The following is a 60,948-nucleotide window of genomic DNA, read 5'->3' on the forward strand; positions in this document are numbered from 1 at the left end:
TATTATGGTTACAAGAAACATATTATGTTTGCAGCAAACATGTTAGTTTTGGGTCAAATATATTATGTTTGCTGCAACCATAATATGTTATGCAGCAAACATATTATGTTTGCAACAAACATGTTATTTTTAGTGCCAAACATGTTATGTTTGCTGTAACCATAACATGTTTGCTGCAAACATAATATGTTTTGCTGTAGCAAACATTCTATTTTTGGGTCAAAGATATTATGGTTGCAGCAATCATAATATGTTTGCGCAACCATTATATGTTATGCAGCAAACATATTATGTTTGCAACAAACATGTTATTTTTAGTGCCAAACATGTTATGTTTGCTGCAACCAAAACATCTTTGCAGCAACCATAACATGTTTGGCACAAAAATAACATTTTTGCTGCAAACATAATATGTTTGGTACAAAACATATTATGGTTACAGCAAACATGTTATGATTGTTGCAAACATATTATGATTGCTGCGAAAAATATTATGGTTGCAGCAAACATGTTATTTTTGTGCCAAACATACTATGTTTGCGGCAACCACAATATGTTTGCAGCAAATATGTTATGGTTGCAGCAAACATGATATTTTTGGGTCAAACATATTATGGTTGCAACAATCATAATATGTTTGCTGCAATCATAATATGTTTGCGGCAACCATAATATGTGTGCAACAAACATATTATGTTTGCAGCAAACATGTTATGGTTGCAGCAAACGTAACATGTTTGGCACCAAAAATAACATGTTTGCTGCAAACATAATATCTTTGCTGCAAACATAATATATTTGCTGCATAACATATTATGGTTGCAGCAAACATATTATAGTTGCAGAAAACATATTATGTTTGCTGCAAACATGCTATTTTTGTGCCAAACATACTATGTTTGCGGCAACCACAATATGTTTGCAGCAAACATGTTATGGTTGCAGCAAACATGCTATTTTTGGGTCAAACATATTATGGTTGCAACAATCATAATATGTTTGCTGCAACCATAATATGTTTGCGGCAACCATAATATGTGTGCAACAAACATATTATGTTTGCAGCAAACATGTTATGGTTGCAGCAAACGTAACATGTTTGGCACCAAAAATAACATGTTTGCTGCAAACATAATATCTTTGCTGCATAACATATTATGGTTGCAGCAAACATATAATAGTTGCAGAAAACATATTATGTTTGCTGCAAACATGCTATTTTTGGTGCAAAACATATTATGTTTGTAACAATCATAATATGTTTGCGGCAACGATAATATGTGTGCAGCAAACATATTATGGTTACAAGAAACATATTATGTTTGCAGCAAACATGTTATTTTTGGTGCCAAACATATTATGTTTGCAACAATCATAATATGTTTGCTGCATATCATATCATTCATCAATATTTGGATATGCGGAAGCTCTGTGCAAAATGGGTACCGCGCGAGCTCACATTTGACCAAAAACAACGTGTTGATGATTATGAGCGGTGTTTGCAGCTGTTAACCCTTAATACACCCGAGTTTTTCCGTCGATAAGTGACTATGGATGAAACATGGCCCCATCACTACACTCCTGAGTCCAATCGACAGTCGGCTGAGTGGACAGCGACCGGTGAACCGTCTCCGAAGCGTGGAAAGTCTCAGAAGTCCGCTGGCAAAGTAATGGCCTCTGTTTTTTGGGATGCGCATGGAATAATTTTTATCGATTATCTTGAGAAGGGAAAAACCTTCAACAGTGACTATTATATGGCGTTATTGGAGCGTTTGAAGGTCGAAATCGCGGCAAAACGGCCCCATATGGAGAAGAAAAAAGTGTTGTTCCACCAAGACAACGCACCGTGTCACAAGTCATTGAGAACGATGGCAAAAAATCATGAATTGGGCTTCGAATTGCTTCCCCACCCACCGTATTCTCCAGATCTGGCCCCCAGCGACTTTTTCTTGTTCTCAGGCCTCAAAAGGATGCTCGCAGGGAAAAAATTTGGCTGCAATGAAGAGGTGATCTCCGAAACTGAGGCCTATTTTGAGGTAAAACCGAAGGAGTACTACCAAAATGGTATCAAAAAATTGGAAGGTCGTTATAATCGTTGTATCGCTCTTGAAGGGAACTATGTTGAATAATAAAAACGAATTTTGACAAAAAATGTGTTTTTCTTTGTTAGACCGGCGACTTATCAGCCAACCAGTATAGCTATAGCTAGTGCTAGTGTTGCTATTGAGACGCTTTAGTCACCAAAAATCTTATTTCCAGCATTTTTTGCCTCTGAGCAATAAAATTAAAAAATATATTGTGTTACATATCAGCCACCCTGTAAAAAAAAATTTGCAAATCCATAATAATGACCTAAAAAGATCCGAAATTTGCTGTTCACCATAAAGTAAGTTTTTAATGAATGTCATACCATCTCCCTCCCCCCGTTCAGGGATAACAATCAAATTTTCACTTTTCTCTAAAAAGCCTCCCGGAAGCCACAGCAAAGTTTTTCAATTTTTCACAACTTTTACAATCTCATGGATTTCCCCTAAAAACCGTCTCTAAAAACCGCCAAAATTATTTGCCAAGTTTTTCGTCACAAGATGAGACATAAAAGAAGGTCTGCTGTGTAACATCAAAAAACCATAAGGAGGACAAACATCTGCCCATATCATTAGGCTGAAAAACATATTGAAGTTCTGTCTATTTTCAGTTTGGCTAAAAAAAATGCATATAAATCAGCATTGTACTCGTATTCGCCCCATCGAAAACTGCTCTTAGTTTTTTTCTGACGCTGGACATCTGTATGCCTGCTACTGGTTTCACTTGTCCATTGGGTGTAAAATGTGTGATTGACACCTTGTTTGCTAACGTCATGTCAGCCAGATGCAGATGATTTCAAATGATTATCTACCGATTTATCGACAAAAGAATGTATGGACATTTCATATGTCCACTTTGAATGGGTTACATATGGATGTCTAGGCAGGCGTCTTGGACATTGTTTGATGTCTCAATTTCTATGAAAATGAAAGGCTTATTAACATTAGATATTGCAATGGTATTAGATTTTTCATAACAAAAACTAGTTTTGAAAAAAATTCAAATGGGTTTTCATTATACTTCACTCGCAATAGGTACACGGTTGTCATTCGAGCTAAGAATTATCTGCCAAAATTTTCCAAAACAAAAAACACCAAATAAAAAACAAATTTGAAGGCAAATGTTTCTTCAAAAGAAATTTTTGTCACAACTTTAAAATTTGTCAAAATTTTAAATTTTGTCACAACTTTAAAATTTGTTAAAATTTTAAATTTTGTCAACATTTTAAATTTTGTAAAAATTTTAAATTTTGTCAAAATTTTAAATTTTGTCAAAATTTTAAAATTTATCAAAATTTTAAATTTTGTCAAAATTTTATTTCTATAGAAAATTGTGCAAAATATTATTATACCCTTCACCACTACTGTGGTACAGGGTATAATAAGTTTGTGCATTTGTATGTAACGCCAAGAAGGAAAAGTCTGAGACCCATCGTTTAGTATACCGATCGTCTTAGAATTGAATTCTGAGTCGATTTAGCGATGTCCGTCTGTCTGTCTGTCTGTCTGTCTGTCTGTCTGTCTGTCCGTCTGTCTGTCTGTCTGTTGATGTATTTTTGTGTGCAAAGTACAGCTCGCAGTTTTAGTCCGATTGTCCTAAAATTTGGTATAGGGTCCTGTTTCGGCTCAAAGACGATCCCTATTGATTTTGGAAAAAATCGGTTCAGATTTAGATATAGCTGCCATATATATTTTTCACCGATCTGGTCATAATTGGCGTGTATATCAACCGATCTTCCTCAAATTCCGTACATCCGAATATTTTATGAGTCTCGAAAAACTTGCAAAATATCAGCCAAATCGGTTCAGATTTAGATATAGATCCCATATATAGCTTTCGCCCGATTTACACTCATTTGCCCACAGAGGCCAAGTTTTTGCTCCGATTTAGTTGAAATTTTGCACAGGGAGTAGAATTAGCATTGTAGCTATGTGTGCCAAATTTGGTTGAAATCGGTTCAGATTTAGATATAGCTCCCATATATAGCTTTCGCCCGAGTTACACTCATATGACCGTAGAGGCCAATTTTTAACTCCGATTTAGTTGAAATTTTACACAGGGAGTAGAATTAGCATTGTAGCTATGCGTGCCAAATTTGGTTGAAATCGGTTCAGATTTAGATATAGCTCCCATATATATGTTTTTCTGATTTCGACAAAAATGGTCAAAATACCAACATTTTCCTTGTAAAATCACCACTGCTTAGTCGAAAAGTTGTAAAAATGACTCTAATTTTCCTAAACTTCTAATGCATATATATCGAGCGATAAATGATAAGTAAACTTTTGCGAAGTTTTCTTAAAATTGCTCCAGATTTAAATGTTTCCCATATTTATACCCTTCACCACTACTGTGGTACAGGGTATAATAAGTTTGTGCATTTGTATGTAACGCCAAGAAGGAGTAATCATAGACCAACCTTTTAGTATACGGATCGGCTTAGAATTAAATTCTGAGTCGATTTAGCGATGTCCGTCTGTCTGTTAAATTCCTTGTTAAATCGCCACTGCTTAGTCCAAAAGTTGTAAAAATGACTCTAATTTTCCTAAACTTCTAATACATATATATCGAGCGATAAATCATAAATAAACTTTTTCTAAGTTTCCTTAAAATTGCTTCAGATTTAAATGTTTCACATATTTTTTTACTAATATTGTGTTCCACCCTAGTGCATTAGCCGACTTAAATTTTGTGTCTATAGATTTTGTAGAAGTCTATCAAATTCTGTCCAGATCGAGTGATATTTAAATGTATGTATTTGGGACAAACCTTTATATATAGCCCCCAACACATTAGACGGATGTGATATGGTATCGAAAATTTTGATCTACAAAGTGGTGCAGGGTATAATATAGTCGGCCCCGCCCGACTTTAGACTTTCCTTACTTGTTTTTTTTTTTTAAATTTTGTCAAAATTTTATTTCTATAGAAAATTGTGAAAAATAATATTTTTTTTTAAATCTTGTCAACATTTTATTTCTATAAAAAATTTTGTTAAAATGTTAATACTTCAAGAAATTTTGTTAATATTTATTTTATTTTTATAGAAAATTTTGTCAAAATTTTACTTTTATAGAAAATTATGTTAAAATTTTATTACTAAAGAATTTTGTTAAAATTTTAGTTCTATAGACAATTTTGTCACAAATTTATTTCCATGGAAATTTTGTCAAAATTTTATTTCTCCTAAAAATTTTGCCTAAATACCATTTTTTATAAGAAATACAAAATTTGACAAAATTGTCTATAGAAATAAAATTTTGACAAAATTGTCTATAGAAATAAAATTTTGACAAAATTTTTCTATCGAAATAAAATTTTGACAAAATTTACTGTAGAAATTAAAGTTTGACAAAAAATTGTATAGAATAAGAAAAACGTTGACGTAGTTTTCGATATCATTTTTAATTTTTATTTCTATAGACATTTTTAGTTCTATAGACAATTTTATCAAAAATTTATTTCTTTGAAAATTTTGTCAAATTTTTAATTCTCCTAAAAATTTTGTCCAAATACAATTTTTTATAGGAAATTTTGTCAAATTTTTATTTCTATGGAAAATTTTGTCAAAATTTTATTTCTATAGAAAATTTTGTTAAGGTATTATTTCTGTAGAAAATTCCATCAAATTTTTTTCCGTTAGAATTTTTTGTCAAAATTTTATTTCAAGAGAAAACTTTGTCAATATTTTAACTCTTTAGGAAATTTTTAAAATTTTGTCACAAATTTATTTCTTTATAAAATTTTGTCAAAATTTTATTCCTATAGAAATTTTGACCAAATTTTATGTCTATAGCAAATTTTGTCACAATTTTTTTCTATAGAAGATTTTAACAAATTTTATTTTTATAGAAATTTTGGAAAATGTTATATCTATAGCAAATTCTGTCATATTTTTTTTTTTATAGAAAATTTTACCAAAATTTTATTTCTATAGAAAATTTTACCAAAATTTTATTTTTATAGAAAATATGTCAAAAGTATCTATAGAAAATTTTGCCAAAATGTTAATCGTGTAGAAAATTTTGTCAAAATATTACTCTTATAGAAAATGTGGCAAAATTTTATTTCAATGGAAAATTTTGTCAATTGTTTTTTCTATAGAAAATTTGTTAAAAATTTTATTTTCATAGAAAATTTTGTTAAAAATTTTATTTTCATAGAAAATTTTGTTAAAGTATTATTTCTGCAGAAAATTCTATCAAAATTTTATTCCGGTAGAAAATGTTGTCAAAATTTTATTACAAGAGAAAACGTTCTTAAAATGTTAATTCTTTAGAAAATTTTGTTAAAATTTTATTCCTATGGAAATTTTAGCCAAGTGTTATGTCTATAGCAAATTTTGTCACAAAAACTTGTCAAAATTTTATTTCTCTAGAACATTTTGGTCAAATGTTAATATCTATAGAAAATTTTGTAAAAGTTTTAATTGTGAAAATTTTTCTTCTACAGAAAATTTTCTCAAACTTTGATTTCTGTACAAATTTTTATTCAAAATTTTATTTCTATATGAAATTTTGTCAAAATTTTATTTCTATAGAGAAATTGATCAAAAATTTATTTTTATAGAAAATTTTTCAAAATTTTTAGTTTTTGTGAAAATTTTGTCGAAATTTTATTTCTATAGAAATTTTATCAAAATTTTATTTCCAAAGAAATTTTTTGTTAAAATTTAATTTATTTAAAAAATTGTTGTACAAGGTTATTTCTTTTGAAATATTTACCGTAATTTTATTTCTATAGAAAATTGTGTCAAAATTTTATTTCTATAGAAATTGTGTCAAAATTTTACTTTAATAGAAAATGATGTCAAAATTTTATATCGTTAAGATTGAGTTACATATCATGCGTTAATCCGTGCGTTGATGGAAGGGTTGATATTTTTCAGTTTGAGCCACTCTAACAATACTGTTACTTTCAAAAAGAGAAATTTCAACTCTTCAATCAACGGACGCATTAACGCATAGTATGTAACTCAACCTATAGAAAATGTTGTCAAAATTTTATTTCTATGGAAAATTTTGTCAAAATTTTATTTCTGTAGAATATTTTGTCAACATTTTATTTCTATAGAAAATATTGTCAAAATTTTATTACTATAGATAATTTGGTCAAAATTTTATTTCTATAGGAAATTTTGTCAAATTTTATTTCTAGAGAAGATTTTGTCAAAATTTTATTTCTATAGAAAATTTCGTCAAAATTTTATTTCTATAGAAAATTTTCTCAACATTTTATTTCTATAGAAAATTTTATCAAAATTTTTGTTCTATAGAAAATTTTATCAAAATTTTATTTCTATAGAAAATTTTCTCAACATTTTATTTTCATAGAACATTTTATCAAAATTTCTGTTCCATAGAAAATGTTGTAAAAATTTTATTTCTATAGAAAATTTTGTCAAAATTTTATTTCTGTAGAATATTTTGCCAAAATTTTATTTCTATAAAAAATGTTGTCAAAATTTATTACTATAGAAAATTTGGTCAAAATTTTATTGATATAGGAAATTTTGTCAAATTTTTTTTCTATAGAAAATTTTATCAAAATTTTATTTCAATAGAAGATTTTGTCAACATTTTATTTCTATAGAAGATTTTGTCAACATTTTATTTCTATAGAAAATTTTATCAAAATTTTCTTTCTATAGAAAATGTTGTCAAAATTTTATTTTTATAGAAAATTTTCTCAACATTTTATTTCTATAGAAAATTTTATCAAAATTTTAGTTCTATAGAAAATTTTATCAAAATTTAGTTCTATAGAGAATTTTGTCAAAATTTTATTTCTATAGAAAATTTTGTGAAAATTTTATTTCTGTAGAAAATTTTATCAAAATTTTATTACTATAGAAAATTTGGTCAAAATTTTATTTCTATAAGAAATTTTATCAACATTTTATTTCTATAGAAAAATTTGTCAACATTTTATTTCTATAGCAAATTTTATTTCTATAGAAAATTTTATCAAAATTTTATTTCTATAGAAAATTTTGTAAAAATTTTATTTCTATAGTAAATTCTGGAAAATTTAAAAAATTTTGTCGACTATAAAAATTTTTCAAAATGTTTTTTTTTATTAAAAATTCTGCTCGTGTTTGAAGGAAAGAGGAAATAATTTTTTCTGTGTACCTTTACAGTTTTAACCCCTTTTGCACCCTGTTTTCCCTTTTTGATTATCTTTACTTACTATTATTCAAATCCATTTGCATTTTCTTCATTAGCTCATTGGTATTCTTCAGATCTGCTGAGAAACGATCCACTTTATTTCTATAGAAAATTTTGTCAAAATTTTATTTCTGTAGAATATTTTGCCAACATTTTATTTCTATAAAAAATGTTGTCAAAATTTATTACTATAGAAAATTTGGTCAAAATTTTATTGATATAGGAAATTTTGTCAAATTTTTTTTCTATAGAAAATTTTATCAAAATTTTATTTCTATAGAAGATTTTGTCAACATTTTATTTCTATAGAAGATTTTGTCAACATTTTATTTCTATAGAAAATTTTATCAAAATTTTCTTTCTATAGAAAATGTTGTCAAAATTTTATTTCTATAGAAAATTTTTTCAAAATTTTATTTCTATAGAAAATTTTATCAAAAGTTTATTTATATCGAAAATGTTGTCAAAATTTTATTTTTATAGAAAATTTTTTCAACATTTTATTTCTATAGAAAATTTTATCAAAATTTTAGTTCTATAGAAAATTTGATCAAAATTTAGTTCTATAGAGAATTTTGTCAAAATTTTATTTCTATAGAAAATTTTGTGAAAATTTTATTTCTGTAGAAAATTTGGTCAAAATTTTATTTCTATAAGAAATTTTGTCAACATTTTATTTCTATAGCAAATTTTATTTCTATAGAAAATTTTATCAAAATTTTATTTCTATAGAAAATTTTGTAAAAATTTTATTTCTGTAGAAAATTTTGTCAAAATTTTATTTCTATAGAAAAATTTGTCAAAATTTTACAACTATAGAAAATTTGGTCAACATTTTATTTCTATAGGAAATTTTATCAAAATTTTATTTCTATAGAAATTTTTGTCAAAATTTTATTTCTATAGAAAATTTTGTCAAAATTTTATTTCTATAGAAAATTTTGTCAATATTTTATTTCTATAGAAAATCTATAGAAAATGTTGTCAAAATTTTATTTCTATAGACAATTTTGTCAACATTTTATTTCTATAGCAAATTTTATCAAAATTTTATTTCTATAGAAATTTTTGTCAAAATTTTATTTCTGTCAAATTTATGTCAAATTTTATTTCTGTAGAAAATTTTATCAAAATTGTATTTTTATAGCAAATTTTATCAAAATTTTATTTCTATAGAAAATTTCGTCAAAATATGTTTCTGACTTGTTATTGGAAATACTTTGAGGTCTCTCGAATCGATTTTTTCTTTATTTAAATAAACAGCAAAGTAACCAATCTATTTAAAACGGTTTTGACATATTCCAAATAATTGTAGGAAAAATAAACTCGCATAGGTGTCTACAATTTCTGTTATATTTTGCTATAGAAATTTTTTCAGAAAAAATACCAACAAAAAGAATTACCATTTGACCCTCCCTCAAGCATGGTTCGTCAAAGATCACGTAGAACTCTAGAAGAAGTTTATGGAAATAAAATTGAAACGGCTAAATTATTACCAGATGGAAATGGAAAAATCAAAGGTCTCCTCCAAACAAATATGCAAGATAATGGCTATATAATAACATCCAATAGGCCTTACCATACAATTCCTACAACATTGGCTCCACCAGCTTCGGTAACCAGTACAATGGGAGGTGTGAATAGTTCTCGTAGAAAAAGTGCTAGACCATATGGAAAATCAAATTCACAAAAATATCGCAGTGGTGAAGAAAAAGACGATTGCAGTAAAGATATGGAAAATGTGAAGGCTAAAACCTGTAGACTTAATAATGCGGGGACAAATGCTTCACCAATTAACTATGAAAATAAAACGCATAGACCACCGGGCAATGATACAAAAAATTATGAAGGTCTTCCAATAAATTCACAAAATCATCAACAACAATCGCATAACACTTATCGTAATCAGCAACATTCCCACCATCATCATCAGAATCAGCATCATCATCATCCAACTGAAGATGAGGATAAAGATGATGATACCGAAGAATTTTTCCAACTAATACGTCAAACTGTTGAAAAGGCTATAGGGGTACGATTTTGTGATGATTTCGAATTATTTTTGTTTTTTTTATTTAAAAAATTTCTTTTCTCCAGAAATCCATATCTGAACTCTTGAATCGTAATTTCCGGGATTTGAGTCAAAAAGTGGATCGTTTCTCAGCAGATCTGAAGAATACCAATGAGCTAATGAAGAAAATGCAAATGGATTTGAATAATAGTAAGTAAAGATAATCAAATAGGGAAAACAGGGTGCAAAAGGGGTTAAAACTGTAAAGGTACACAGAAAAAATTATTTCCTATTTCCTTCCAACACGAACAGAATTTTTAATTAAAAAAAAACCATTTTGAAAAATTTTTATAGTCGACAAAATTTTTTAAATTTTCCAGAATTTACTATAGAAATAAAATTTTGACACAATTTTATATAAAAATAAAATTTTGACAAAATTTTCTATAGAAATAAAATTTTGACAAAATTTTATATAGAAACAAAAGTTTCTATAGAAATAAAATGTTGACAAAATTTTCTATTCAAATAAAATTTTGACCAAATTTTCTATAGAAATAAAATTTTGACATAATTTTCAATAGAAATAAAATTTTGACAGATTTTTCTATAGAAATAAAATTTTGACAAAATTTCCTGAAGGAATAAAATTTTGAAAATTTTTCTATAGAAATAAAATGTTGACAACATTTTCTATAGAAGTAAAGGTTTTTTGTAGAAGTAAAATTACGACAATATTTTGTATAGAAATAAAATGTTGACAACAATTTCTATAGAAATAAAATTTTCTATAGGAGTAATGTTTTTTTTTTGTAGAAGTAAAATTATGAAAATAATTTCTATAGAAATAAAATTTTGACAAAATTTTTTATAGAACTAAAATTTTGATAAAAGTTGCTATAGAAATAAAATTTTGACAAAATTTTTTATTGAAATTAAATTTTGACAAAATTTTCTATAGAAATAAAATTTTGACATAATTTTCAATAGAAATAAAATTTTGACAGATTTTTCTATAGAAATAAAATTTTGCCAAAATTTCCTGAAGGAATAAAATTTTGAAATTTTTTTCTATAGAAATAAAATTTTGATAATATGACAATGGACTGAATAGTCCAAGTGAGCCTGAAACTTTATCGGGCTGCCACTTTAACCTAACCTAAAATTTTGACATTTTTTATAAAAATAAAATGTTGGAAAATTTCTTTTTTTTTTTCTTTCATTTCAGAAATTGTCCACTATGGAGAGGAAACTTCACGACATTTCCGTTATCTCTGCATGAAATCCGAATACGATAAAATGTTCTATCAACATCAGACCATGATGTCAACAGCATCGGTAGTACCCATAAACCATGATTTGGCAAAGCCAAATAATATTGCCAAAAGCTCTTGTGAATCTGATGCTAAAACAGAAGATGATCAGAAAACCTTAATACCATGTACATGTCGTAGTGTTAGTAACACCAAAACACCCATTCATCCTCAAACAACGATCTCACCAAAGGATCCTGGAAAATCCTCATCAGATGACCAAAGTATTGGTCACAAATCTTCAGATATAGGAATGCGTGAGATATTAGATCAGATTCAACGTTTCTGTGCTCAAATGCAGACTTCGAAGGATAAACATAAAGATGAGAAACCTTCAATATCGGGAGTGCAGAGACGGATGAAGACTTCTAATGGAGATATATTGGAAAGTTATCATCAAGCCAAGGCTATGCGTTTGAATGATCATTTCTTTCAAGATGACGATTTCATCATGAGTTCGGATAGTTCAACGCCACGCAGTGAAGACAATGAACCAATAGCTCCTCAAAATTATGGTAATATGACGGTGAGGACTTCGAATGCAATGCGAAATCATGAAATAGGAGCTGGAGGTGATGGTGGTGGTAGAATTGGTGGTGGTGATGGTGATCAGATGGGAATGATGTAGAGCTATTCTTGATTATGGAGAAGGACAACGAAATTAAATCAAAAAAATTCTTGTAGTTTTTTAATTTGGGATATCGAAAGGATTTGACCTTATTTGTGATATATTTTTGTGTTGTTTTGGCTTTGGTAAATAAATATCCTTTACATCCTTTTTTTTGAAATTCACAGATAACCTTGCAATGACCGAGATTTAGCTGTAGTAAAATCCATGTGAATTTGACTTGAAATAGATTTGAATCTGACTTAAATTTGGTTTGAATTTTCTGTGATATTTCGTATGACCGAGATTTAGATGGGGTAAAAACCATGTGAATTTGACTTGAAATAGATTTGAGTCTGACTTGAATTTCGTTTGAATTTTCTGTGATATTTCGTATTTTTTTTTTGACTTGGGATTTCAAAAGGATATGGCCTAATTTTTTATATATATTTGTGTGTTTTTGGCTTGGGTAAATAAATATGAGGTCCCTTAAATCTTAATTATCATTTTTGAAATTCATAGATAGCCTACCGCTGACAGAGATTCCATATAAATTTGACTTGCTAATTTTTTGAATATGACTTGAATTTGGTTTGAATTTTCTGTGAAAATTATGTGAGTCTTTGTAAATAAATATGAGGTCCTTTACACCCAAATTATTTTTGATTTTATTGAAATTCATAAAATAATTTAGAATCGATTCATTAACTTAAAATTCATTGATAGCCTTTCGCTGACAGAGATTTCATATAAATTTGACTTGAAAGTTTTTTGAAATCTGACTTTAATTTGGTTTGAATTTTCTGTGAAAATTATATGAGTTTTTGGAAATAAATACCACGACCTTAACATTCAAATTATTTTGTGTTAAATAAATATAGGGTCCTTTACACCCTAAATATTTTTCATTGAAATTCATAGATAACCTTGCACTAAATGAGATTTGAATTGAAGTAGATTTGAATCTGACTTGAATTTGGTTTGAATTTTCTGTGATATTTGGTATTTTTGATTTGGGTTTCCAAAGGATATGGCCTTATTATACCCTCCACCATAGGATGGGGGTATATTAACTTTGTCATTCCGTTTGTAACACATCGAAATATTGTTCTGAGACCCCATAAAGTATATATATTCTGGGTCGTGGTGAAATTCTGAGTCGATCTGAGCATGTCCGTCCGTCCGTCTGTTGAAATCACGCTAACTTCCGTACGAAACAAGCTATCGACTTGAAACTTGGCACAAGTAGTTGTTATTGATGTAGGTCGGATGGTATTGAAAATGGGCCATATCGGTCCACTTTTACGTATAGCCCCCATATAAACGGACCCCCAAATTTGGCTTGCGATTGCTCTAAGAGAAGCAAATTTCATCCCATCCGGCTGAAATTTGCTACATGGTGTTAATATATGGTCTCCAACAACCATGCAAAAATTGGTCCATATCGGTCCACTTTTACGTATAGCCCCCATATAAACGGATCCCCAAATTTGGCTTGCGATTGCTCTAAGAGAAGCAAATTTCGTCCGATCCGGCTGAAATTTGGTACATGGTGTTGGTATATGGTCTCTAACAACCATGCGCAAATTGGTCCACATCGGTCCATAATTATATATAGCCCCCATATAAACGGACCCCCAAATTTGGCTTGCGATTGCTCTAAGAGAAGCAAATTTCGTCCGATCCGGCTGAAATTTGGTACATGGTGTTGGTATATGGTCTCTAACAACCATGCAAAAATTGGTCCACATCGGTCCATAATTATATATAGCCCCCATATAAACCGATCCCCAGATTTGGCTTGCGGAGCCCCAAAGAGAAGCAAATTTCATCCGATACGGCTGAAATTTGGTACATGGTATTAATATAAGGTCTCTAACAACCATGCAAAAATTGGTACATATCGGTCCATAATTATATATAGCCCCTATATAAACCGATCCCCAGATTTGAACTCCGGAGCCTCTTAGAGGAGCAAAATTCATCCGATCCGGTTGAAATTTGGTACGTGGTATTAGTATATGGTCTCTAACAACCATGCAAAAATTGGTCCATATCGGTCCATAATTATATATAGCCCCCATATAAACCGATTCCCAGATTTGGTTTGCGGATCCTCTAAGAGAAGCAAATTTCATCCGATCCGCCTGAAATTTGGTACATGGTATTAGTATATAGTCTCTAAGAACCATTCAAAAATTGGTCCATATCAGTCCATAATTATATATAGCCCCTATATAAACCGATCCCCAGATTTTGTCAAAATTTTATTTCTATAGAAAATTTTGTCGAGATTTTATTCCTATAGAAAATTTTGTCAAATTTTATTTCTATAGAAAATTTTATTTCTGTAGAAAATGTTGTCAAAATTTTAATTCTATAGAGAATGTTGTCAAAATTTTAAATCTCTTGAAAATTTTGTAAAAATTTTATTTCTAAAAAATATTTTGTCAAAATGTTATTTCTATAGAAAATGTTGTTAAAATCGTATTTCTATAGAAAATTTTGTCCAAATTTTACTTCTATAGAAAATGTTGTCAAAATTTTATTTTGTCAAAATTTTATTTCTATAGAAAATTTTGTCAAACTTAATTATATACGTATTTAATCGGCCATTTTAAGTTCAATATATACCACGTATGGACTACGTGGTATACATTACGGTATTAGGAAGTTTTAATATACCTTGTCATCGGCAAAAGTTACCGCAACCCAAGTAATTCGATTGTGGATGACAGTCTTAAGTAGAAGTTTCTACGCAATCCATGGTGGAGGGTACATAAGCTTCGGCCTGGCCGAACTTACGGCCGTATATACTTGTTTTTCATATATTTTTGTGTGTTTTTGGTAAATAAATATGAGGTACTTATATGATAAGAACCATATAAATTTGACTAGAAATAGATTTGAATCACACTTGAATTTGATTTGAATTTTCTGGGAAATTTATATGAATCTTTGGTAAATAAATATGAGGTCCTTTACACTCAAATTTTTATTATTATTTTTATTTTTGAAATTCATAAAATAATTTAGAATCGATTCATTGACTCCACTCCTCCTACTTCCAAGGAAATTTTAAAAATTTCATCTCGTTTATGATTTTAAGTTACTACCATAACTGATTTGAATTTAGATTTCAGTATCAGTGTCAACAAACCAAAATGAAAAATTACTTGAAAAGCACTATCCAGATTCCTTAACTTCCAAAGTAGTTTGGTATACGCCCATAAAAACAATCCATTTATCATCTATGTCGACCAACATGTCATACTTCAACTTCAAGGGATACATTAACGCAAAATATCATGAGAGTATTCAATCGTATTAGAGCAAGGCGAGATGGGGGGCGGAATAAGGAGAGCAATGAAAGTTCAAGAAAAATGCTTGCGACAAATGTTGCAACAAATTTCAACTCAAGCGTAACAAGATGAAGTGGTACAAAATACGAGTATTAAGAAACTATTGAGGTTTCAATTTTTCTAAGTTTTCCCCACTACTGATGAAAAATCATTTAAAATCAATGAAGTGAAAATATCTTGCAGACATAAATACACAGTGGGGAAGGAGGATGAATTTTTAGTCATCATGATGATTGTACAGGGGATAAAAATCACTGCCAACAGACCTCGAGGAAATGTGGATTTCATATGATTTAATAAAACGAAAGGAACTCAAAAGATTCAAGTCAAATCCAAATCTAAACACTTTCAAGTCAAATTCATATCTAAAACCAAAAATTCTCTTTACGTATATGAACTCAAACAACTATCAAGTCAAATTGAAAAGAGTTCACATTTATTGCAAAGTAAAATCTTACAAATTTCATAGCAAATTTTCACTAACTCATGTACACCATTTGAAAAATATTAGAATTTGATTTGAAAATTGTTTGAATTCCGCTTGAATTAGACTAAATATTTATTTTTTTTTAATTACGATTAATATAGTGTAAATTTGCAAAATCAAGTTCAGATTAAATTTAGGTTTATCTAAATTTGAAAAATCAAAATGATTCTCACACCAAATATGCCCTTTAAATATTTGACTTCAAACAAATTTCAAGTCAAAATCAATATGATATGAAAACAGTTTACATTTAATGCAAACTGAAAATTTTCCTAGCAAATTTTACTAATTCTGTTGAACAATTCTTATCATAATTTGAACAATGTTTGAATTTGGCTTGAAATTGGTTTGAATTCCACTTGAATGTATACTTGAAGTAGACAAAATATTTTAATACATTAAAATAAAATTAAAAAAGTATAAATTTCTAAAATGATCAGGATCGTAGCAAATTCTAATTCTAGTACAACATTTGAAAAATGTCCATCCCCCCTTAATAATGTTTGATGTATTAAAAGTTTAAAATTCGACTAAGAAAAGGGTCTCCCTTGTCAATAATCTAAAAATGGAATCGGGCACTCAGTGATATGAGAAAAGTTCACACTATCGTCTCAATTGACTGAATAGTCTGAAAAAACGGGCTGTCACTATATCTAACTAAACCTATGTACATTTTCCAATATTGTTTATGAATCAAAATCCATGATGGAAAGCTACTAAGCTCGGTTGTCACAATTGGTAGAATTCTACCACAAATTGTAGATTTTTTACTATTTGGTAGATTGGTAGAATCTTGATGTTTTGGTAGATTTTGGCAAATATTCCTCTCCAACCGAGAGGTACTACAAATATTTTCTATAGAAATAAAATTTTGACAAAATTTTCTACATAAATAAAATGTTGACAACACTTTCTATAGAAATAAAATTTTGACAAACTTTTATAGAGAAATAAATATTTTGACAAAATTTTCTATAGAAATAAAATTTTGACCAATTTCTCTATAGAAATAAAATTTTGACAAAATTTTCTACACGAACAAAAATTTGACACACTTTTCTATAGAATAAAAATTTTGACAAAATTTTCCATATAGACAATATAGAAATAAAATTTTGACAAAATAGAAATAAACTTTTCTTTAGAAATAAAATTCTAAAAAATGTTCTATGGAAATGAAAGTTTTTATAAAATTTTCTATACAAATAAAAATTTTTACAAAACTTTCTATAGAAATAAAGTTTTGACAAAATAGAAATCAAATTTTCTTTAGAAATAAAATTTTGAAAAATAGAAACAAAATTTTCTACGGAAATAAAATTTTAACAAAATCTTTTATAGAAATAAAATGTTGACAAAATTTTCTCTAGAATAAAAATTTTTACAAAATGTTCTATAGAGATAAAATTTTGCCAAAATTTTCCATAGAATTAAAATTTTGACAAAATTTCCTAGAGAAATAAAATTTTGACAAAATAGAAATAAAATTTTCTTTAGAGACAAAATTTTGACAAAATTTTCTATTGCAATAAAATTTTTACAAAATTTTCTATAGAAATAAAATTTTGACAAAATTTTCTATAGAAATAAAATTTTGACAAAATTTTCTATTGAAATAAATTTTTTACAAAATTTTCTATAGAAATAAAAATTTGACAAAATTTTCCATAGAAATAAAATTTTGACAAAATTTTCTATAGAAATAAAAATTTTACAAAATTGTCCATTGAAATAAAATTTTGACAAAATTTTCTACGAAATAAAACTTTTACAAAATTTTCTATAGTATTGAAATTTTGACAAAATTTTCTACAGAAAAAAAATTTTCTACTGAAATAAAATTTTAACAAAATTTTTTATAGAAATAATAAAATTTTGATAAAATTTTCTATAGTAATGAAATTGTGACAACATTTTCTACAAAATTTTAACAAAATTCTTTATAGAAACAAAATGTTGACAAAATTTTCTATAGACATAAAATTTTGACAAAATTTTCTTTAAAAATAAAATTTTTCTATATAAAATTTTACAAAATTTTCCATTGAAATAAAATTTTGACAAAATTTTCTACAAAATAAAATTTTGACAAAATTTTCTACAAAATAAAATTTTGACAAAATTTTCTACAAAATAAAATTTTGACAAAATTTTCTATAGTATTGAAATTTTGACAAAATTTTCTATAGAAACAAAATTTTCTACAGAAATAAAATTTTAACAAAATTTTTTATAGAAATATTAAAATTTTGATAAAATTTTCTATAGTAATGAAAGTGTGACAACATTTTCTACAAAATTTTAACAAAATTCTTTATAGAAATAAAATGTTGACAAAATTTTCTATAGAAATAAAATTTTGACAAAATTTTCTTTAGAAATAAAAATTTTCTATAGAAATAAAATGTTGACAAATTCTTTGTACTCGTATAAATAAAATGTTGACAAAATTTTCTATAGAAATAAAATTTTGACAAAATTTTCTTTAGAAATAAAATTTTGACAAATTCTTTACAGAAATAAAATTTTGCAAAGTTTTCGATAGAAATAAAATTTTGACAAAATTTTCTATAGAAATAAAATTTTGAAAAAATAAGATTTATTGTTTGGTAGTTTTTTGGTACAATTTTTCCGAATTATATATGGCAACCGTGCTACCAAGATAGTTTAAAAGTTCGTTAAGTCAACTTACACCGACGATTCATGAAATGATGATAAATACCATGTAAATTTGACTGAAAATAGATTTGAACCCGACTTGAAGCTTGTTTGAATTTCCTATGAAATTTATGTGAATTTTCTTTGATTTCAATTTGAATTCAAATATTGCTTACAAATTGCCCTTATCACAGATTTGATGTAGCCAATTGTTAATTTTAAAGTGTCGCATTCATTTTGTCACAACCTAAGGGGGGAAATATAAATGTGACCAAATGTCGCAGTACTGCAGTCTTCACATGCCTGCCCATTAGATTAGTAACGATTAATAACTCATAAAAAAAGTGTTACTAACGAAGGAAATTCCACATCTATGCAACCAAATGGTGCAATAAATTATAAAGCAATTAGAAATGAAACACTGGCCATTGGAGTAACATTTCCTTTATAGCACAAATTGGGTCACAATGCATGTCAGAACATTAAAATGGAGTTTATTGAAGTTATAATGGGATATCAAATGATATTATTGATATAACATAGGACCAAAATCGATTAGAAACAATATTATTGGTATGAAATATGTGTTGCAAAATATCAAAAATATAAGAGAACGTAGGGTTTAAATGGTCCCATTATATTCTTATTTCTATGGCAATAATTCCCCTCACAACTCATAATTCTTAAATTTTATTACCATCCAATGATACCCCATAAATATTTTTTTTCGCAACATTTCTACACCCTTACGGTGAGCAACAAAGCAACAAGAATTCAATGAATTGAAATTCAATACCTCATTCATTCATTTTTTTGATGAAAACTCATTCAGGCGTGAAACGTTTATAGTCATTTACCAAAGCAAAGTCCATGCGTATATATTATCTGCGAAAGGGTCATATAAGACAAATGTTACTTGAAAATAAGGCTAAATGAGACAAATATGAAACATAATATTCTGGCTTAAATACTTCAGGTCTTCTGAGCCAATAAAGGTCAAAAGTAAGTGTAAATAAGAGTTAATGTGACAAAGTATTTTAGTCTGACGTGGATTATATACCATCAACCCTTAAAATATTAACGATAATTTGAATGATATTGGAATACTTTTTAACGAAAATTGTTAAATTCATATATATGGGAAATATATTTATTTCTATAGAAAATTTTGTCAAAAAGTTATTACAATAGAAAATTTTGTCAAAATTTATTTCTATAGAAAATTTTGTCCAAATTTTATTTCTACAGAAAATTTTGTGAACATTTTATTTCTCTAGAAAATTTTGTCAAAATTTTATTTCTATAGAAAATTTTGTCAAAATTTTATTTCTATAGAAAACACTGACAAACTTTTATTTCTATAGAAACTTTTGTCCAAATTTTATTTCTATAGGAAATTTTGTCAAAAATTTAATTCACTAGGAAATTTTGTGAAAATTTCATTTGTATAGATTTTTTTTCAAAAATTTATTTTTGTCGAAAATTTTGTCAAATTTTCATTTGAAGAATTTTGTTAAATTTTTATTTCTATAGAAAATTTTGTTAAATTTTTATTTCTATAGAAAATTTTGTCAACATTTTATTTCTATAGAAACCTTTGTCAAAATTTATTTCTATAGAAAATTTTGTCGAAACTTTATTTCTTTAGAAAATGTTGTCCAAATTTTATTACTATAGAAAACAATGACAAAATTTTATTTCTATAGAAAATTTTATCAAAATTTTATTTCTATAGAAAACATTGACAAAATTTTATTTTTATAGAAAATTTTGTATAAATTGTATTTCTATAGAAAATTTTGTCAAAATTTTAATTCAACAGAAATTTTAGTCAAAATTTTATTTCTATCGCAAATTTTGTCAAAATTTTATTTCTATAGAAAATTTTGTCAAAATTTTATTTCTATAGAAAATTTTGTCAAAATTTTAATTCAATAGAATATTTTGTAAAAATTTTTTTTCTATAGAAAATTTTGTCAAAATTTTATTTTTATATGGAAAATTTTGTCAAAATTTCATTTCAATAGAAAATGTTGTTAAATTTTTAATTCAATAGAAAATTTTGTCAAAATTTTATTTCTATAGCAAATTTTGTCAAAATTTTATTTCTATAGAAAATTTTGCCAAAATTTTATTTCTATAGAAAATGTTGTTAAATTTTTAATTCAATAGAAAATTTTGTCAAAAATTTATTTCTATAGAAAATTTTGTCAAAATTTTATTTCTACAGAAAATTTTGTCAAAATTTTAATTCAATAGAATATTTTGTAAAAATTTTTTTTCTATAGAAAATTTTGTCAAAATTTTATTTTTATATGGAAAATTTTGTCAATATTTCATTTCAATAGAAAATGTTGTTAAATTTTTAATTCAATAGAAAATTTTGTCAAAATTTTATTTCTATAGCAAATTTTGTCAAAATTTTATTTCTATAGAAAATTTTGCCAAAATTTTATTTCTATAGAAAATGTTGTTAAATTTTTAATTCAATAGAAAATTTTGTCAAAAATTTATTTCTAAAGAAAATTTTGTCAAAAATTTATTTCTATAGAAAATTTTCTCAAAATTTTATTTCTATAGAAAATTTTCTCAAAATTTTAGTTCTATAGAAAATTTTCTCAACATTTTATTTATATAGAAAATTTTGTTAAATGTTTATTTCTATAGAAAATTATGTGAACATTTTATTTCTATAGACAATTTTGTTAAATTTTTATTTCTATAGAAAATTATGTCAACATTCTATTCCTGTAAAAAATTTTATTTCTTTAGAAAATTTTCTCAAAATTTTATTTCTATAGAAAATTTTCTCAAAATTTTATTTCTCTAGAAAATTTTGTCCAAATTTTATTTCTATAGAAAATTTTGTCAAAATTTAATTTCAATAGAAAATGTTGTCAAAATTTTATTTCTATAGAAAATTTTTGTCAAAATTTTATTTCTATAGCAAATTTTATCAAAATTTTATTTCTATAGAAAATGTTGTCAAAAATTTAATTCAATAGAAAATTTTGTCAAAATTTTATTTCTATAGGAAATTTTGTCAAAATTTTATTTCTATAGAAAATTTTGCTAACATTTTATTTCTATAGAAAATTTTGTCAAAATTTTATTTTTACAGAAAATTTTGTCAACATTTTATTTCTCTACGAAATTTTTGTCAAAATTTTATTTCTATTGAAAATTTTGTTAAATTTTTATTTCTATAGAAAATTATGTCAACATTCTATTTCTATAAAAAATTTTATTTCTTTAGAAAATTTTGTCAAAATGTTCTTTCTATAGGAAATTTTCTCAAAATTTCATTTCTGTTGCAAATTTTGTCAAAATTTTATTTCTCTAGAAAATTTTATGAAAATTTTATTTCTATAGATAATTTTGTCAAAATGTTATTTCCGTAGAAAATTTGCTCCAAATTTTATTTCTATAAAAAGTTTTGTCAAAATTTTATTTCTATAGAAAATATTGTCAAAATTTTAGTTCTTTAGAAAATTTTATCAAAATGTTATTTCTATAGGAAATTTTCTCAAAATTTCATTTCTATATAAAATTTTGTCACAATTTTATTTCTATAGAAAATTTTGTAAAAATTTTATTTCTATAGAAAATTTTGTCAAAATTTTATTTCTACAGAAAATTTTGTCCAATTTCTATTTCTATAGAAAATTTTGTCAAAAATTTTATTTCTATAGAAAATTTTGTGAAAATGTTATTTCAATATAAAATTTTATTTCTATAGAAAATTTTGTCAAAATTTTATTTCTATAGAAAATTTTGTTAAATTTTTATTTCTATAGAAAATTTTGTCAAGATTTTATTTCTATAGAAACTGTTATTTCTTTAGAAAATCTTGTCGAAAATTTGTTTCTATAGAAAATTTTCTCAAAATTTTATTTCTTTAGAAAATTATCTCAAAATGTTATTACTATAGAAAATCTTGTCATTTTATTACTATAGAAAATTTTGTCAAATTTTTATTTCTATAAAACATTTTGTCAAAATTGTATTTCTATAAAAAATCTTGTCAAAATTTCATTTCTATAGAAAATGTTGTCAATATTTTATTTTTATCGAAGATTTTGTCAAATATTTAATTTCTATACAAAATTTTGTCAAAACTTTATTTCCCTTGAAAATTTTATGAAATCTTTATTTCTATAGACAATTTTGTCAAATTTTATTTCTATAGAAAATCATGACAAAATCTTATTTCTGTAGACAATTTTGTCAAAATTGTATTTCTATAGAAACATTTGTCAAAATTTTATTTCTATAAAAAATTTTGTCAAAATTATATTTCTTTAGAAAATTTTGTCAAAATTTTATTTCTATGGAATTTTTTTTTTTTTGGAATTTTACTTAAATTGAGTGTCTCAAAATTTACGTGACATAATCTTTCATTTTAGGTTAATAATTTTTGTCAGTGAACCCATGGACTATTAAAATTACTAAGAAAATAGACATAGTTTCCCCTTTTTTCAATCCACCTCATTATAAAAGAATACTGAAAGTAATTTACATAATTATTTGAATTCAATACAAAGGTCAATAGTTATGCTTCAGCGCATTCCTTACTGAATTTAACTACGAATTTGACCGCCAAATATCGAAAAACCCAAAATTCTAGCATTAATACAGTCCATCAAATGGCAATTGAGTGAAGTTGGTCAGCATTGAGAAATAATCGCTAAAACAAAAATCACTCAAAACATGCCAGTCAAAACAAAAACCGAAAAAAACGATTATTTCGGTTTCTTGAACCCCCTCCAATGTTGCCATAACAACATTGAGGCCTTTTTAAACCTCCCTTTCATGGCATGGCAATCGTTAGCTGGAGGTAAGTAAAAAATGGACAAGTGTATCGAGCCACTAGTCGAGTGACCATGTGTTGACCCTTCCGTAAGCGTGCCGTGTATTTTCCTTGGTGTTGCAGTAGTCAATTTTTTTTCTATTGAACGGAGAAATGTGACAGATTGTAAAAAAAACGTACAGGTGTAAGCCGTGTGTGTGCTTAAAATGCATTTGTTTTGTTATTTCTTACTTCCTTCATGTTTCAATCAAATAGGGGTAGTTTTTTAGCCTATAGGTGCATTACAACATAAATACAGTGGCTCACAGTACATATGGGGGGGGGGGGGAGATAAATGTAACTAAAAACCATAGGGTAGACTAATTTCATTCACTAATTTCATTAGAAGTCCCTCGAATTATCAGCGATAACAATATGTGAATGCAAGCCAAATTCAAGTCAAATGCCAATTCAAAATAAATTAATTTGATTTTTATATAAGTCCCTAAAGTTAACGGCGAAGATATTTCTATTCACATATTTTATAAATAATAACAATATGTGAATTCAAGCCAAATTCAAGTCAAATTCCAACTCGTAATAAATTAATGTTGATTTTAATTAAAGCCCCTACAGTTAACGGTGAAGATATTTCTATTTCACATATTTTATAAATAATTTTCATATATAAGTCCCTAGAGTTAACGGCGAAGATATTTCTATTTCACATGTTTTATAAATAATAACAATATGTGGATTCAAGTCATATTCAAGTCAAATTCCAATTCAAAATAAATTAATTTGACATTCATATATAAGTCCCTCGAGTTAACTGCGAATACATTTCTAATGTACATATTTAATAAATAATAAGAATATACGAATTCAAGCCAAATTCAAGTCAAATTCCAACTCGAAATATAAAAATTTGATTTTAATTCAAATATTTTGACCCTTAAGATTTTGTAATAATTATGTAGCTTCGATACAAGGCGGACTCTCTGGAAAACGTGAATATAATAAAGTTTGATTTGGCCAAGAATAGCATGATTTTGAATTTGCCTTGAATTGATTGTTTAAATTCAATTCGAATGCAAATAAAGGTCATACCAGTTTCATGATTTTTACATATCCTCTTTATTTAGCAAAGAATCTGAAATTAGCTTGAATTCCATAGGAATTTTCCTAGAGGTTGGTATGATGTTATCAAATTCAATTTGAATTCAAGCGATCTGCAAATCATATGTGAACTAAATTCATATATGTATATTCATATATATATAACAATTCATATATATAACAATACAAGCGGTTAGAATTGAAGGAATAAATATTTCTTTACAGATGATTCACATGGTTTGTAAATACTAACAATATGTGAATTCAAACTAATGTCAAGTCAAACTCAAACTCGATTACAAATAATTTAAATTTAATTAAAATTTATAGGTTCCAAAAATTTAGTTCAAATCAATCGATTTACAAGCCAAATAGAATTTAATTCATACAAGTCCCTAGAGTTAATGGCGAAGATATTTGTGCAATGATGATTCATATATTTATTTAGAGCTTGAATTGAGCTTAAATTCCATATGAAGTTTCTTTATGAAGTCATCAAATTAAACTGAAACGCAAACCAAATGAAAATGAAGTTCGTACATAACCGTACCCTAGACCCTAGAATTTACGCCGTAGATATTTTTCGAAGATAATTCACGTGTTTATAAAAAAAAAATAACAATAGCTTGAATTCATATATTTTTAGTATTTATGAAATATATGAATCATCTTCAAAAAATTATTTATGCCGAGAATGTCTGCTCATATGTGAATTTAATTTTCAATTGGCTTGCAGTTCCCTTCAATTTTATATATTCATATTAATCTCAATAAAAATTGACATGGAATTCAAGCTAAATTCAAGTCAAACTCAAACTCGGTCGAAAATAATTTGAATTTAATTCAAATTTGTAGGCTCTTAAAATTTAGGAATAATCATGTTCAAATTCAGGCTATCTGCGTGCCAAATGAAATTCATACAAGTCCCTAAAATTCATGGCGAAGATATTTTTGCAAAAATGCTTCAAACTTTTGATCAATAATAATAAAAATATATGAATTCAAGCTAAATTGAAGTCAAACTCAAATGCGATCTAAATTAATATGAATTTATTCCAAAATTTTTGGTTTATTAAAATTTTGATATAATCATGAAAATTCAACACAAGTTTACATCTCTGAAAAAGGTGATTATAATTATGACTTAAAATTAGTTTGAATTGGATTAGAATTTCCTTTGAGAATAATTTGAAAATAAAGTAAAATGGAAATAAAATGCATATCAATTTCAGCAGTTACATAGAATTTTCATTTTGCCAAGATTTTGATAAAATTAAATTTTCTTTAGGTTATTAAATTTATTGTTCTAAAATTGACTTGAGTTTAATTTAATTTTGACTTAAGATTAGCTTGAATTCTATGTGTATTTTTATTGAGATTAATATTAATATATAAAATTGAAGAGAAATGCAAGCCAATTGAAAATTAAATTCACATATAAGCAGACATTCTCGGCATAGATAATTTTTTAAAGATATGAATCATCCTCAAAAAATTTTCTATGCCGAGAATGTCTCCTTATATGTGAATTTAATTTTCAATTGGCTTGCAGTTCATAAATACTAAAAATATATGAATACATAAATACTAAAAATATATGAATTCAAGCTATATTCAAATTAAACTCAAACATGACATAAATTATTTTGAATTTGATTAAAATTTTTCGACTCTTAAGATTTTGGATTAATCTCAGGTGAAGATGGCTATAATTGCATTTGATTTCTTTTTGCCTTAAGTTTATCTTGAAGTTACTATGATTTTTTATTGAGATTGAAATGAAGTTATCAAATTGAAACGAAGTGTAAGTCAAATCGAAATTAAATTCGTACATAACCGTACAAGGCTTTAGAATTATAGGCCTAGACATTTTCTTTTTGGAAATGCACATGTTTTCTAAATACTGACAATATGTGAATTCAAGCTATATTCAAATTAAACTCAAACATGACATAAATTATTTTGAATTTGATTAAAATTTTTCGACTCTTAAGATTTTGGATTAATCTCAGGTGATAATTACATTTGATTTCTTTTTGCCTTAAGTTTATCTTGAAGTTACTATGATTTTTTATTGAGATTGAAATGAAGTTATCAAATTGAAACGAAGTGTAAGTCAAATCGAAATTAAATTCGTACATAACCGTACAAGGCTTTAGAATTATAGGCCTAGATATTTTTTTTCTCGGAAATTCACATGTTTTATAAATACGGACAATATGTGAATTCAAGTTAAATTCAAATCGAACTCAAACTCGACACAAATTATTGATGTTATCAAATTCAAGCGAACTTCAAGACAAATGGAAATTATATTCATAACTAACCTGGCATTCTAGGGACTTGTAGGCCAAGAAATAGGATTCACATGTTTTTATACCCTCCACCATAGGATGGGCGTATATTAACATTGTCATTCCGTTTGTAAGACATCGAAATATTGCTCTAAGACCCCATAAAGTATATATATTCTGGGTCGTGGGGAAATTCTGAGTCGATATGAGCATGTCCGTCCGTCCGTCTAACTTCCGAACGAAACAAGCTATCGACTTGAAACTTGGCACAAGTAGTTGTTATTGATGTAGGTCGCATGGTATTGGAAATGGACCATATCGGTCCACGTTTACGTATAGCTCCCATATAAACGGACCCCCAAATTTGGCTTGCGATTGCTCTAAGAGAAGCAAACTTCATCCGATCCGACTGAAATTTGGTACGTGGTGTTAGTATATGGTCTCTAACAACCATGCAAAAATTGGTCCATATCGGTCCACTTTTACGTATAGCCCCCATATAAACGGTCCCCCAAATTTGGTTTGCGATTGCTCTAAGAGTAGCAAATTTCATCCGATCCGGCTGAAATTTGGTACATGGTGTTGGTATATTTTCTCTAATGACCATGCAAATATTGGTCCACATCGGCCCATAATTATATATAGCCCCCATATAAACCGATCCCCAGATCTGACCTCCGGAGCCTCTTAGAGGAGCAAAAGTCATCCGATCCGATTGAAATTTGGTACATGGTGTTAGTATATGGTATCCAACAACCATGCAGGAATTGGTCCATAATTATATATAGCCCCCATATAAATCGATCCCCAGATTTGGCTTGCGGAGCCTCTAAGAGAAGCAAATTTCATCCGATCCGGTTGACATAATATACCAATATTTTATTTTTATAGAAAACATTGTCAAAATTTTATTTCTATAGAAAATTTTGTCAACATTTTATTTCTATAGAAAATTTTGTCAAAATTTTATTTCTATAGAAAATTTTGTCAAAATTTTATTTCTATAGAAAATTTTGTCAAAATTTTATTTCTATAGAAAATTTTGTAAAAATTTTATTTCTATAGAATTTTTTTTCCAAATTTTACTTCTATAGAAAATGTTGTCAAAATTTTATTTTGTCAAAATTGTATTTCTATAGAAACTTTAAACTTAATTATATACGTATTGAATCGGCCTTTTTTAGTTTAATATATACCACGTATGGACTATATGGTATATAGTACGGTGTTAGGAAGTTTTAAGATACCTTGCCATCGGCAAGTTTTACCGCAACCCAAGTAATTCGATTGTGGATGACAGTCTTCAGTAGAAGTTTCTACGCAATCCATGGTGGAGGGTACATAAGCTTCGGCCTGGCCGAACTTACGGCCGTATATACTTGTTTTTTTTTTTTTTTTTTTTTAATAATGACAATATATGAATTCAACTTAAATTCAAGTCAAACTCAAACACCATTCACATAATATATAAAATTTATTAAAATTTTTTAAAAGCTAAAGACTTAATATTTTGGCTCTTAAGATTTGATTTATTAATAAATAGTGAAAAAATCTATATGCAAGCCTCACAATGGCTTGAATTTCTAAAAACCTAGTATAAGGATATATAATCTTTATAGGCAAGGTAGCCATGCGAACCATTGTGTACTCATTGTGTAAAAAAAATGTATTTATTCATCCCCTAATTACGTATCAACCCCCCATATTTTATTACTGTGACCCACTGTTTGGTTATTTAAGCCCTTCTTGTTTTTGGCCAATACTAAGAAATTGTTATTTCTAATTACTTTTAATGATTGGCTTTTTAGTAGCGTATATGTGCTTAACAACGGTTGACGTTCTGATCGGTTAGTCCGGTAGTACGGTTCCACTTTTATATACCAATCAAACGGACGGCTCTCTATTTCACTAGTTTTTCCTTTAATCCATAGATTTGGGGAAAAATCATAAACAAAAACTAACCAAAATTCTATTCACAAACATTTATATCGCTCGTATAACAATAGCGCCTCAATAGTAACACCAGCGATACGGAAAAACAAGAACAATTGTATGGTAGTTATGCAAAACTACTGAAAATAGCAAACATTGGCATTAATTATCGCTTCGTTTTGTTGTATATTTTTTTTCTCGTTCACGTTTCTATTGGTTTCACATGAAAATATCGCATCGCAGACAGGGCTTTGTTGGTCAATTCTATTGTTGGAGGCTAGTTTCAATTTGTCATTTTTATCGATAACGTGTATTCTCCGTGGTATCATTTAAATGGTTTCCAGTGCTAAAAATTGTGATTTGAAAATTTGGTTGGAATTTGTTTTTTTTTTTGGCTTGTTGGATATTACATATGAAAAACTTGGAAAATTTATTTAAAATAACATTAAAAAAATAATTAAAAATATTCCTAATAAATTAAAAAAAAAAATAAAGAAAAAATAATGAGTGATAATTGGCTTAACCGAAATTGATGGACAAATTATAACAAAATTAAAATAAAAACAAAAATGTAAAAAAATATGTAAAAATGGAAATAATATAAAAATGGAATGTTGTAAAAAAAAACTCATGGAAACAGGAACATAAAGTTTTTTATGAGGGACAAAATATCTATGTTATCAAGTGTATTCGATGGTAGGCCGTATCTACACCATGGACTTTCTACAGCAACATTTATATTAATTTATAGATCGAGTTCTATATTAAAACAAGTAAGGAAAGTCTAAAGTCGGACGGGGCCGACTATATTATACCCTTCACCACTTTGTAGATCTAAATTTTCGATACCATATCACATCCGTCAAATGCGTTGGGTGCTATATATAAAGGTTTGTCCCAAATACATAAATTTAAATATCACTCGATTTGGACAGAATTTGATAGACTTTTACAAAATCTATAGACTCAAAATTTAAGTTGGCTAATGCACTAGGGTGGAACACAATTTTAGTAAAAAAATATGGGAAACATTTAAATCTGGAGCAATTTTAAGAAAACTTCGCAAAAGTTAATTTATGATTTATCGCTCGATATATGTGCATTAGAAGTTTAGGAAAATTAGAGTCATTTTTACAACTTTTCGACTAAGCAGTGGCGATTTTACAAGGAAAATGCTGGTATTTTGACCATTTTTGTCGAAATCAGAAAAACATATATATGGGAGCTATATCTAAATCTGAACCGATTTCATCCAAATTTGGCACGCATAGCTACAATGCTAATTCTACTCCCTGTGTGAAATTTCAACTAAATCGGAGTTAAAAATTGGCCTCTACGGTCATATGAGTGTAAATCGGGCGAAAGCTATATATGGGAGCTATATCTAAATCTGAACCGATTTCAACCAAATTTGGCACGCATAGCTACAATGCTAATTATACTCCCTGTGCAAAATTTCAATTAAATCGGAGCAAAAAATTAGCCTCTGTGGTCATTTGAGTTTAAATCGGGCGAAAGCTATATATGGGAGCTATATCTAAATCTGAACCGATTTCAACCAAATTTGACACGCATAGCAACAATGCTAGTTCTACTCCCTGTGCAAAATTTCAACTAAATCGGAGCAAAAAATTGGCCTCTGTGGGCAAATGAGTGTAAATCGGGCGAAAGCTATATATGGAAGCTATATCTAAATCTGAACGGATTTGGCTCATATTTTGCAAGTATTTCGAGACTCATAAAATATTCGGATGTACGGAATTTGAGGAAGATCGGTTGATATACACGCCAATTATGACCAGATCGGTGAAAAATATATATGGCAGCTATATCTAAATCTGAACCGATTTTTTTCAAAATCAATAGGGATCGTCTTTGAGCCGAAACAGGACCCTATACCAAATTTTAGGACAATCGGACTAAAACTGCGAGCTGTACTTTGCACACAAAAATACATCAACAGACAGACAGTCAGACAGACGGACAGACAGACGGACATCGTTAAATCGACTCAGAATTTAATTCTAAGACGATCGGTATACTAAACGATGGGTCTCAGACTTTTCCTTCTTGGCGTTACATACAAATGCACAAACTTATTATACCCTGTACCACAGTAGTGGTGAAGGGTATAAAAATGTGGCCGTAAACGAGAGCCACAGTTTAACTGGATATATGATGAATTGGGTCCCTATGGCATTTTCTATATGATCAAGACTCCAAAACAAGAAAATCAACATAAATTTTGGGAAACATAATTTACACAATATCAAAGAAAAAAACACTATAAAACAAAGTCGTTTTAATTGAAAGAAGGCTCATAAGCTTTGCTCTAAAAAAATTTATAATTTACTTTGAACTATAGGCTATAATTTGGATTTTGAAAATGAAATATAATTATGCATGAACAGCTTTATTAATTTATCACAACAAGAAAAACAAAAAATCGATACATGAGGCCTGTGTTCACTCAAAAAATAATTTACTTGGATCCAAAGATGTTGACCTGCCCTTAAGGATTTTGGTTGTGGATTGCGAACCAAAGATGTGGCTTCTTAAAAATAAAAAGTTTTTAGCGACCTATCTGGCTTTAAATTTAGCACCAATAGGATAAAGATCTCATTTATTAAATTTTTATTTTCTTTTTCGCGGTTTATTAATAAAGATACTCACGTACAAACAAATGCCAGTTTAAAAATCCACATTATAACAGATACTACAAAGTAAAAAATGTTTTCTTAATTCCAAAACAAAAAAAAAACTTTAAACCAAAGACGCTAAATCCTCAAAATAAGTCTTAGTATATATTTGAAGCGTTTTTATTTTAAATCTAAAGTTTCAATATTACAAATAATTTAAGGACAAATTCTTTAAACCAAAAATGTGTTTCTTTACTTTAAGGAAAATCAGCGTTAGTTCAAAGACATGCGACTTTAACGGAAGACGCAAATTTACAAATTTATTACAAATAATTTAAGGACAACTTCTTTAAACCAAAAATGTGTTTCTTTACTTTAAGGAAAATCAGCGTTAGTTCAAAGACATGCGACTTTAACGGAAGGACGCAAATTTACAAATTTGTGTCCTAAATTGAATGAAAAAATTTTTGAAGCAAAATATAATAAACTAATAAACTTTAATTAAAATTTCATTAATTTAAAGAAATTTGTCCTTAATATTTTGTAAATTTCGCATTCCAAAAATTTTGGTTGCTTAATCTTTAATATTACTTAAATATTTTTTTCAATGTTATAATTTTAATTAGCTCCCTAAAAAATTTCTTTTTCTTAAGAGGTGACATCTTTGGCTCGGAATCAATTCCAATATCCTTATGACAAGGCCAAAATTGGATACAAGTTAACCTTTCTTAGGGAGCCCCCGTGGTGCAATGGTTAGCATGCCCGCCTTGCATACATAAGGTCGTGGGTTCGATTCCCGCTTCGACCAAACACCAAAAATTTTTCGGCGGTGTATTATCCCACCTCAGTAATGCTGGTGACATTTCTGAGTGTTTCAAAGCTTACCTAAGTGGTTTCACTGCAATTTGGAACGCCGTTCGGACTCGGCTATAAATAAGACGTCCCTTGTCATTGAGCTTAACATGGAATCGGTACACGGTGTCTTTGCAAATATTTCTCAGGGCCGGCTACTGAGCAAACTTTTTCAAAATTGTATTTCTATAGAAAATTTTGTCAAATTTTTCTTTATAGAAAGTATTATCAAAATTTTCTATCTATCGAAAATCTTGTCAAAATTTTATTTCTATAGAAAATTTTGAAAAATTTTATTTCTATAGAATATCTTGTCAAAATTTTATTTCTACAGACAATGTTCTCAAAATTTTATTTCTATAGAAAAACTTGTAAAAATTTCATTTCTATAGAAAATTGTGTCTAAATTTTATTTCTATAGAAAATCTTGTCAAAATTTTATCTCTATAGAAAATTGTGTCAAAATTATATTTCTATAGAAAATTTTTCAAAAATTTTATTTCTATAGAAAATTTTTTCAAAATTTTATTTCTATAGAAAATTTTGTTAAAATTTTATTTCTATAGAAAATCTTGTCAAACTTGTATTTCTATGGAGAGTCTTGTCAAAATTTTATTTCTATAGAATATCTTATCAAAATTTTATTTCTATAGAAAATTTTATTTCTATATAAAGTCTTGTCAAAATTTTACTTCTATAGAAAATCTTGTCAAAATTTTATTTCTATAGAATATCTTATCAAATTTTTATTTCTATAGAAAATTTTGTCAACATTTTATTTCTATAGAAAGTCTTATTAATCTTGTATTTTATGGAGAGTCTTGTCAAAATTTTATTTCTATATACAATTTCCTCAAAAATTGTATTTCTATAGAAAATCTTGTCAAAATTTTATTTCTATAGAAAATATTGTCAAATTTTTATCTCTATAGAAAATTGTGTCAAAATTATATTTCTATAGAAAATTTTGTCACACAATTTGCCACAATTTTATTTGTTTAGCAAATTATGTCACAATTTTAATTCTATAAAATATTTTAGTTCTATAGAAAATCTTCGCAAACTTTTATTTTTATAGATTTTTTTCAAAATTTTATCTCTTTGTAAGAAATTTATTTCCTTAGAAAATTTTGCAACATTTTATTTCTATGGAAATTTTTTTCAAAATTTTATTTCTATCGAAAATTTTGTCAAAATTTGATTTCTATACAAAATAGAAAAATTTTGTCAAAATTTTATTTCTATACAAAATTTTGCCAAAATATGTTTCTCGATTTTGTCAAAATTGTATTTCTATAGAAAATTTTGTCAAAATTTTATTTCTATAGAAAATTTTGTCAAACTTTAATTTACAGAAAATTTAGACAAAATTTTATTTCTATAGAAAATTTTGTCAAAATTTTATTTCTATAGAAAGTCTTATCAACATTTTATTTCTATAGAAAATCTTGTCAAAACTTTATTTCTATATAAAATATTGTCGAAATTTTATCTCTATAGAAAATTGTGTCAAAAATATATTTCTATAGAAAATTTTTCAAAAATTTTATTTCTATAGAAAATTTTGTCAAAATTTTTTTTCTATAGAAAGTCTTGTCAAACTTGTATTTCTATAGAATATCTTGTTAAAATTTTATTTCTATAGACAATTTTCTCAAAATTTTATTTTTATAGAAAATCTTGTAAACATTTCATTTCTATAGAAAATGTTGTGAAAATTGTATTATTTAAAAAAAAATTGTTTCAAAATTTTATTTCTATAGAAAATTTTGTCAAAATTTTATTTCTATAGAAAGTTTTGTGAAAATTTTATTTCTATAGAGAGTCTTGTCAAAATTTTATTTCTATAGAATATCTTGTCAAAGTTTTATTTCTATAGACAATGTTCTCAAAATTTTATTTCTAAGAAAATCATGTTAAAATTTTATTTCTATAGAAAATTTTCTCAAGATTTTATTTCTACAGATAATATTCTCAAAAATTTATTTCTATAAGAAATTTTGTCAAAATTTTATTTCTATAGAAAATTATGTCAAAATTTTATTTCTATAGAAAATTTTGTATAGACTTTATTTCTAAAGCAACCATTTTCAAAATTTTAATTCTAAAGCAAATGTTTTCTAAAATGTTTGTAAAATTTTTATTTCTATAGACAAATTTGCCACAATTTTATTTGTTTAGCAAATTATGTCACAATTTTATTTCTATCATATATTTTAGTTCTATATAAAATATTCTCAAAATTTTATTTTTATAGAATTTTTTTTTTTCAAAATTTTATGTCTATAGAAAATTTTGTAAAAAATGTATTTCTTGAGAAAGTTTTGTCAAAATTGTATTTCTATAGAATACCTCTCAAAATTTTGTTTCTATAGAATATCTTTCAAAATTTTGTTTCTATTGCAAAATTCTGTCGAAATTTTCTTTCTATACAAATTTTCTCCAAATGTTATTTCTATAGAAATTTTTCTCAAAATTTTATTTCTATAAAAAATGTTCTCAAATTTTTTTTCTATTGAAAATTTGGTCAAAATTCCATTTATATAGAAAATTGAAGTAACATACCTCTTATTTGGAGAGAAATGTTTTGCAAAATTTACCAAAACGTCAAAAACTCTACCAATCTACCAAACAGTAAATAATCTACCATTTTCGGTAGAATTCTGGAAACTTTGGTAAACGTGCCCCTGAGTCGATCTGGCCATGTCCATATGTCGATGAACACATTTTTCATAATGAAGGTTTAAATCGTAATTCAGTCGACGTCAAACTTAACGCAAGTATCTAGTTTTGGTTAGAATAAAACCCTATTGATTTAGGAAGAAATAGGTTCAGATTTAGATATAGCTTCCAGACACATCTTTTGTCCGATATTATATAGTCGGACCCGCCATACTTTCAACTATCCTTACTTGTTTTATTTTTTTTTTTAAATGTTTTTTAACATTATTCCCTTCATGGGAATCCTAATAAGTTTTGCTTTACAAAATAGTTTAGATTATATAAATTTTTTTCCAAGTGTATATAACCGAGTAATGTGTCCTATGTTTACTTTTTATATCGATATCTTTTTCAATACCATAGAGAAAATTCATAAATGTAAGCATTCTATAGTCTTACATGGCGTTTTCCTTAAATATGGATCTTTACACAAAAGTCACCAAAGAACCCAACAAAAATCAATATGGGCCAATACGAAGCCTACATGTGAATGTAAAACAGAAATGTTGGCTAATCCCCTATATGGGTCGCTGTCAGTATTTGGGTCTTTTTGTGAAATCTCAGTATGGAGCAGTAATGCCGTATTTGTACAATGTTTCCCTTCCGTTCATTTTTCCATTGGCCACCATTGGTAACGGCTAAGTCAATTAGAAATGCTCGAAGAAACACAATGGGCCAGTAAACTTAATTTCCATCACATTCAGTACATTCGTTTGGACATCTCAATCTCTGATTTAGTGGCTAGCAGAAATGGAAAACAAAAATCGATTTAATGGTAAAAACTGCAAAAGAAAAATCTAAGGGAAGAGAGTGGTCAAGCGCCCTCAGATGGCTTTAAGACAATGGACATGTGAGCTACTTTCATTGAATAAATCACAAAAAAAACAACAACAAACACAAGAACATAATAATAATAAAAACAAACCAGGAATGACGCTACATTCGATCAGGCCGAAACTCAGTCAATTAGAGATTGCAATGAGAATCAAAAATTTCAATTTTCGACTTTTTAAAAAAATTTACACATTTCGATATTTTCAAAAAATTTTGCAAATTTTGAAAAATCAATTTCTCCAAGTTTCTATTTTTTAATATTGAAAGAATTATTTCCGATAATCAGTGTAAGATCGATTTTTGACAATCGAGCTTCCGATTTTTGATTTATTTTCAGAAAAAATTATTAATTCATATTCTCCCTTCAATTCAAATTAAATTTATTGACTTTATAGTTAAAGTTCGATTAGTCTATTTTAGTTACCATAAAAATCGGGTCGGCTTGTAGAACTTACCCAACTTTGAAAATTAAATAAAGTAGGATTTAGTAGATTCTTCAGATTACAAAAAGTCTACTTCCAGTTGTCGAATTTTTTGACAAAAATTCGATTAGTCGCACTGAGTTATCATCATTAATAAATAAGGCATTAGATGGTCTTGCGTGAAGGCAAACAACAAATATGCGCAAAATATCAGTACATCAGTTCCCTTATTGATAAATAACAGGTCTATAGAACATTTTGCCAAAATTTTATTTTTATAGAAAATTTTCTCAAAATTTTATTTCTATAGAAAATTTTACCAAAATTTTATTTCTGGTTAATTTTTTTTTCAAAATTTTATTTCTGTAGAAAACTTTGTTAAAATTTTATACTTATAGAAAATTTTCTAAAATTGCTATAGAAAATTTTCTCAAAATTTTATATCCATAGAAAATTTTCTCAAAATTTTATATCTATAGAAAATTTTCTCAAAATTTTATATCCATAGAAAATTTTGCCCAAATTTTATTTCTAGTTAATTTCTTTTCAACATTTTATTTGAATAGCAAATTTTTCTATACAAAATTTTATATCTATAGAAAATTTTGCCAAAATTTTATTCATATAGAAAATTTTGTCAACATTTTATTTCTATGGAAAATTTTCTCAAAATTTTATTTCTATTTAATTTTTTTTTTTTTCAAAATTTAATTTGTATAGCAAATCTTTCTGTAGAAAATTTTCTGAAATTTTTTTTTCCTATAGAAAATTGTGCCAAAATATATATAGAAAGTTTTGTTCAAATTTTATTTCTCAAATTTTCTAAAAACTTTATTTTAATAGAATATTTTCTCAAAATTTTATTTCTGCAGAAAATTCTGTCAAATTTTTATTTCTATAGAAAATGTTGTAAAAATTTTATTTCTGTAGAAAATGATGCCAAAATTTTATTTCTATAGAAAGTTTTTCAAAATTTTATTTCTATAGAAAATTTTTCCAAAATTTTATATCTACAGGAAATTTTTTCAAACTTTTATTCCTATAGAAATTTTTCAAAATTTTTTTTTCAAAATTTTATTTCTATGGAATATTTTGCCATAAAAATATTTTTATACAAAGTTTTGTCAAAAATTTCTCTAAACTTTATTTTTATAGAAAATTTTCTCAAAATTTTATTTCTACAGAAAATTTTCTCAAAATTTTACTTCGGTAGAAAATTTTGCCAAATTTTTATTTCTATGGAAAATTTTTCTAAATTGTTATTTCTATAGAAAGTTTTGTCAAAATTTTATTTCTAGAGGAAATTTTGGCTAAATTTGGTCTCTATAAAAAATTTTCTGAAAAATTTGATTTCGATAGAAAAATTTCATAAATTTTGATTTCTATAGAAAATTTTGCCAATATTTTATACTTATAGAAATTTTCCTCAAAATTTTATTTCTGCAGAAAATTTTGTCAAATTTTTATTTCTATAGAAAATTTTTTCAAAATTTTATATCTATAGAAAATTTTCTCAAAGTTTTATATCTATAGAAAATTTTGCCAAAATTTTTTTTTTTCTATAGAAAATTTTCTCAAAATTTTACTTCTATTTAATTTTTTTTTTTTCAAAATTTAATTTATATAGCAAATGCTTCTGTAAAAAATTTTCTGAAAATTTTATTTCTATAGAAAATTTTGCCAAAATATATATAGAAAGTTTTGTTCAAAATTTCAAAGATTCAAAATTTTATTTCTGCAGAAAATTTTCTATAGAAAGTTTTTCAAAAATATATTTCAATTTAATTTTTTTTCAAAATTTTATTTGTATAGCAAATTTTTCTATACAAAATTTTCTCAACATTTTATTTCTATAGAAAAGTTGCCAAAATGTTATTCATATAGAAAACTTTGTCAAAATTTTATTTCTATAGAAAATTTTCTGAAAATTTTATTTCTATTTAATTTTTTTTTTCAAAATTAAATTTGTATAGCAAATCTTTCTGTAGAAAATTTTCTGAAAATTTTATTTCTATAGAAAATTTTGCCAAAATATATATAGGAAGTTTTGTTCAAATTTTATTTCTCAAATTTTCTAAAAACTTTATTTTAATAGAATATTTTCTCACAATTTTATTTCTGCAGAAAATTTTGTCAAATTTTTATTTCTAAAGAAAATTTTGTCAAAATTTATATCTATAGAAATTTTTTTCAAAATTTTATTTCTATAGGAAATTTTTTCAAAATTGTATTTCTATGGAAAATTTTGCCAAAAAGATATTTCTATACAAAGTTTTGTCAAAGTTTTCTCTAAACTTTATTTTTATAGAAAAATTTCTCAAAATTTTATTTGTACAGAAAATTCTCTCAAAATTTTTGCCAAATTTTTTTTTCTATGGAAAATTTTGCCAAATTGTTATTTTTAAAGCAGGTTTTGTCACAATTTCATTTCTATAGCAAGTTTTGTCGAAATTGTATTTCTAGAGGAAATTTTTCCTAAATTTGGAAAACTTTCTGAAAAATTTGATTTCGATAGAAAAATTTCTTAGAATTTGATTTCTATAGAAAATTTTGCCAATATTTTATACTTATAGAAAATTTCCTCAAAATTTTATTTCTGCAAAAATTTTGTCAAATTTTTATTTCTATAGAAAATTTTCTCAAAATTTTATATCTATAGAAAATTTTCTCAAAGTTTTATATCTATAGAAAATTTTGCCAATTTTTTTTTTCTATAGAAAATTTTCTCAAAATTTTATTTCTATTTATTTTTTTTTTTTTTAATTTAAAATATTTTTCAAAATTTTAAGTTTCTGTAGAAAATTTTCTGAAAATTTTATTTCTATAGAAAATTTTGCCAAAATATATATAGAAAGTTTTGTTCAAAATTTCAAAGATTCAAAATTTTATTTCTGCAGAAAATTTTGTCAAATTTTTATTTCTATAGAAAATTTTGCCAAAATTTTATTTCTGTAGAAAATTATGGCAAAATTGTATTTCTATAGAAAGTTTTTCAAAAATATATTTCAATTTAATTTTTTTTCAAAATTTTATTTGTATAGCAAATTTTTCTATACAAAATTTTTTCAACATTTTATTTCTATAGGAAGTTGCCAAAATTTGATTCATATAGAAAACTTTGTCAACATTTTATTTCTATAGAAAATTTTCTGAAAACTTTATTTCTATTTAATTTTTTTTTCAAAATTTAATTTGTATAGCAAATCATTCAGTAGAAAATTTTCTGAAAATTTTATTTCTATAGAAAATTTTGCCAAAATATATATGGACAGTTTTGTTCAAATTTTATTTCTCAAATTTTCTAAAAACTTTATTTTAATAGAAAATTTTGTCGAATTTTTATTTCTATAGAAAATTTTGTCAAATTTTTATTTCTATAGAAAATTTTCTCAAAATTTTATTTCTGTAGAAAATGATGGCAAAATTGTATTTCTATAGAAAGTTTTTCAAAAATATATTTCAATTGAGTGTTTTTTCAAAATTTTATTTCTATAGATTTTTTTTTTCAAAATTTTATATCTATGGAAAATTTTGCTAAAAAGATATTTCAATACAAAGTTTTGTCAAAATTTAATTTCTCAAATTTTTCTAAACTTTAGTTTTATAAAAATTTTCTCAAAATTTTATTTCTACAGAAAATTTTCTCAAAATTTTACTTCTGTAGAAAATTTTGCCAAATTTGTATTTCTATGGAAAATTATGCCAAATTGTTATTTCTACAGAAAGTTTTGTCAAAATTTTATTTCTATAGCAAGTTTTTTCAAAATTTTATTTCTAGAGGAAATTTTTGCAAAATTTGTTCTCTATAGAAAATTATTTGAAAAATTTGATTTTGATAGAAAAATTTCTTAAAATTTGATTTCTATCGAAAATTTTGCCAATATTTTATACTTATAGAAAATTTCGTCAAAATTTTATTTCTATAGAAATTTTCCTTAAGATCTTATTTCTATAGAAAATTTTCTCAAAATTTTATATCTATAGAAAATTTTGCCAAAATTTTTTTTCTACAGAAAATGTTGCCAACATTTTTTTCTATAGAAAGTTTTTCAAAATTTTATTTCTATAGAAAGTTTTTCAAAATTTTATTTGTATAGGAAATTTTTCTATACAAAGTTTTCTCAAAATTTTATTTCTGCAGAAAAGTTTGACAAAATTTTATATATTTTGTCAACATTTTATTTCTATAGAAATTTTTCTCAAATTATATTTCTATTTCATTTTTTTTCAAAATTGAATTTGTATAGCAAATGTTTTGTAGAAAATTTTCTGAAAATTTTATTCCTATAGAAAATTTTCTGAAAATTTTATTCCTATAGAAAATTTTGCAAAAATATATATAGAAGGTTTTGTCCAAATTTTATTTCTCCAAATTTCTAAAAACTTTATTTTAATAGAATATTTTCTCAAAATTTTATTTCTACAGAAAATTTTGTCAAATTTTGATTTCCTTAGAAAATTTTTCCAAAATTTATATCTATAGAAATTTTTTTCAAAATTTTATTACTATAGGAATTTTTTTCAAAATTTTATTTCTATAGAAAATTTTTTTCAAAATTTTATTTCTATAGATTTTTTTTTTCAAAATTTTATTTCTATGGAAAATTTTGCCAAAAAATATTTCTATACAAAGTTTTGTCAAAGTTTAATTTCTCCAATTTTCTCTAAACTTTATTTTTATAGAAAGTTTTTTCAAAATTTTATTTCTACAGCAAATTTTCTCAAAATTTTACTTCTGTAGAAAATTTTGCTAAATATTTATTTCTATGGAAAATTTTGCCAAATTGTTATTTCTATAGAAATTTTTGTCAAAATTTTATTTTTATAGCAAGTTTTTTCAAAATTTTATTTCTAGAGGAAATTTTTGCAAAATTTGGTCTCTATAGAAAATTTTCTGAAAAAGTTGATTTCGATAGAAAAATTTCTTAAAATTTGATTTCTATCGAAAATTTTACCAATATTTTATTTCTATAGACTATTTTCTCAAAATGTTATTTCTATTGAATTTTTTTTTGTTTTTTTTTTTTTTTTGCAAAATTTCTTCCTAGTCGGAAAAAAAACCCTACGGGAATCGAAAATTAATTTGTCAACTTTTTAATTTTTTGATGGATGGATGGATGGCTATGGGGCTATAATAAGTTTGCAATTTCGTTGGTATCACATAGAAGTTCCAGGTTTTGATTTAGCCCCATTATAAACCGATCGCCTTATTTGATTTTTTAGGCATCTAGACACCAAAATTTTGTTATGTATATCGCAATTTATATCCAATTTTCATGAAATTGGAAAACTAAAGATATGATAGGTTAATAGGGAGAATGCCAATTTTAGCTTATATCAGGCCAAATGGCCTGAAACGAGAAGAAAAATTTCCCATGCAATGGTGGTAAATATCTATAGAATTTAGATTTCAAATTCTAAGGCAGGAGGGATATCATCGGATTTCCTTGTGCGCATGAAAGCAATATTTAAGTTTCCTCTAAGATTCAAAAAAAATCTCTAGACTAATAAAATATAAATTTAATTTCGGGAAGCTTACCATTTAAACCGATTGTCTTGAGCAAATAGGTTTCATTATATACACCTACGACGAGGGGTTTCACAGGAACCTTTTCTATTTGATTCATGGTGGTGGGTATTTAAGAATCAGCGTGACCGAATTTTCCGCCGTATATATCTGGTTTTATTTTCAATTATGAATAATCAACTTTTGATATTTTTCCACACCTATTAATAGTGTTTTCGTGTTAGGCACTAAACGATCAACAAATCGATTCCTAAGGTATAGACCAAAATCCGTCTAGGAAAGAGAACAAATTAAAAGAAAAAATCTGGATAAGTCAAATGGAAAGTCTATTACTTTTTCATATTATAAATATCTGAAATTTGTTTGTTTTATTACATTTTCTTTATTTTACCCCAAAAAAGGATGTTCAGAAAAGCTAATATTTTGAAGGTATTTTTCTTTTAATATATCGACAATTTGTCTTAATTGGTTTCGATGACAATCCATATTTTCAATGTTTTACAAACGCAATGACAAATTTATCATACCCACCAAGCTATCATGGAGGGTGGTAATACAAAATCGCACACACACATACACATCCACAAATTAAGGAAATCACTCACATGTAATATGAAAATAACAAAAAGCGAACTTATGTAAATAGCCAATACTTCGTGAATGGCGAACCATGGGCTGGAAGAATAATGTTCAGGCCTCGTAATAATCATGATAAAAAGTGAAACCCGGAAAAATAGAAAAAAAAGGTTTTGGTGGACAAAAGGTTTTTTTTCTATAATGGCCATCGATGCTATCGATGGCCATTACGGCTACGAACACCATAGTGAATCACTCATTTAGACTTAGGACATAACAATAATGCTTGTTCAATGTTTTTACTGACCCAATGATAGTCTTTGGATAGGAATAATAGAGAGGTAGCGAGGTCTTCGTTGGCGGGATAACAGTAGAAACTCTACTTCCTCTCCGTTCTACTTCCTCTCCGTTTGGACAGACAACAACCGTATATTGACAGAAAGGTAAGAAAGAGTAGTAGTTCGGAATAAATTCTCAAAAATTAAAAACGAGTAGTAGTTCGGAATAAATTCTCAAAATTTTTATACCTCCACCATAGAATGGTGGTATATTAACTTTGTCATTCCGTTTGTAACACATCGAAATATTGCTCTAAGACCCCATAAAGTATATATATTCTGGGTCGTGGTGAAATTATGAGTCGATCTGAGCAGGTCCGTCCGTCTGTCCGTCTGTTGAAATCACGCTAACTTCCGAACGAAACAAGCTATCGACTTGAAACTTGGCACAAGCAGTTGTTATTGATGTAGGTCAGATGGTAATGCAAATGGGCCATATCGGTCCACTTTTACGTATAGCCCCCATATAAGCGGACCCCCAAATTTGGCTTGCGATTGCTCTAAGAGAAGCACATTTCATCCGATCCGGCTGAAATTTGGTACATGGTGTAAGTATATGGTCTCTAATATCCATGCGAAAATTGGTCCATATCGGTCCACTTTTACGTATAGCCCCCATATAAACGGACCCCCAAATTTGGCTTGCGATTGCTCTAAAAGAAGAAAATTTCATCCGATCAGGCTGAAATTTGGTACATGGTGTTAGTCTATGGTCTCTAACAACCATGCAAAAATTTGTCCATATCGGTCCACTTTTACGTATAGCCCCCATATAAACGGACCCCCAAATTTGGCTTGCGATTGCTCTAAGAGAAGAATATTTCATCCGATCCGGCTGAAATTTGGTACATGGTGTTAGTATATGATCTCTAACATCCATGCGAAAATTGGTCCACATCGGTCCATAATTATATATAGCCCCCATATAAACCGATCCCCAGATTTGGCTTGCGATTGCTCTAAGAGAAGAAAATTTCATCCAATCCGGCTGAAATTTGGTACATGGTGTTAGTATATGGTCTCTAATAACCATGCTAAAATTGGTCCACATCGGTCCATAATTATATATAGCCCCCATATAAACCGATCCCCAGATTTGGCTTGCGGGGCCTCAAAAAGAAGCAAATTTCATCCGATACGGCTGAAATTTGGTACATGGTGTTAGTATATGATCTCTAACATCCATGCGAAAATTGGTCCACATCGGTCCATAATTATATATAGCCCCCATATAAACCGATCTCCAGATTTGAACTCCGGAGCCTCTTAGAGGAGCAGAATTCATCCGATCCGGTTGAAATTTGGTACGTGGTGTTAGTATATGGTCTCTAACAGCCATGCAAAAATTGGTCCATATCGGTCCATAATTGTATATAGCCCCCATATAAACCGATTCCCAGATTTGGTTTGTGGATCCTCCAAGAAAAGCAAATTTCATCCGATCAGGCTGAAATTTGGTATTAGTATAAAGTCTCTAAGAACCATTCAAAAATTGGTCCATATCAGTCCATAATTATATATAGCCCCTATATAAACCAATCCCCAGATTTGAACTCCAGAGCCACCTGGACTAGCAAAATTCATCCGATCCGGTTGAAATTTGCAACATGGTGTTAATATATCACCGCTAAGAACCATGCCAAAATTGGTCCATATCGGTCTATAATTATATATAACCGATCCCCAATCACACAAAAATTGGTCCATATCGGCTTGCCCTAGAGCAAAAATAATCTAGCAAAATTTTATTTCTATAGAAAATTTTGTCAAATTTTATTTCTATAGAAAATTCTGGCAAAATTTTATTTCTATAGAAAATGTTGTCAAAAATTTAAATCTTTTGAAAACTTTGTAAAAATTTTATTTCTATAGAAAATTTTGTCAAAATGTTATTTCTATAGAAAATTTTGTTAAATCGTATTTCTATAGAAAATTTTGTCCAAATTTTACTTCTATAGAAAATGTTGTCAAAATTTTATTGTCAAAATTTTATTTCAAATTTATTACGGCCGTATATACTTGTTTTTTTACAATTAAAAATTGGAATTGCATCCGAGTAATTAAAATTTTAATTGAATTATAAAAAAAATATTCAATTAAAATTTTTTCTAGGTGGAACAAATTTTTTTAAGGTAACAACTAAAATTAATTGAGATTGGTGATCAATACAATCATCTCTGTGAATGAAGACATTTCAATAAAAAAATTAATTTGATCCATTACTTTTGGTGGTTGCATATAAAAGAATATTTGTTTCTCTATACCCTCTGGAACCAGTGACATTATGGTCTTCCTTGAAAATTAAAAAAAAACCTGCTCAGCAATGCTATTTTCATATGGGAATGTTCGATTCAATGTAACATAACACATGTCGCGCAATCATACTTGACAAACCGCATAAAAACAAAAAAAAAGAAGGAAAAAATTTACGGGAGAGCAATGTGTGTTATGGACGTTAAGGCGATTAAAAGTGAATCACACACACACAACCAAAGAAATAAAAACTAAATTAAAACACAACACACATTAACAGCAAGAGACAAAGAGACACACACAATTACTCCCAGCACACGAAGGAGAACATTCAACAAATGTGCAACACAGAGAAATCAATGGGAATCATTGATGAAAAACCAAAACCAATGATAAATGATGGAAAAATAATAAGAAAATAAAATACGGGACGCTTAAACAGAAAAAGTTAACAAAATAAACAAAAAAAAAACAACATTGAAAAAGTGTGCTTGAAAAACAACATAAAAAAATTGCCAACACAGTTTTTCCCTTTTAACACCCTGAAATCCCTTAAAAAGAAACAACAAAAAATATAACAAAAATAAATGTGTGAATAAAACAAACCAAGAGAAAATTCAAAACCATAGATATGCAAAAAAAAATATAATAGAAACTTGTGAAAAGAAATGAAAATTGTTAATTTAGTTAGTGTGGTGTGGTGTGAAAAATCCCTTGTGGCTTACATTAAAGCGCATAACCATCATATTTTAATCTAATCAATTATAAAAAAAATTACAGAAATTACTGAAAAAATTACAGATCTTCCAAACAAATAATGTGGGTTTATTGAACCCAAATAATGGCTAAAGAATATTGTGCAACATTTTTATTTATTTTTATTATTATTATTATTTATTTTTCTTTTTATTCCATGACAGATAATAATACAAAAAAAAATTAAAATTAATTCTAGGAAATCGTTATAAACTAAGTTAAAGTGTTTGAATTTGTGAATTTTATCCTACGAAATGCTATGATATGAGAATGCGATAAGATTAAATATAATTTTGTTCACAACTCTATTTTTTTACAATAAACTATAAATAAGCCACAAACTAACAAAACACATAAAGACAATGGCTTGGAAATTTCGAAAATCAAAAGGAGCTCCTCTAAAGGGTAAGCACTCTATGTATATATTTTACATCTAAAAAATTTTTTTTTTCATTGTAAACAAATTCCATTTACGCTGAAAGTTCGGTTAGACCGAACCATTTATAAACTCCAACGTAGATTGAGTAAAAAGTTATATGAGAATTTTGGGGGCCAAATTTATAGTAACGTATTAAATTTTAAATGGATTGGATATTAATTTACCTACCAAGTGTCAACCAGTTTGAATGAAATTTACTTTTCTATAGAAAATTTTGTCAACATTTTATTTCTATTGAAAACTTTGTCAAAATTTTATTTCTAAAGAAAATGTTGTCAATATTTTATTTCTAAAGAAAATGTTGTCAATATTTTATTTCTAAAGAAAATTTGTTAAAATTATATTTCTAAAGGAAATTTTGCCAACAATTTTATTTCTATATAAAATTTTGTTTCTAAAGAAATTTTTTCCAAAATTTTATTTCTACACAAAATTCTACTACTATAGAAAATTTCGTCACAATTTTATTTCTATACAAAATTTTATTTCAATAGAAAATTTTGTCAAAATTTTATTTCTAAAGAAAATTTTGTCAATATTTTATTTCTGACGAAAATTTGTTAAAATTATATTTCTAAAGAAAATTTTGTCAAAAATTTTATTTCTATATACAATTTTGTCAAAATTTTGTTTCTAAAGAAAAATTTTCCAAAATTTTATTTTTATACAAAATCTTTGTCACAATTCTACAACTATAGAAAATTTCGTCACAATTCTATTTCTATAGAAAATTTTGTCAAAATTTTATTTCTATAGAAAATTTTGTCAAAATTTTATTTCTAAAGAAAATTTTGTCAAAATTTTATTTCAATAGAAAATTTTGTCAATATTTTATTTCTAACGAAAATTTGTTAAAATTATATTTCTAAAGAAAATTTTGCCAAAATATTTATTTCTATATACAATTTTGTCAAAATTTTGTTTCTAAAGAAAATTTTTCCAAAATTTTATTTTTATACAAAATTTTTGTCAAAATTCTACTACTATAGAAAATTTCGTCACAATTCTATTTCTATAGAAAATTTCGTCAAAATTTTATTTCTATAGAAAATTTTGTCAAAATTTTATTTCAATAGAAAATTTTGTCAAAATTTTATTTCTAAAGAAAATTTTGTCAATACTTTATTTCTGACGAAAATTTGTTAAAATTATATTTCTAAAGAAAATTTTGTCAAAAATTTTATTTCTATATACAATTTTGTCAAAATTTTGTTTCTACAGAAAATTTTTCCACAATTTTATTTTTATACAAAATCTTTGTCACAATTCTACAACTATAGAAAATTTCGTCACAATTCTATTTCTATAGAAAATTTTGTCAAAATTTTATTTCTATAGAAAATTTTGTAAAAATCTTATTTCGAAAGAAAATTTTGTCAAAATTTTATTTCAATAGAAAATTTTGTCAATATTTTATTTCTAACGAAAATTTGTTAAAATTATATTTCTAAAGAAAATTTTGCCAAAATATTTATTTCTATATACAATTTTGTCAAAATTTTGTTTCTACAGAAAATTTTTCCACAATTTTATTTTTATACAAAATCTTTGTCGCAATTCTACAACTATAGAAAATTTCGTCACAATTCTATTTCTATAGAAAATTTTGTCAAAATTTTATTTCTATAGAAAATTTTGTCAAAATTTTATTTCTAAAGAAAATTTTGTCAATATTTTATTTCTAACGAAAATTTGTTAAAATTTTGTTTCTAAAGAAAATTTTTCCAAAATTTTATTTTTATACAAAATGTTTGTCACAATTTTATTTCTATAGAAAATTTCGTCACAATTCTATTTCTATAGAAAATTTTGTCAAAATTTTATTTCTATAGAAAATTTTGTCAAAATTTTATTTTTATAGAAAATTTTGTCAAAATTTTATTGCTATGGAACATTTTGTCAAAATTTCATTTCTATAGAAAATTTTGTCAAAATTTTATTTCCATTCGTTTTGTTTTGTTATTGTTGGATTTGTTCTTTAAGCATTGTTGTTGTTTTTTTATTTCAGCTTAAACCCATGCATTGACTAAACCACAAGTGAAGCTTAACCAACAGAGGAAAATAATGTTTGTCAAATTTTCCGAAAACCTTTTTTCGGAAGGTTCACGTGTGGTTTATTGTTGGGTTTAATGAACTGCCTGAATTTATTCTGATAATTGGTTGATAGTTTTGGTGCAAATAGATGATGCTGATGAGGAATGTGGTAATTCCGAAACGTGCGTCCATCCAACCATCTTGCAGTCTATAGGGCTTTGCCCAAATTAATTTGACAAACATTCGTTTCCTCTGTAGTTTAGTCAATGTATGGTTTTAAGCTGAAATAAAAAAAAAAAAAACAATAACAAAATTTTATTTCTATAGAAAATTTTGTCAAATTTTTATTTCTATAGAAAATGTTGCCAAAATTTTATTTCTATAGAAAATTTTGTCAAAATTTTATTTCTATAGACTTTTTTGTTAAAATTCTATTTCTATAGAAAATTTTGTCAAAATTTTATTTCTATAGAAAATTTTGTCAAAATTTTATTTTTATCAAAATATTTGTCAAAATGTTCTTTCTATAGAAAATTTTGTCAAAATGTTCTTTCTATAGAAAATTTTGTCAAAATGTTCTTTCTATAGAAAATTTTGTCAAAATGTTCTTTCTATAGAAAATTTTGTCAATATTTTATTTCTATAGAAAATTTTGTCAAAATTTTATTATTATAGAAAATTTTGTCAAAATTTTATTTCGTTAGAAAATGTTGTCAAAAATTTATTTATATCGAAAATTTTTTCAAAATTTTATTTCTATAGAACATTTTGTCAAAAGTTTATTTCTATAGAACATTTTGTCAAAATTTTATTTCTAGAGGCAATTTTGCCAAAACTTCAGTTCTATAGAAAAGTTTGCCCAAATTTTATTTCTGTAGAAAATTTTGTCAAAACGCTATTTCTAGAGCCAATATTACCAAAACTTTATTTCTAGTGCCAATTTTGTCAAAATTTTATTTCTATAAAAAATTTTGCCAAAATTGTATTTCTATAGAAAATTTTGTCAAAATTTTATTTCTATAGAAAATTTTGTCAAAGTTTAATTTCTATAGAAAATTATGTCAAAATATTATTTCTATAGAAAATTTTGTCAAAATTTTATGTCTATAGAAATTTTTATTTCTAGATGCAATTTTGCCAAAACTTTATATCTAGAGGCAATTTGGCAAAAATATTACTCCTATAGAGAATTTTGTCATAATTTGATTTCCAAGAAAATTCTGTTAAAATAATATTTCTACAGAAAATTTTGTCAAAATTTTATTTCTATAGAAAATTTTGTTAAAATTTTATTTCTGCAGAAAATTTTGTCAAAATTTTATTTCTATAGAAAAATTTTTCAAAATTTTATTTCTAAAGAAAATTTTGTCAATATTTTATTTCTAAAGAAAATTTGTTAAAATTATATTTCTTAAGAAAATTTTGGCAAAAATTTTATTTCTATATACAGTTTTGTCAAAATTTTGTTTCTAACAAAATGTTTCCAAAATTTTATTTCTACACAAAATTCTACTTTTATAGAAAATTTCGTCACAATTTCATTTCTATGGAAAATTTTGTCAACATTTTATTTCTATGGAAAATTTTGTCGACATTTTATTTCTACACAAAATTTTGTCAAAATTTTATTTCTATAGAAAATTTTGTCAAAATTTTATTTCTATACAAAATTTTGTCAAAATCTTATTTCTATATAAAATTTTGTCAAAATTTTATTTCTATACAAAATTTTGTCAAAATCTTATTTCTATAGAATTTTCAATATTTGATTTCTATAGAAAATTTTGTCCAAATTTTATTTCTATAGAAAATTTTTGTAAAAATTTATTTCTATAGAAATTTTTTTCAAAATTTTATTTCCAAAGAATTTTGTCAAAATTTTATTTCTATAGAAAATATTATCAAAATTTTATTTCTAGAGGCAATTTTGTCCAAAATTTTATTTCTATAGAAAATTTTATTTCTAGATGCAATTTTGTCAAAATTTTATTTCTATAAAAAATTTTGCCAAAACTGTATTTCTATAGAAAATTTTGTCAAAATTTTATTTCTATAGAAAATTTTGCCAATATTTTATTTCTATAGAAAATTTTGTCAAAATTTTATTTCTATAGAAAATTTTGTCAAAATTTTATTTCTATAGAAAATTTTGTCAAAATTTTATGTCTATAGAAAATTTTATTTCTAGATGTAATTTTGACAAAACTTTATTTCCAGAGGCAATTTGGCAAAAATTTTATTTCTATAGAGGATTTTTGTCATAATTTAATTTCAAAAAAAAAATAATATTTCTAAAGAAAATTTTGTCAAAATTTTATTTCTAAAGGAATTTTTGTCAAAATTTTATTTCTATAGAAAATTTTGTCCAAATTTTATTTCTATAGAAAATTTTGTCAATTTAAATTTACAATTAACTATTATTCGAGCCATATACAAATATGTACATGTACATGTTTCCGTTCGGGCGAATGAATTTTTCCACAGTCTCTAGTACAGATTTGGAAAACATATAGAAATTAATCCCCTTTAAATCTTTAATCCCACTGTGCATCATCTCGTCAGATAATTCGATTTAAAGAGTATCAATTCCTATATGTTTCCTCAATTAAGAGTTAGCCTAAAGGACCCAAGCCAGATCTGAACTAAAGACGGTGGAAAAATTAATTCGCCCAAATGGAAACATGTAGTCAGGCGTGTCTAGATTTGTATCTGGCGTTTTCTTTTCAAAGACTCTGTTGATCAAGTTCCTTACTCTTCTTTGTCCATAAATAATAATTAATTGTATATTGGCAAAATTTTCTATAGAAATAAAATTTTGACAAAATTTTCTATAGAAATAAAATTTTGACAAAATTTTCTGCAGAAATAAAATTTTGACAAAATTTTCTACAGAAATAAAATTTAGACAAAATTTTCTATACAAATGAAATTTTGGCAAACTTGCCACTAGAAATAAAATTTTTTATAGAAATAAAATTTTGACAAAATTGTCTTTAAGCCCTTGCGATTTTTATCGTTTCGAGTGAAAATATACCATGGACGATTCAAGTCATCCATTTCGCAAATTTCATGAAAAATAAAGTTTTGTCAAAATTGCCTCTAGAAATAAAGTTTTGGCAAAACTGCTTATAGAAATAAAATTTTGACAAAATTTTCTATAGAAATAAAATTTTGACAAAATTTTCTATAGAAATAAAATTTTGGGCAAAATTGCCTCTAGAAATAGAATTTTGACAAAATTTTCTATAGACACAATATTTAGGCAACATTTTCTATAGAAATAAAATTTGGACAAAATTTTTTACAGACATAAAATTTGGACAAAATTTTCTAAGAAATAAAATTTAGACAAAATTTTCTATAGAAATGAAATTTTGGCAAAATTGCTTCTAGAAATAAAATTTTCTATAGAAATAAAATTTTGACAAAATTGTCTTTAGGCGATTTATTACCGTGCGATTTTTATCGTTTCGAGTGAAAATATACCAGGGACGAGTCAAGTCATCCAGTTCGCAAATTTCATGAAAAAATATGATCCTGTTAACGTGGTCGTAGTGGCTGTTTTGCTGAAATTGATTTTAGTTATTAATGCCATACCTTGCACTTTATTCGGAAAACAAAAACTCTTCATCAGTTATACATGTCTTATTGGAAAAATTCTTTATATTAATATTTTCCTTTTAATTCATTTCTAGTATTGTGCATCCTCCTTGTTTTGCTTGGCTGTCTGTTACCCCTAACACGGGGAGATCCAGAAGATGAATCACCATCACCTGCTCCACAACCACCATCGCCACCAGGGAAGACACCACCGAAAATAACCAAATCACGAACCTTATCAACAAGATATCCACCATCCAGTACAACGACAACTACAACCACCACAACAGAAGATCCAATGACATTGGAGACCACAACCAGTGCCAAGGATATTTGTGAACATGGCATACGTTCGATTATAGCAAACTCGGAAGAGGATGTGCCTGTGGTGAAAACAGAAAATGATTTTGTGCACAATGTTGAAGGTGATCTCATACTGAGTGTAATGACCACAGATCCAACATCGGCAATGTTTGTAATAAATCGTTTGAATGTGGCCAATCTATTGGAGGCAGATTTCGAAATAGGTAAGTTATGATGACACCTAATGAATAAAAATAAATAAAATAAAATATCTTCCCATTTTTCCCTTCAGGTATTCGAGCTATCCGTTTAGATGCCGATCATATTGCAGAGAATATTCTACTGCAAGAGATTAAATATCAACAACACTGTACTAGTCATCCTTTGGGAATATTCATTGATATCGATTACTATGTCATGATGGAAGATTTTATTGATGATCTCGAGTACAATATATGGCCTATACCATCACCCCGTGCCGATCTCTTTCCCAAAGTTGCCCATTTGTTACATCAAATGCCTTGGGGAGATACGCTAGCCTCTGTGGAAATTCTAACAGAGAATTTAGAAATCTACAATGCATTCATGGATGCCACACGTAAAGAGCATATGTGCCTTATGCATTTTAAGAGTGACCATAATATTTACATACTCTTTGGAGAGAAGATGGCATCACATTTTAAAGAGAATGGTACAGTATTTGCTGTACCCACCGAGAGAACAGATCGTCATTTTATTATGGGTAAGAGAGCAAATGTATGGAAGTAATTAAGAGAAGTTATACATCAATCTCTTATTGTCTTATAGTCTTCAATGTTGTAAGAATGAAAGAAGTCTTCACTGTTGTAAGAAAATGTATCTAGAATCAGAGTACGTGAAACGCAAATATGTCTCATGTTCCCTGTGAATAAGCGACATTATGCACTTGAAATATGTTTAAGGTGATTATACTCCTTAATTGCGTGTAGTGGGAATTATCGTGGGTGTATTCTGGGTGTAGGCTCAGAGAGAATGAAAATAGAAGGGAACGAAAAGTTCTCTTCTAGAAAGAAAACAAATATCAACCGTATAGATGTCGCACAATGCCTGCAGCTTAGGTATTACCGACGTTGCGGTCGAAGCGCTGTTTTGATAAATTCTTTATAAAGGCATCGGCAGTTATATTTTCAAATTGCCTGCCAAAAACTTTAATGGAATGAAAACATTTATAAAAAGAACATTTGTTACCACAAAGTAGCTTCTAAATCCTATTTTCCTTACGTTTCGTAAAGCCGGCAGAGAACAGAGAACTGATAGACGCCGACGCAAACTGTATGATATTTGAGAGAAGCGCCGACAAAAACTGCATGATATTAGAGAAATTTTTCTCATTACTGTCTCCTACTGACGCAGTTTCGCTTCACAATTTCGTTCTTTTGTATTTTCATTCTCTTTGGTAGGCTTCTAAACACAGTCGCCACTAGTCCCAAAAATATTCTACCAAAATTTTCAGTAAATTTTAACTAAAAATTAACAAAATTAAAAAAACATCTTATTTTGAAAATGTTGTCAAAATTTTATTTCTATAGAAGATTTTTTCAAAATTTTATTTCTTAGAACAAGTTGTCTAAATTTCATTTCTAAAGAAAATGTTGTCAAAATTTTATTTCTATAGAAAATTTATTTCCATACAAATTTTATTTCCGTGGAAACTTTTATCAAAATTTTATTTCTATAAAAATTTTGTCAAAATTTGATTTCTATAGAAAATTTTGTCAAAATTTTATTTTTAAAGAAAATTTTTTCAAAATTTTATTTCTATAGAAAATTTTGTCAAGATTTTATTTCTATAGAAAATGTTGTCACAATTTTATTTCTTTCGAAAATTTTGTCAAAATGTTATTTCTCTAGAAAATTTTGTCAAAATTTTATTTCTAAAGAAAATTTTGTCAAAAGTTTACTCCTCTAGAAAATGTTGTCAAAATTTGATTACTATAGAAAATTTTGTCACAATTTTATTTCTATAGAAAATTTTGTCAAAATTTTATTTTTGTAGAAAATTTTGTCAAAATTTTATTTGTTTTGTTTGTTATTGTTGGCTTCTCTTCAATCGTTATTGTTGTTTTTGATCTCAGCTTAAAGCCATGCATTGACTAAACTACAAGTGTAGCTTAACCAACAGAGGAAAAGTATGCTTGTAAAATTTATTTGGGCAAAGCCCTATAGACTGCAAGATGGTTGGATGTACAGCTGTTTCGGAATTACCACATTCCTCATCAGCATCCTCTACTTGCAGCAAAACTCAAGAACAAACCCAGCCAAATACATTCAAATCGATGATTTGAGTTTGGCAAAGGAAAAGAGATATTCTGGCAAATTTGTTTAGGCAGTAGCCGACTATCAAACCCTTTTTCGGGAGGTTCAAGTGTAGTTCACTTTGGGTTGAGTGAATTACCCGAATTTATTCTCATAATTGGTTGATAGTTTTGCTGCAAGTAGAGGATGCTGATGAGGAATGTGGTAATTCCGAAACAGCTGTACATCCAACCATTTTGCAGTCTATAGGGCTTTGCCCAAATAAATTTGACAAACATTATTTTCCTCTGTTTGTTAAGCTACTCTTGTAATTTAGTCAATGGTTTTTAAGCTGAGATCAAAAACAACAATAAAAATTTTATTTCTATAGACAATTTTGTCAACATTTGATGTCTTAGAACAAGTTGTCAAAATTTTATTTCTATCGAAAATTTTGTCAAAATTTCATTTCTACAGAAAATGTTGTCAAAATTTTATTTCTATAGAAAATTTTGTCAATTTTCTTTCTATAGAAAATTTATTTCCATAGAAATTTTATTTCCGTGGAAACTTTTATCAAAATTTTATTTCTGCATTGTTGTTGTTTTTTATTGCAGCTTAAAACCATACATTGACTAAACTACACGTGTAGCTTAACCAACAGAGGAAAAGAATGTTTGTCAAATTTATTTGGGCAAAGCCCTATAGACTGCAAGATGGTTGGATGGACGCACTTTTCGGAATTACCACATTCCTCATCAGCATCCTCTACTTGCAGCAAAACTATCAACCAATTATCAGAATAAATTCAGGCAGTTTATTAAACCCAACAAAAACCACACTTGAACCCTTCTGTAGAAAGTTTTGTCGAAATTTTATTTATATAGAAAAATTTGTTAAAATTTTATTTCTATAGAAAAATTTGTCAAAATTTTATTTCTATAGAATATTTTGTCAAAATTTTATTTCTATAGAAAATTTTGTCAAAATTTTATTTCTATCGAAAATTTTGTCAAAATATTATTTCTAAAGAAAATTTTGTCAAAACTTTATTTCTCTCGAAAATTTTGTCAGCATTTAATTTCTCTAGAAAATTTTGTCAAAATTTTATTTCTAAAGAAATTTTTTTCAAAATTTGATTTCTATAGAAAATTTTGTCGACATTTTATTTCTATAGAACATTTTGTCACAATTTTAGTTCTTTAGAAAATTTTGTCAAAATTTATTTTCATAGAAATTTTATTTCCATGGAAACTTTTATCAAAATTGTATATATATAGAAAATTTTGTCAAAATTTTATTTCTATAAAAAAATTTATCAAACATTTATTCATATAGAAATTTTTTTCAAAAATTTATTTTTATAGAAAATTTTGTCAACATGGTCTTTCTATAGAAAATTTTGTTAAAATTTTATTTCTATAGAAAATTTTGTCAAAATTTGATTTCTATAAAATATTTGTCACAATTTTAGTTCTTTAGAAAATTTTGTCAAAATTTTAATTTTGTAGAAAATTTTGTCAAAATTTTATTTAAAATTTTGTCAAAATTGTATTTAAAAATTTTGTTAAAATTTGATGTCTTAGAACAAGTTGTCAATACTTTATTTCTATAGAAAATTTTGTCAAAATTTTTTTATATAGACAATTTTGCCAAAATTTTATTTCTGTAGAAAATTTATTTCCATAGACATTTTATTTCCATGGAAACTTTTATCAAAATTTTATTTCTATAGAAGATTTTGTCAAAATTTTATTTCTATAGAAAAATTTGTCAAAATTTTAGTTATACAGAAAATTTTTTCACAATTTTACTTCTATAGAAAATTTTGTCAAAATTTTATTTATATAGAAAATGTTTTCAAAATTTTATTTCTATAGAAAATTTTGTCAAAATTTTACCAATATTGGAAATTTTGTCAAAATTTTATTTCTATAGAAAAATTTGTCAAAATTTTATTTATATAGAAAATTTTGTCAAAATTTTCAAAATTTTATTTCTAAAGAAAATTTTATCAAAATTTTATTTCTAAAGAAAATTTTGTCAAAATTTGATTTCTATAGAAAATTTTGTCAAAATTTTATTTGTTTAGGAAATTTTGTCAAAATTTTATTTCTAAAGAAAATTTTGTCAAAATTTGATTTCTATATAAAATTTTGTCAAAAATTGATTGCTATAGAAAATTTTGTCAAAATTTTATTTCTATAGAACATTTTGTCAAAATTTGATTTCTTAGAACAAGTTGTCAAAATTTGATTTCATAGAACAAGTTGTCAAAATTTCATTTCTATAGAAAATTTTGACAAAAATTTTTTTAATATTGAAAATTGTGTCAAAATTTTATTTCTATAGAAAAGTTTGTCAAAATTTTATTTCTATAGAAAATTTTGTCAAAATTTTATTTCTATAGAAAATTTTATTACCATTTTATTTCTATCGAAAATTTTGTCAAAATTTTATTTCTAAAGAAAATTTTGTCAAAATTTGATTTCTATAGAAAATTTTGTCAATTTTCTTTCTATAGAAAATTTATTTCCATAGAAATATTATTTGCGGTGAATCTTTTATCAAAATTTTATTTGTGTAGAAAATTTTGTCGAAATTTTATTTCTTATATTTCATGTTAGACTTATACCGAAACAGGCAATTGACGTCCAAATGCATTACATCTAATTATACAATTATTTTTCGATTTTGATAAAATTTTATTTCTATAGAAAATTTTGTCAAAATTGTATTTCTATAAAAAATTTATTTCCATGGAAACTTTTATCAAAATTTTGTTTCTATAGAAAAATTTCTCAAAATTTTATTTATATAGAAAATTTTTTCAAAATTTTACTTCTAAAGAAAATTTTAGCAAATTTTTATTTCTATAGAAAATTTTGTCAAAATTTAATTTTTTAGAACAAGTTGTCAAAATTTAATTTCTACAGAAAATTTTGTAAAAATTTCATTTCTATAGAAAATTTTGTCAATTTTCTTTCTATTGAAAATTTATTTTCATAGAAATTTTAGTTCCATGGAAACTTTTATCAAAATTTTATTTCTATAGAAAATGTTGTCAATTTTTTTTTTATAGAAATTTTGCCAAATATTATTTCTATAGAAAATTTTACAAATCCTTATTTCTATAGAAAATATTGTCAAAATTTTATTTCTATAGAAAATTTTGTCAAAATATTATTTCTATAGACAGTTTATTTCAACAGAAATTTTAGTTGAATGGAAACATGTGTCAAAATTTTATTTTTATAGAAAATTTTGTTAACATTTTATTTCTATAGAAAATTTTTTAAAAATTTTACGTCTATAGAAACGTTTGTCAAAATTGAATTTCTATAGTAAATTTTGTCAAAATTTTTCAATACAATTTTAAATGAATAAACTAAAATAAATGCAAAAAGCGTGCCACTTTTTCTCTCAGAGGCAATACTGGAGTCAGCCCCTTTATAATTTAACCTCTCTTTAGTTTATTTTACCTACAAAACTAATGAAATTTTCTCTTTTCTCCTCTTTCTCTCTCTCTCTCTCATTCTCTCTTAACACTCTTCCTCATAGATTTACCCAACAACTCCTATATATTAATGGAGAACGAAATCGATCTACGTGAAGTCGATAGAAATGCAACACAAATGACTTTGGATGAACCCCTAATTGGCAAGACGATATTACCATCACGAGTATTGGCATTTGCTCGACCCATGTTGGAATTGGCTCGATGGCTAAAGTCTTCCATGCAACGGAATTGCAGACGCGTAGATGAGTTCTACTCTTTCGAAAGTTGTGGCAATGTTTTGGAATTTATAGGAGATTGGATAAAACCGGAAAATCGTCTGCCCCATCATGATATAGCCGAACTATTGGATCTGCTGCGCATGCGCCACCTGGGACCCCTAATGAATTTTCAAATGTTCCAAAAACAAATGGACAATCAGTACCCAGCCCCGGTGTCTTACGAAGAGGATAAGGCAACAATGCGGGAAATTGCAGCGGAAAATTTTGTCACAAACATAACCACCTATTATCACTATAATCATGAGAATCACACCAGTGTGGAGCTAAAGACAAAATTTGGCCATGTTTTCAATTGCCAATATACGGCAGGAGAGAATTCGCGTTATCCCTTTTTGTACGATGGTGAATCGGTAATGTTTTGGCGTATCAAACCCGAAACATGGGTGGCCACTGGAATGACAGCGGCCATTTTGGGTTTGATAGCCACTTTGGCCATTTTGGTATTTATAGTGGTGCGTATATCGCTGGGCGATGTGTTCGAGGGTAATCCCGTAACTTCGATATTGCTGTTGCTCTCTTTGCTGTTAATGTTTACCTCTTTTATACCCTTCTCCATGGAATATGTGGGAGAACATCGTAACTCCCATGTGACTGTGGAAGATGCTCAAACTTTGAATATTCTCTGTGCCGTAAGGGTATTCATTTTGACTTTGGTCTATTGTTTTGTATTCTCTCTCCTGCTCTGCCGTTCGGTAATGTTGGCCTCTATTGGCTCTGAGGGCGGCTTTCTCTCTCATGTCAATGGCTATATACAAGCGGTGATTTGTGTTTTCAGTATCCTCGTGCAATTGGGTATGTCCGTGCAATTGCTTACCGCCATGATCTTTGCTCCCGATGAATTATCATGTGAGAATATGTACTACGGACGTTGGCTCTTTGGCCTAATGGCCTATAATATGTTGCTATTGCTGAGTATTATTGCCTTGGTACCGTTCATATATCGTTCGCAGAGAAATTACCGGGAGGGTATATTGATTGTTATTGGATCCATTTTGATATTGATCATATGGATTGTGTGGATTACTTTGTCCTTTTTCGGTGATGAGATGCGTGATGCTGCCTTGCCCTTGGGTCTGCAAGCTTCCGGCTGGGCTATATTGGTGGGTATATTAATACCGCGGACATTTTTAATAGTTCGTGGCATCGAAAGATCGGATATTGCCCAGGCCTTGCCTTCGTTAACATCGCTGGCATTTGCCCATAATAATCAATACTCTTCGGAGCAGGTAAGCTATGATTCTCTATGAGAGAGAGAGAGCTTTGGCTAATTACTACTTCTCTTACTTACAGAGTGTCTATGAATGTGTTAATCCTGCCATGCGTAATATATCCCAGGATGAGCTACATCATCAGTCTCCTAGTGAAATTCCAACTTTGCCACTTCGAGGTGGTGGAGCTCCCAGACGCCAACAATTTTTTGCCAATCTACGTCAAGCCAATTCACATGCTGGACCCCAAAGACAGAATACTACCAGGGTTAATCGTGGTAGTCCACCACTTTCAGCTCAATCTTCAATATCTCCCACAGATTCTCCAGAGAATAGTAAAATTACCAGATTTTGAAATGTAGTCTCCCTCTCTCTCTCTCTCTCTCTCTCCCACTCTCACTTTCTCTCCCTTTAATTTGTTTCTCTTGAGATTGGTTACTGTAACCAAAGAGAAAAACTAAATCCGGGTTTTTTAAACCAAAAATAAAAAATATGCTTCCAAAAAATGGACCACTATCCTTTCCAGATCCCCATGTAACTTAAGATATTCTTTTTTGAGAAGAGATCTCAAATAATTCCATTCCTTAGATTTAAGCATTAACTAAACACCAACCGAATTTGGGGTTTTCCTAAATTTTCTACTCTTTGTCCAGTATATACTAAAATTTTTGTGTAGAGTTTTTTTTCAGTTTCTTTTATATTTTATAAGTCCTTAAAAAAAACCTATTCTAGTCAAAAGCCGAATACCTAAGATCTTGATTATTAATCAAGTGTTGTTTCAACATTATTCGAAAAAGAATATTTTACTTAATAATAAAAATCAATAAAAATATTTATAAAAATTATAATGATTTAGTTCTTTATTTTGTGGTACGATAAATGGTGAAAATTGGAAAAGTGTAAAAACTGTCTTCAGATTAAGCGGGTATAAGAGGAATTTTTACCATATGATAGGCATCACGAATTAGTTCCAGCTGTATTGTCTTTACGGTTGCCACTCCAGCCAAAAATAATCTACCACAATTTGGAGAAAATTCTACCAAAAAAGTACAAAAAAAAATCTGTATACAATTTTGTCAAAATTTTATTTCTATAAAAAATTTTGTCAAAATTTTATTTCTATAGAAAATTTTGTCAAAATTTTATTTCAATAGAAAAATTTGGAAAATTTCATTTCAACAGAAAATTTTGTCAAAATTTTATTTTGTTAAAATTTTTTTCTCAAAATTTGATTTCTACAGAAAACTCTGTCAAAATTTTATTTTTATAGAAATTTTTCTCAAAATTTTATTTCTATGGAAATTTTGTCAAAATTTTATTTCAATAGAAAAATTTGGAAAATTTGATTTCAACAGAAAATTTTGTCAAAATTTTTTTTTCCTCAAAATTTGATTTCTATAGAAAACTGTGTCAAAATTTTATTTTTATAGAAAATTTTTTCAAAATTTTATTTTTATAGACAACTTTGTCAAAATTTTATTTTTATAGAAAATTTTGTCAAAATTTTATTTCTATAGATTTATTTTTTTTTTAATTTTATTTCTATAGAA

General features: G+C 26.5%; 2 protein-coding genes across 8 annotated transcripts; both read left to right on the plus strand.

Annotated features, from left to right (window-relative positions):
• The first annotated feature begins 9,536 nt into the window (after positions 1-9,536).
• Positions 9,537-12,364, plus strand: LOC142220376 (uncharacterized). Its single transcript, XM_075289471.1, has 3 exons — positions 9,537-10,284; positions 10,350-10,473; positions 11,492-12,364. Exons 1-3 carry the CDS (start codon positions 9,676-9,678, stop codon positions 12,202-12,204), a joined length of 1,446 nt encoding a protein of 481 aa, XP_075145586.1. The 5' UTR covers positions 9,537-9,675; the 3' UTR covers positions 12,205-12,364.
• Positions 12,365-28,723: 16,359 nt separating this feature from the next.
• boss (G protein coupled receptor bride of sevenless) lies at positions 28,724-60,246 on the plus strand. 7 transcript variants are annotated; one of them, XM_075289478.1, is made up of 6 exons: positions 28,724-28,739; positions 45,942-46,147; positions 51,911-52,342; positions 52,411-52,860; positions 57,954-59,416; positions 59,481-60,246. In XM_075289478.1, exons 2-6 carry the CDS (start codon positions 46,105-46,107, stop codon positions 59,751-59,753), a joined length of 2,661 nt encoding a protein of 886 aa, XP_075145593.1. In that variant the 5' UTR covers positions 28,724-28,739; positions 45,942-46,104; the 3' UTR covers positions 59,754-60,246. The 7 variants fall into 7 exon arrangements, with proteins under 7 accessions (XP_075145593.1, XP_075145588.1, XP_075145589.1 ...); XM_075289473.1 differs by having other exon boundaries at positions 28,725-28,947; XM_075289474.1 differs by having other exon boundaries at positions 28,725-28,942.
• Positions 60,247-60,948: the final 702 nt, after the last annotated feature.

The sequence above is a fragment of the Haematobia irritans genome, chromosome 1 (assembly GCF_050003625.1).
Source record: "Haematobia irritans isolate KBUSLIRL chromosome 1, ASM5000362v1, whole genome shotgun sequence".
Lineage (NCBI taxonomy): Eukaryota > Metazoa > Arthropoda > Insecta > Diptera > Muscidae > Haematobia > Haematobia irritans.

What these genes read in the sequence shown, in the direction of transcription:
- LOC142220376 (XM_075289471.1), top strand. Translation starts at nt 9,676, where the DNA reads ATGGTTCGTCAAAGATCACGTAGAACTCTAGAAGAAGTTTATGGAAAT. An exon ending in CTGTTGAAAAGGCTATAGGG is followed by an intron (nt 10,285 to 10,349) that starts GTACGATTTTGT and finishes TCTTTTCTCCAG; the next exon opens with AAATCCATATCTGAACTCTT. An exon ending in GCAAATGGATTTGAATAATA is followed by an intron (nt 10,474 to 11,491) that starts GTAAGTAAAGAT and finishes CTTTCATTTCAG; the next exon opens with AAATTGTCCACTATGGAGAG.
- boss (XM_075289478.1), top strand. Translation starts at nt 46,105, where the DNA reads ATGGCTTGGAAATTTCGAAAATCAAAAGGAGCTCCTCTAAAGG. An exon ending in AGATCGTCATTTTATTATGG is followed by an intron (nt 52,861 to 57,953) that starts GTAAGAGAGCAA and finishes TCTTCCTCATAG; the next exon opens with ATTTACCCAACAACTCCTAT. An exon ending in ATCAATACTCTTCGGAGCAG is followed by an intron (nt 59,417 to 59,480) that starts GTAAGCTATGAT and finishes TCTTACTTACAG; the next exon opens with AGTGTCTATGAATGTGTTAA.